At 32.7% G+C, this 67973-nt stretch overlaps 1 protein-coding gene across 1 annotated transcript; it reads left to right on the plus strand.

The window, feature by feature from the left end:
* The first annotated feature begins 2552 nt into the window (after positions 1 to 2552).
* LOC134685980 (uncharacterized) lies at positions 2553 to 42386 on the plus strand. The gene is made up of 2 exons (XM_063545693.1): positions 2553 to 2603; positions 39631 to 42386. Exon 2 carries the CDS (start codon positions 39638 to 39640, stop codon positions 40988 to 40990), a length of 1353 nt encoding a protein of 450 aa, XP_063401763.1. The 5' UTR covers positions 2553 to 2603; positions 39631 to 39637; the 3' UTR covers positions 40991 to 42386.
* Positions 42387 to 67973: the final 25587 nt, after the last annotated feature.

Below are 67973 nucleotides of genomic sequence, written 5' to 3' on the forward strand. Positions count from 1 at the left end.
CTACTGTTTCCTTTGAATCTTAAAAAAGAAATAAGATAAAACAAATGTTCAAATGTTTGCGTTATAACACAAAGGTTTGCGTTATAACGAAAAAGGTTTGCGTTATAACGCAAAGGTTTGCGTTTAAACGCAAACATAGGAAGAAAAATAAAAATAAAATGTATGGCGCTAAAACGCTTCCGTAAATTTATCTCCAACGGTTTTTCACATCTTTTTAAAATATGATAATGTTATTGGCTATAAAGAAGGTGGTGTGCTCTGCAGTGTTACTATAGACTTCAAACACGTTGCTAGACATAAGACCGTTTAATACTGTATCATTTGATATTTTGTTTATGTGTACATGTCTTCCGACACATCTTTTTACTATACTTGAGGATCGAAATATACCAGAGAAACAGTCAACCTCATTAATATAAAATAAACTGAAAACCCCATAGCTGATATAACGGGTCTTTTTTGTGTCTGTGTTTTTGAAATACATGTCATTATTTCGGGAATATGTATCAGGGGGTGATAACTCCATCGTGCCCGTTATACACAAATATAGGGAACTAGCACTCGCATATCTTTCTTCATAAAGTCACTGTTAGAAGTGCATGTATAACTAAGTCGACTTAATATTCACATCTTTAATCTTGTAACAGTACATGCATAGATAATATTCACAGTTATGAATTCCAATATAAAACTACATGTTATTTCATTCTTATATATAATGCAACTTGTTATTTCAAACTCTTTAAAACGACTGACCAATATAAAGTTTCTCAAAAGATCGAGCTATTTATAAACATATGTTCTTAATTTATGTAAGGCATTGATTTATGGTCTTAGATTATTTGGATAAACTTGTAAATGCTATTGCAGTTCAACTGTGCAACTATTATATCGTATAAAGTGTCACATTAATCAAGTCGAAAGATCATTAAACTGATTAAGAACTGACCATCAAATCTAAAAAGTAATTGACCACGCCACACTTAAATTGAAAAGGATAAACAGACAAAAAATAATACACAAGACAAAACATTCAAAACTAAAAACTAAGCACACGAACCCCACCAAAAACTGGGGATAATCTCAAATGCTCCGGAAGGGTAGGCAGATCCTGTTCCACATGTGGCACCCGTCTTGTTGCTCATGTTATTACAAACCCGGTAATATTCGTTACATAGTGTGTTAGTGACCTAATACGGTATGTATGGGGTCAGTTCATAATTCCATAGTGGGTAATCTTACCCACTATCTTAACGTGGTATTTAGACTAGTGGCTTATCAAAATAATCAAGAGCCCTACTTCCATTGGTCTATACAAAACAAATGCCAACATTAACAAATTGTTACCTTTAAATGTTTTGTTGAAACCCTTGAGATTTTTCCTCAAACTGTGTTGATTTTTAGAACGACGTCACAACAGTGTATTGCTTTTTACCATGCATTTGGATGTTATGGAATATAAAATAAGATGAAAGTTGAAAAAGATATTTAAACAAATATGAAATTCGCAAGAACTGAGTTCTCTGAATAAAACAGCTGAGGACATGGTATTCAATATGGCTCATATATAGTACAACTGAAGTATTGGAGACTGGTCTTGATTGTGACTAAATGAGCAAGAGTTAGAGGTATAAGTGTCCTAAGCACTGCACTAATTATAACCCTTATCGTGCAAAGTAGACAGGTTTTATTTGTGACTAAATGAGCAAGGGTTAGTGGTATAAATTGCCCACGCGCCGCCCTAATTGTAACCCAGACCGTGCAAGGAGGTTGGTATTTTTTACGAGACGTAATGAGCAAAAGTTAGAGGTATAAATGGCCTAAGCACCGCCCTACCGGTAATTATAACGTTACCCTGGCCGTGCAATGAGACGTATTTACAAGACTAAATGAACAAGAGTTAGAGGTAAAAATGGCCTATCTCTGATGTTAGAAGTTGTTACAAGTGAACTGACTTTTATTCAGTTGTTATTTCATAATTCGATCAGGACTGACCTAAACTATTATTGACTTTTATTTGAATAATAATATAATTTGATAATAAAAAAAAAAATTGTAGGATATTACTTTTCAATTTCATTAAGGAGTTGAGGTTTTTGTTATTAGAAGCATATTCTCATAAAATGAAACACAACATTAAAACAGATACAAGAAGATTATTTATTATACTGACTTAAATAAATAAGGGCAATCATATCTATTTCCAAAATCTTCTAGGACCCCCAAATTCAGAATCAAACATGATGGGTGTTGTTTATTTTCATTGACCCCAAATATTAAAGAATATAGGCAGCTAAAATATAAGAAAAGAGAAAAATGCGCAAAATTTATAAAGAAAATAAGAATGAAGAACCCCCATTTAGACTGCATTTTATAACATAATTAAGAGAAATATCCCAGAAATTATTTCTAATATAAATGATTTGTTCCAAAATGTGCCGTAAATTAAAATGTATTTTGTTTTTCGTTCTTCATTTCACTTCTTTTTTGGGTACGTTCCTGGCCCCTTTCTTACTTTACATGGACCATGTTTCTCGGTTATCCCCCTTTGACGTCCTTTCCTATACACGTGTTTTTTTTTTGATTTTTACTGTCAAGACAAAGTAAGTTAATGGATATTTCATATGCATAGTAAAATTTAACAGTTATTCAATTTAAAGAATCGTATTTAAACATCTGGATTAATAAATGTCAATTACGTAAATCATAACATAATGAATCGATAGGAACCAGTGGCGGATCCCGAAAATTTCATAAGTGGGGGCCTACTGACTGACTTAAGAGAGGGCCCGCTTCAGTCACGCTTAAATGATTCCTTATATGAGCAAACAAAAACAAAAATTCAAAAGGGGGGAGGCAGGCCAAATCCGCCTCTGGGAACTGGCTGACGTCAGTCACGTATTTACCTTGATATAAACGAGAGTGCGGAACAGTGAATAGACAAAATGGGTAAAAAAAAAAATAATGGAGAAAATGAGGTGGCTTAATTAGACCCCACAATATATGAGACCCACATTAAGGACAATATCCGATAGAATGATACCCTGATGTAACCTCACAGTCTTTAACAATTGCCAAATGTCCATTGTTTCATAGTCTCAGGAATTTTTGCCATAAATACAAGTGCAATGTATTGTAATATCAACCATTAATTTATATTAAAATATTATTATAAAACAATAAAATCATAATTATCTCAAATCAACAATCTGACGAATTTGATAGAATTTATGATTATTTTTGTATTTTTAAAATGTCTCTGTTGAACAAATTAAAGGGAAATCACACTATTGTTTATACGCATCGATCTCGGTGCCGCCATAGTGTCGTAACTGTATTATAACGTCGCCGTTTTCGATTCCGTCGTAAAGGTTGCTAATTTGTGAAATAGCTAGCCTGGAAAACCTGGCCCAATCATACTGCGTCGATAGCGGAGCTAATCAGTAGCCAGGACCCCAGGCTAGTGAAATAGCGAGCCGCTCGAAGGGACGTTCCAATAAAGCAGGAGAAATGATAATAGACATATATATCATATTTTTTACAACTGATATATGTTGTACTAGCGAGTTTCTAGATTGTATTGGGGTTTCTGCAATACAAAATAACGGCAAATACTGCAGAATATAAGGCAAGAGAAAAAAAAAGATTAGAGAATGATGAGGTGCTAAAATATAAAAAATAAAAAAATAAAAATGAATATTAATCAATGAATGACCCTTTATCCAGACCATTATGATAAAAGAATGTATCAATACAAAACACAAAATCATCATGCATAATCAAAACTAAGAACGTTGGAAATTCATAGCATATTCAATGTACTTTAGTATCCTCTCCAACCATTTCCTATATTACGAAGTCGCTGACATACTTTTTTTTTAAATTTTCTGATGTATATGTTCAATATCTAATTGCATTATAAATTTCAAAAAATTCTATTGATGGGCTATTAACTGATTTTGACCGTAGATTCAAATATTAAAATGCTACTCGAAACGGATAAAATGTACATGCAAAAAAATAGCCGAAAGTGGTCATGATATGGCACATGTTTGGCAGCGTATCGCCGCGATGCAGTATGTAGGATTCAGCGTATATATATATATACGAAATTTGTTTGACATGCACACGTATAAAAATTGCGGTTTTTATCCAACGCAGTCATAGGTTTGAACGTAGTTTTCAATTTAGACCCGTTTATATATATATATATATATATAAACGCCTAAAAAGTGTACATAACAACAACAATAACACAAAAAGGAACTATAAATGTAATTATTTATAAATATTTCGGATAACAGATATCCTTCGTCAGTCAGATTCTGATGTTAAATGAATCATCTTTAAGTCTTCTTAGATTAAACTTTTACTAAATCTTGAAATTTATACAATAAAAAAGGCAAACCGAACATCAGTTAAGACGCTTGCATCATTGCAAAAATATGTTGAATATGAAATAGGTTATATGACTAATTACATCAGAGAGTTCAAATAAATGTTTTAAATAAAAATAATAATGTGCGATATGAACTAGCACATTTCTAAAGCTTTAACAGTGTCGATAAATATGATGTTACAAGAAAGATTGCGTTAATAAGAATTCCAAATAAACAGCATTGAACGGTCTTATTTCTAAATAAACAGCACTGAACGGTCTAAATTTCTAAATATTTCAGATTTAACAACTGTAGTGTAGTTACATTAGAGTCTGCGATGTTATAGCCACGTCCAACTATTTTACTTTAGTCAAAATTTGTTATTTTTTTAAACGGCCGTTTGTTTTAAACATCGCAGACTCTAATGTAACTATACTACAGTTGTTAAATCTGAAATATTTAGAAATTTAGACCGTTTTATTTAGAAATAAGACCGTTCAATGCTGTTTATTTGGAATTCTTATTAACGCAATCTTTCTTGTAACATCATATTTATCGACACTGTTAAAGCTTTAGAAATGTGCTAGTTCATATCGCACATTATTATTTTTATTTAAAACATTTATTTGAACTCTCTGATGTAATTAGTCATATAACCTATTTCATATTCAACATATTTTTGCAATGATGCAAGCGTCTTAACTGATGTTCGGTTTGCCTTTTTTATTGTATAAATTTCAAGATTTAGTAAAAGTTTAATCTAAGAAGACTTAAAGATGATTCATTTAACATCAGAATCTGACTGACGAAGGATATCTGTTATCCGAAATATTTATAAATAATTACATTTATAGTTCCTTTTTGTGTTATTGGTGTTGTTATGTACACTTTTTAGGCGTTTATATAATTTATTTTATTGTGTACATGTATCGTTACTTGTAACGATCCAGCGCCCTCGTGGGAAAAATCGTTGACTATTATTCAGACGTTTTATATATATATATATATATATATACAACTCGTCTAAACATCAACCCAACAATGTTAGATCTGTAAATTTGCTTTCGCAAATTTTTGGTTCTTCCCTCGCCGGGATTCGAACCCATGCTACTGTGATATCGTGACACCAAATCGCCTGCACTGCAGCCGTCCCGCTAGACCACACGACCACCTGGGCTCTCAAAAAAAGAGCTTTCGGTGGGCATATGTTACCTTTCCACGTCAGTTTTAATCTAGCGGTGTACTACAGTACATGATATATAAGGCATGCAGATGTTATTGTTACAGATCAGCTAAATTATCTATAGTAAAGGATCCTACAAATTAATGTAAGATACAGTCACAGAAAATAATTATATTCATAAGTACGTCTGAGTCAGTGACAACCCTACAACAGATGTATATATATATATACGAGTCTAAATTGAAAACTACGTTCAAACCTATGACTGCGTTGGATAAAACCCGCAATTTTTATACGTGTGCATGTCAAACAAATTTCGTTGTAGAAGGGTCTAAAAACAGCACAAACAACATTTTCCAAAAGACCAAAAGAGTGAAAAGTATATTTAAACAAAACGCATTTGACTAACAGGTCGAACAACTGATGTTCTTTAACCCTGCTGACTGCCATTGGCGATTGCCAAATAAAATTGATCACAGGTTGTAAATATATATATATTTATATATTATTTCTTTTTTTTTGGGGGGGGGGAGGGGGATTCTTATAGACCAAGAGTAACAGGCTTTTACAGCATGTAAGCATACAGCTTCCGGAATCTGTATTTTTCTGTCTTACAGATGGTTGTAAATAAGACCATGAGTTTCAACTTTCAGTTTTCTCATATCACATACATCATATTTATAGTCTTCTATACTACATGTAGGAATAATTCATCAAACATCCCATTTCATATAAGAGTCAAAACTCATATGTCCTATTTCTGAATATGCATAAACTTGCCACTGGACGTAAATGTGTGAAGTGCTATTTGAAATCGTTTTTTTATTTCACATGTGACGACAGAAATGATTCAAGTGTCGTTCATCTTTCCCAAATGTTCCTTTGATATATAAGGCCTCTGAACACTGAACCATGCTGAACAGTTGGGGCAAGTTTAAATACAATACGCAAGCTTGATACGGTCTAAATTTGGATTTTAGTCAAATTTTTGACATATTATAGGTTTCTGACACAAAATAAATGTGGTCAAAGGTATTAAAAATCTATTGTGCAATACTGTGCAATTGGAGATTTTTTCTTAAGATATTTCGAAAAATTTGCAGAAAAAAATGAAACACAACCCCACCCCTCTTGGAGTAAATTCCCCGAATCTCAAATTCCCAGTCTTCTATTTGTGGTATGGACTGAATTTACATCAACAGATATAAACAATTTATCAAAGTTGTATAAGCATTGGTGAAAGCGTTCTTGAGTTATAATTGTCCGAAAACTGTAAAATCCCTTTTTTTAAAGAATAAAACCCCGTAACTTGGAAACGTAAAATCAAAATTCATAAGTAGAAAGGGAGCTCACCTAAATAGATGTAAACGATTCATCAAAGTTTTACGGCAATTGGTGAACGCGTTTTTCATTTAAAGGCATAAGAAACCTCAAATTAAAAAAAAATAGTGCATATGTTTCTTATAACTCAATGGATAGTTGTCATTATTAAACTTTTTTCACCGGTCATTCGTTTATTATGACTTTTATGTCCGACATGTTGACGACAGACGGACAGACAGAAGTATACAATAATACGTCCCGTAACAGGGCGTATAACAATTCAACACGAACTATACATTTCAATCAGTGTAATTGAAGTCTGGAGCTGGCATGTCAGTTAACTGCTAGTAGTCTGATGTGATTTGTGTATTACAAATTTATGTCATTAAAAAAAATACATCTTCTGACATCGAACTCGGACTAAAACTCAGTAATAAGCACATTACAATTCTTGAATTGAATTGTAATGTGCTTATTGTTATGCGTTTACTTTTCTGCATTGGCTAGAGGTATAGGGGAGGGTTGAGATCTCACAAACATGTTTAACCCCGCCGCATTTTTACGCCTATCACCAAGTCAGGAGACTCTGGCCTTTGTTAGTCTTGTATTATTTTAACTTTTAGTTTCATGTGTACAATTTGGAGTTAAGTGTTGCGTTCATTTTCACTAAACTAGTATATATCATCTTCAAGTAAAAAGTCAATATCAAAACTATGCCAAAATGGGAATTATTTATTTTCCCTTTTTTATTTTTAACGTGTTTATTTCAAATTACAAAAGCCATTTATTTGATTTATATACAGGCAATGAGCCTATCATTTATTTAGAGATTTTGAAATGCAGCATTTACTGGTCTTTCAATAATTTCTTGTATTATAGATGATTCATTTCCACATTGTCACTCTTCGATCTAACACATTTATTTCCACATTGTCACTCTCCTCTCTGACACATTTATTTCCACATTGTCACACTCCGCTCTGACACATTTATTTCCACATTGTCACTCTCCGCTCTGACACATTTATTTCCACATTGTCACACTCCGCTCTGACACATTTATTTCCACATTGTCACTCTCCGCTCTGACACATTTATTTCTACATTGTCACTCTTCGCTCTGAAACATTTATTTCCACATTGTCACACTCCGCTCTGACACATTTATTTCCACATTGTCACTCTTCGCTCTGACACATTTATTTCTACATTGTCACTCTCCTCTCTGACACATTTATTTCCACATTGTCACACTCCGCTCTGACACATTTATTTCCACATTGTCACTCTCCGCTCTGACACATTTATTTCTACATTGTCACTCTTCGCTCTGACACATTTATTTCCACATTGTCACACTCCGCTCTGACACATTTATTTCCACATTGTCACTCTTCGCTCTGACACATTTATTTCTACATTGTCACTCTCCTCTCTGACACATTTATTTCCACATTGTCACTCTTCGCTCTAACACATTTATTTCCACATTGTCACTCTCCGCTCTGACACATTTATTTCCACATTGTCACTCTTCGCTCTGACACATTTATTTCCACATTGTCACTCTCCTCTCTGACACATTTATTTCCACATTGTCACTCTCCTCTCTGACACATTTATTTCTACATTGTCACTCTTCGCTCTGACACATTTATTTCCACATTGTCATTCTCCGCTCTGACACATTTATTTCTACATTGTCACTCTTCGCTCTGACACATTTATTTTCACATTGTCACACTCCGCTCTGACACATTTATTTCCACATTGTCACTATTCGCTCTGACACATTTATTTCTACATTGTCTCTCTTCGCTCTGACACATTTATTTCTACATTGTCACTCTTCGCTCTGACACATTTATTTCTACATTGTCACTCTTCGCTCTGACACATTTATTTCCACATTGTCACTCTTCGCTCTGACACATTTATTTCCACATTGTCACTCTTCGCTCTGACACATTTATTTCCACATTGTCACTCTCCTCTCTGACACATTTATTTCCACATTGTCACTCTCCTCTCTGACACATTTATTTCTACATTGTCACTCTTCGCTCTGACACATTTATTTCCACATTGTCATTCTCCGCTCTGACACATTTATTTCTACATTGTCACTCTTCGCTCTGACACATTTATTTCCACATTGTCACACTCCGCTCTGACACATTTATTTCCACATTGTCACTATTCGCTCTGACACATTTATTTCTACATTGTCTCTCTTCGCTCTGACACATTTATTTCTGCATTGTCACTCTTCGCTCAGACACATTTATTTCTACATTGTCACTCTTCGCTCTGACACATTTATTTCCACATTGTCACTCTTCGCTCTGACACATTTATTTCCACATTGTCACTCTCCTCTCTGACACATTTATTTCCACATTGTCACTCTTCGCTCTGACACATTTATTTCTACATTGTCTCTCTTCGCTCTGACACATTTATTTCCACATTGTCACTCTTCGCTCTGACACATTTATTTCTACATTGTCACTCTTCGCTCTGACACATTTATTTCCACTCTCTCCGATCTGACATATTTATTTCCACATTGTCTCTCTCCGATCTGACACATTTATTTCCACATTGTCTCTCTCCGATCTGACACATTTATTTCCACATTGTCGTTCTCCGCTCTGACATATTTATTTCCACATTGTCTCTCTCCGATCTGACACGTTTATTTCCACATTGTCACATTCCGCTCTGACACGTCTTCCACAATGAACAAATCATTCATACATTAATATTGGAAATATATATGAGGTATATTTAAGATACGGATTAAAAATAAGTAGAAAACGCTTTGAAAATGTCTTTATAGAATATATGATTTACAAATGAAACAACAGTTTATAAAATATAAATGGGTTCCTCTAGAAAATTTTGAAATGGTGTAACCTTCAAAAAGCAAAGTCTACTTTTGCTGTCGTGAAGCCAGGATTATCACACCAATCTTATAGTCTCTATTCCTAGTCTCTTAAGTGTCCTATAACATCTGACATGCCTAAGAAAAAACATGATAAAAGTGATTAATTTTGCACATTTTTGGGTAATATTCATTGGTCAGTTGACAATAAAATTAGTCAAAGAGTAAAGTGACTAGTTTAGATAGATTAGTGACAGTTTAATATTTGTGACAGAGTCAAACTAGTAAGCACTGAAGGGCCTTAGCAACTATACATGTATATGGTCATGGTATATGGTGATCAATGAATCCATGGCCAATAAAATCATAACCCCTCTACTTGATCAACAAGAAACAGAATGGCCACCTCTATCTGATTGAATTTACATCATGACCCCCCCTACTTTTTTTGCAGACTCCCTGGAGATAAATAATGACCGATCCGTAAATACGAATACGGTGGGGTTAAAGAATCCTAGCGCCTCCCCTATCAATAAAGTATTGAAGTCCCCCCTTTTTTTTCCCCGAGCTACATATACCTTAACGTTTGGGGTTAATACTCAATCAACTATTGCAAAAAGAAGGTATCCTACGACGTGAATCTAGTCTGTGATTTAGAAATTCAAGGTTTTTTTTCAAATAATTTTAAATCTATACGCATAAAACTTAGTAACTGCATTGTATATAGTTCTACCTTGATCTAAAAAAAGCCCAAAAGGGAAGAAATCCCATACTGACGATAAAACTTTTAATCAAAGAATAGAGTACTAAGAAGGCTTGGCTATGTCCATAAATCTGAAACAAGCTCAATTAATGCCGTTTCTTATTATTTAAGATTACCAGTACAGTGACCGTTACTGTACTATCAATAAATATAAACTGTCCTTAAGCTAGCTCCTCTTGCAGCTTAGCCTGTGTAACGTCCATATTTGGTTAATTTATTGTTGCGTTACTTTCGCACATTCATTTGGGGAATAGTTTTGTAAAAAAAACTTTCTTGTAAAAAAAAATGACTTGTGTTAAGATTTTAATAGAACAATAATCTAAATTGGCCGACCAAAGAAAACAAATACGTTAAAACAATGGTTTATATAGTAAAACTTCCTATATGAGTGGCGGACAGGGAGTACCTTTCTCTTTTCTCCCGCCCTGAAAACATGAAAAGCTATTTGTCTGGTCTATGGTCGGGTTGTTGTCTCTTTGAAACATTCCCTATTTCCATTCTCAATTTTATAGTGTATAGGGTGCTAATTTTAAGAGAAATCGATCATATGTCTTGTTTGTTTATGACTCGTCCCCGTCTTGTCCTTTCACAAGATAGAGGTGTTGTTGATTCTGCAGCAAGAATCTCAATAACGTTTTCACTGACTTCTGTCTGTTTGCATTGAATTTGTAAAGCTGATCAATGGTCACCTAGTCTGATGGTGCCGTTTCTCGATGAATTTGTTTTTTAAGTACAAATCCAAACTATAGAAACGCAGGATGTTTGCAAATACGGACGATTTTTGTGACATTATAAGTGCAATTCGTTTTAAAAGGATTGCCGAAAAACGCTGCATAATAAAAATTCTATTGGAAAATAATACGGGATATAGTTTATCGAAAATACATAGTACAAGCAGTCGTTGAAAATCAGACAGAAAATCATTTTTGGAATGGAATTAACAAAGAATTATAATAAAAGTGTCCTTGAACTTGGATAATTTAAAGCATGCACAACTTTCTCCAAATGTTCCAAGTGAAACCAGTTTCGGAATATTATTGGAATGTACAGAAAATATAGTTCCGGTAGCTTGTAAAAAGAGATTGTCAATACGGTAATCGTATATGCGCCGTTTATCCAGGACAGCAACATCGGAATGAGGAAAAAGTCATTTTGGGATGTCAACCCCGAAGTTAATGCGCACTCGATGGGACGAAATAAAATTAGAGCATTCAGACCGTTTCTTTTTTTTTCCTTTCAATTCCGTTTTTCGAAACAAATTATTTCTATAGAGGATGCATGTATGTTCTCAGATTTATTTTATTGTATCAATTTTCACGAAAGACATAATATTGAAGTTACATTGAAAATAGTTTGCAAGGTTTGTCCGTAACCCAATCGTGTACATCAGACGGAGAATATACTATATTTTGTATATTGAAAACATGTATTATTTTATCTTTCACTTTTATAACTGACGGAATGTTTTTATTAGTAACCTTTTTTGATGGCTTTATTAGAAATACGTCTTTTAGACACAACAATTTGAAATTTAATTGTATCGTCCTGAACATGCCTGAAATATTTGCCACTGTTCATTTTGCAACCTCAAATCATTCAATTCAAAATGTACATGGAAATCACTTAATGATTTTTTTGAAGCTGAATGTGCATCCTGTTAGTTTGAAATAAAACTCAATCAGTAGAATTAATAGGAAATTTACAAAACTAGACAAGGGAAATGAAAACAAAATAACAAACATCACTCAGATCCCGTTACATATTTTGCCAATGCCTCTCAATAATTCAAACGTTACTGTATATTAAGTAGCGTCATCCTTTTTCTGCCAAATTCTATTCATATCGGTCAACTTCGAAACAATTTATCTATAAAAAAGACCAACACCAAACAAGGATGGTGACACGTATCTCTATACATACACAGGCTCACAATATACTCCTGGAAATTGGGCTCAAGTAGAATATAGGGACAAATAGTTCCGGTTAAAAAATATATATTTATATGCTAAAAAAATAGAAAATCATACGTACAAAGATACTTAATGTATTAAAATAACGTTGAAGTTATTCCTATTAGTGAGGTCGGCAGTCGGCACTTATTTATCTATGTATGCTTAAAAGTAAGGTCGGCAGGTCGGCAGTCGGCACTTATTCGTCTATGTATGCTTAAAAGTAAGATCGGCAGGTCGACATTCGGCACTTATTCGTCTATGTTTTCTATGTTAAATTGTAAACTAATATTTAATAAGTGTCGACCAGCCCACCAATATATATGTAACACTCCCAAACGTGTCCTTCCCCCCAAACGTGTTCGATTCCCCCAAACGTGTCTTTTCTCCCTATACGTGTCCGAAATGTACAATATTCCCCAAACGTGTCCGATTTCATAACCCCCAAACGTGTCCGATAATTGTTATTTGCCAAAACGTGTCCAATATTTAACGCCAAAACGTCACACGTCTTGTAGCGCTAATACATGTATCTCCTAAATAAAATTGCTGATAACGTTGACGGCAATTATATGATGGGAGACACAGGTGATGAAGTTGTCATTTATTAGATTTAGTTAGTTCAATGTTCAATGTAGGGTTTTAATGATTATAATAATTGCAAAATGAATCTGTCATTATTAATAAACTTTTATATTTATCTGCATATTGCATTGCATTGCAACAGCATTTTTTTCTCTCACTTTTGTCAATAGTTTGTGTGTAATTTAAAATCTTATCAAATCATAAACTGGTTATCCGTTATTTTAATAAATTTTAGTTTTCCAGCATCACTAAATAAACACGATAAAGAGACATAACGTCCAGTGCCACATATTTCATGCATAGGTTTTATAGATTCTTTTTTTATGAATATTATTATTGTGTGATCAACGCCCGTTTTAATTGCAAATTTATTTTGTAACTGTAAAAATAAACTTTAGACTGTTGATTACGTATTGTCCAGACACAAGTACTTTGTGTATATTTAGAGCGAACACTTGTTTTGCAAGTTTTAATGTTTTTACAGTTATACTGCACAAATTAACTGTAAACTGATGATCGCGTATTGTCCAGTTGCAAGTATTTCATGCATATTTAGAAAGAACATACAAGTTTTAATGTTTTTGCAGTTCTATTTAGAGAGAACATAGAACAGAGAGCAGAATAAAAAAGGAAAAAACCAATTTTCCTCTTTTTTCACTCTAATTTCTGACAAGTGCAATTAGAGGCCAAAATAAGACCAGAACGTAATAAATTTATTCTATAACCGATGTATTTGAGAAAAAATCATGAAAAACAAAGACAATTATGTTTTATTAGTATTTATTTGATACAATTCAAAATAAATTTATACTGAATTCTACACTTTACTGTCCATTTTCATTCAACTCTCCGTAAATGATGCAACTTAGAATAAATTTATTCTAAATGCATGGTGCTTTCTGTATATAATCATTTATAAAATAAATTTATTATAAAGAGCCTTGATATCTATTATCAGTTCGAGAAAATCATAGAATAAATTTATTCTACATTTAATGTAATTTATGATTATAACAATATTTAAAATAAATTTATTTTGAAAGTCCAGTAATCTGTATGCTGAGGCTGTGATACAGAATAAATTTATTCTACATTTAATGTCATTTATGATTATAATAATATATAAAATAAATTTATTTTGAAAGTAAAGTAATCTGTATGGTGAGGTTGAGACACAGAATAAATTAATTCTATGTTGAATGTGATTTTTGTCTTGTATAATAATATATAAAATAAATTTATTCTGAAAGTACAGTTATCATATTAAGGAGGCGACACAGAATAAATTTATTCTACATTCAATGTGGATTAAAAGTATTATGATATATAAAATAAATCTATTTTGATAGTACAGTAGTTGTGTTAACTTAAAAGGTTGAGACACAGAATAAATTTATTCTGGTTATAAAAATATGTAAAATTTGTTTAGGAAAAAATACACTGATCTGTATGAATATATTAGGCTACATAGAATAATTTTATTTTAAACCAGCAGTATTTTTTATAATATTTGATATGTTCACATAATAAATTTACCTTGACAATACATTTAGGTCATAAGAAATGTGTTCCTATATAATTTTCCATCTTTCATGTCTATTTAATGACATATAACATTCATAAACATGTATTTTATTTGAAGTTGCGATCTGACTATTTTTGTTATATGGGACTGAATAGAAAAACTGTGCAGCAATTTAAAAAAAAATTATCAACATATAAATGTAAAATAAACAGATAAGAAATAGTAAAAGTTCAACAGGTTTTTCTAAAATTGAAAATAAATCTGTTTTTTTAAACATGTCTTTCTCTGTAGATGTACGTGCTATGAATTGTTCTTTTTCTTGCTTCTGGATAGGCCTGATCTGAAAGAAGTAACGACAAATTCAAAACAATTTCAAACATTTTTAGTTATCATACCAAAATTTATTATATTTGATGAAGAAACTGTCTGTCTTTCTTTTATTTATGATGTCTATTTTGTTTATATAATATTATTCACTCTTTTAATTGTCATTAATAACAGTCTTGCTCAGTGTTGAAGTCCGTACTTTGACCTTTGATGATTTACTTTTATAAATTGTGACTTGGATGGAGAGTTGTCTCATTGGCACCCATACCACATCTTCTTATATATATATATATATATATTGCCTCTGGATACAGCAATATAAAGATGGCTATGCTATGCACTTGAACTAACCCGAATAATTCAGTTATATTCCGCTGATCTACGAAGGCTACATTAACCTCGTGTTGGAGAAAATCGGACACAGAAAGGGCTTGGATTATTCGAGCTACACTTGAACAGCAGTTGTTGAATTTTTATACAATAAAGGGATTAACGTACAGTAACTCATTAAACTTTTACAATTTAAAAGTCAACACTATATCAAATTAAAAACTCATTATTACATACCTAATCTCCATCTTCAGAAACACTGTATAAGTCAGGACTGGTGTTTCATAACATTTTTCTCACTCTACAAGAAATATTTGAAGTTAAAATGCAGGAACACTTACTCTGTTATTAATTTTCTTCAGGCATATTTCTTTATTTTTTATCAGGATTGGCATGAATCGTTCCCAACTTCCTGAATATGCATGTAATATTTGCCATTGGACATTCAGCCAGTCATGATCAATCAATCAATCAATCAATCATAGAGTCTTAAAACAGATGAATGTTTCATGCCTAGGAGACAGCGAACTGAAGACACACATTACAATTAAAAAAACAGGGTTCATTAAGTTTTAAACAACACACAGGACTGGTGTTGACAATACTTTTACCTACCCCATTCAACATACCAGAAAACAAGTAAGACATGTTTAAAAAAAAACAGCAGCTTCCTCAGGCAAAAGTATGAGTAATGTACCCAACACATTCCCCCATTCAACAAAATATCCATTTTCCTCTCAAAATGTTAAAGATGCTCCTTCGGCACTCTGATACAAAAATATATTGAAATTTAGGTACATGTACTTTTGTCAACATTTTACACATTTTATTACCCAAATATGAGTGCAAATGTCTCGCCTTTTTCTTACTTATCATTCAAATCATGTTGAAAGTCTTTAGTATGGAGGTTTTACTACAAATATCACGTATACTTAACATTAGCAATGCACAACTACAATGTATGATTGTTGTCATGTATATTATTAAACGAGAAGACCTTATTTTGTGTGTCGCTTCTCTCTCTTTCCACCACGATAAATTATTCATCATGCCTCGACCAAAAACCTTAACCTGCAGCGGGACAGACGGAAGGACGAACAAACGAACGCACGCACAGATTCGCAGACTAGAAAACACAATGCCAAAAGATGGGGCATAAAATTTATTGTTGAAATTGAAAGAAGTGAGTTGGCAAAAAAGAAAGTAGGGTAGGGATAAGAGGGAATCAGGACTTTTTCGGAACCTCGGGATTTTGGGATTGACCCTTACGGGATCCGGGAGTATATTTTTCGATTTCGGGATATGAATTTCTTTAAATTCTGCATCTCGGGATTTCGTGTTTTTAAGCCGGGGATTTCGGGATCAGGACCCCTCCGACCACCCCTAAAATTAGCCTTAGTCGGTCAGTCATATATACAAGATTCATATCCTACCATTGGCATGTTAATAATGCCCTCATAAGAAAAAGCACTGATGAATTGTTCTAGAAGCATATTTTATTAGACTAATATGGTCTATATATAAGTAGTTACAATTATTTCATGTTTGGAGCGATGCAAATTTTACCAAAAGATGCATTGTAGCAAAGGAGAAGAGTAATTGTGGTCTGAGACCAGAGACACAAAAAATATTGAATTTAACAGAAAGGAAACAAATATCAGACTTTGAAAGAAGGGAGAGGGCTTTTGATACTTTTCCAAAAAGTTCTCCATACATAATATCTTTTTAATACAAAAAATCATCCCAGTTCACAAGCTGTATATGACCGCGATTTTGTGGGTGTGTTCTGGTGTTGCTAATCATGCTAATAGTACCTGAGAATCAGATCTTAATACAACATCTTATCATCAAACAATTAGGTTAAGGTCATGTTAACCCCGACAGATAGACATGACACCACAGTTGTCATGGTTGTTCCATACACTACATATTATTGACCTATTGCTTATAATGCCCGAAAAATTGACCCAACCACACAACTAAAAATTGTCCAATGAACCATAAAAATGAGGTCGAAGTCAATTGAGACCTGTCAGACGGACATTTCCAGCTGACAACGATTCCATACATGATACACATTATATTGGTACCCTACTGCTTAAGGCATCTGAGAAATAGACCAAACCACAACACCATACATCGGCCAATGAACTATGAAATTGAGGCCAAGGTCAGACGGAACCTATCGGGTGGATATGTACAGCTTACAATCATTTCAATAATCAATACAGCAAATATAGATGACTGACTAGTTATAGTATCTAGATACAGTCTTGCTTAAGTTACTTTATCTTTGATAAATGATCCATGGAATAAGGTCCAGGTCAGGTTAACCCTACATGTACCTAGCTGACGAACATGTAAATGTTGCTAGGAACCCATATACCAAACATAGTTATCATATTACTCATAATAAGTGAGTTTTTTATTTAACAAAACAAAATGTATCAAGCAGTTACTGAACCATGAAAATGAGGTTGCCGGGACATTGATATATGACAGACGGAAATTTCGTAACATATCGTATGAAACATTTAGATTGTCTAACCTATGAAATATAATGCTTCAAACAAAGAGTGTACACCATCGTCGCCGGTGCCGCTGGGTTGCAATACCTACTATGTCTCGCATACAGGCGTCGGAGAAAGAAAAAAACATCACTGCACAACATACATGAACGTTTCATATAAACCTCTGAAGAAAGCGATACCTTTCTGAGAAAATTTATTTTTTCCAAATAGGACCCATTAATTTGTATTCATGCTTAACTATATTTCTTCCAAAGTTTAATCGTTAGTACACATGATATATATCATGTGTATGCTACACTTTTACCATTATATAATATTTATGAAAAATTCACTGTTGTCTAAGAGTGTACATTTCCCTCAGGATACAATGTATATTATTTACCATTTAAAATTCCTAAATTTTGCAGTCAGAATTAATACATTTTTTTTTAAATTATTCGAAAATGCCTGCCCATAACAAGTATAAATTTGATGACCATTCAGGCATTCATTTGAGAAGAAAGATTCGACTGAGGTGTGTCTTTTCAAAGAGGTTCTTTTAGTTCAAAAAGGACATCGGTGGTCTACTAAAATAGTGCATAGTTAAGAAAATTTGTCAACAGAAGGCATGAAAGGCTTATAAGGTTTGGATCCATTAAAACGTTTAATCCCGCTGCAAATGTTTGCACCTGTCCTAAGTCAGGAATCTGATGTACAGTAGTTGTCGTTTGTTTATGTAATATTTACGTGTTTCTCATTTTGTTTATATAGATTAGACCGTTGGTTTTCCCGTTTGAATGGTTTTACACTAGCTAATTTTGGGGCCCTTTATAGCTTGTTGTTCGGTGTGAGCCAAGGCTCCGTGTTGAAGGCCGTACTTTAACCTATAATGGTTTACTTTTTAAATTGTTATTTGGATGGAGAGTTGTCTCATTGGCACTCACACCACGTCTTCCTATATCTATTATAATATCTATGTTAATATTTATAAAGACATAAACTAGATACTTACAGACTTTTGTTGTCTATCCTGATAGGTTCCTGGTGCCGTTTCAACCACGACAAATACAATACACAAATGGAAATTGAATCGTCGCTCCTAATCTTTGAATATCTTTCCTCCATGTACTAACTCGAATAATTCAGAGCCCCTATCCACTCACTACTTTTCTCGATGAAATGGTTAATGGAGTGATCGAAGTGATCGTAATATAACGACTGGATTATTCGGGTTATCCATGTACTGACAAATATATTAAGATACACGCTGTGGATTTATTATGTAATTTCCGTCGTTTGTTTGTCATTATCTATCGTGCGAAATTTTACATTCGGATGTTTATAATTTATTAGGGTTTATATGATCACTATGGCCACAGTATGTGGTCATTAAAATATGATATGGGTAATTAGCATATGATAACAGATCTTGTTCGAAGAAACTTTAGAATCGTAAGATTTTATATTACAATTCTCTTTTTCGTTTAGTTAGGTTAGAATATCTCATAATAACCTCCTTGTTAAAATTAAAAATTATTTACATTATTAAAAAAAAAATCGAAGTTTGGAATTTACCAATATTTTTTTTTTGTAAAGGAACATTTTTTCCATAGAAAAACAAAAGAATATTGAGTATCAATCCGTGACAGAAAATGAATATATAACCACATTAAAAAAACACATTAAAAAATTAAGCAAAGGAACAGCGCTGTAATTGCTGTAAGTCACATTAAACCTTCAACGTGGAACGAAAAGTATCTCACAACACTGCACGTGTGAGACGACCACTAGCAACAGCCAGAGCGAAATAGTTTGCCCAAAAAATTGAATAGACTTCGTAAGATGTTACACCAACCATTTTTGGCGCGTTCAAAAAGGAAAGAAGTACGTATTTAAAAAATTTAGTAGTTCTTACGTATTTAAATCAAACTATATTATATGCAGAATAATTTTTGGTAAGTTATATAAATACATGTATCAAATGAAAGGGTAAGAACTGCTGAACCTTGCAGAACACACACATTTGACAGATGAATACAAATGAAACAAATAGTTATGAATTAGTTCTATAAAATAGAGGGCGTACATTGCCTGTTACTCATATATAAAGTACCTTGTTTGGTGTATCCAAAGTTATGATATAACTAGTACAGTCTGATGTGTAAAAAATGGTATACTTATCCCCCATATATATATTTGCATGCTGTTTTTTTTGTGTTGACGTCCGGAATATACAACTGTTGACTTAGCTTCTTGTTCCGTAAAAAACAATTTTTTTTTTCCATGATATTACATGTAACATTGCTCTTATCAAACAAATAATGAAGGTTAAGAAAACATTCGTTTATAAGTAATAAAAGCATTTGAATACTGGTACGATTGAAGTTAGAATAATGCGTCTTGGCACGTTTTAAGCTTCTTACAAAGTTATTTGTATCTGCTGAAAAATGCGTCAAAACATCTGACTCAGTTTGTCTAGTACAAAACGTGTTAATAACATAAATCATGTTGTTATTCTGGGTGTATGTATGTTGTAATAGTTACCACTGGACATCGGACATCGTTTTTATCGTCATCCTCATCATTCTTTATATAAATAATGACGCGAATATCTTATGATAAAAAGGGACATAAAAAAGTGGTTGAAACTTTGCTCCATCATGGATATCAATCTAAATAAATATAATTCTCTAATTTTGTTATCCTCTTATAAAATGTAAGCACTATCATGTTTCTGGAATGATTTATCCGGGTTATTGTTTCATATGTAAATTATAAAATAATAAATGGCGAATTAAGTAAAAAAAATTATAAAACTACAAAAGTACCAAAGCACTTACTTTAAAGTTGCTGAAACCCGCTGGGATTTCAAGAGAGCTTGTTACACAAGACAAAGTCAATAAAGACATTCCATTACGAACCTATATCTACTGTATTTATTGTTATTTTGTTCAAGTCCTGAATACGCACATAATTTTAGCCACAACATGTTCAGCAAACTTAAAAATCGTCTTTTTTTATTATCTGAAAACTGTCATAGGGTGAAACTTGCACATTTATTTCTTATCTAAGATCGGTATTTAATTGCCTAGATTGATTTGCTTTGGCCTAGCGTGTTAAGTATTTGTAGATTTATTGTTTTCGTAAACTTTAGCAGACTGTCTGATTGACCGTTAACTTTATGTATGATGCAGCTGTGTTTGAACTGTAATCCTTTCTAATTAGAGCCGTACAATTTATGTTCCTGTTTGTTTATATTCTGTTCCAATACTTCCGATACTATTCTTTCTATTTTTTGTTCATTATTCTCTATTCTGTAAACCCCCATCCACAGCCTCAGGTATAGATGAAGTGTCATATACATGTGGCCTGGTCTAGTAATGTCAGCAGTGTGATCTGCACATATATCATTTTGTAGAAAAAGATGAACGGGTGGCGTTATACATTGTTTTGATGTAAGATATGATACATCTTTTCTATAAAATCGATTGATTGACAGATTGGTGGTTGCAGAACGTGCAGTGTCAAATAGTTCATGCATACATGCACGGAACGAAAAGCTATTTTAAAACAATACATACCATGGGGAATACCTGTAATAAAGGGTAGACCAGGATCTCGAGACCAGGATGAAGTTCGGTAAACTTTTTATACGGGTTTTACATTTTTTTCTATTTTGGCGGATGAAGACAATTCTATTCCCAAGTCACCCTTAAGTGTCCATAAAATCAGCAGCACCCATACATATATACCTTCTTTCCAATCTTTTAAAACAAATAAAAGAAAGGATAAGACAAAATGATACACATTCTCAAACGACTATTTTATCGGTAATAATACTTGAGGGTCTTGTTGGAGTTGACAGAATATCAAATAACGCGATTGGGAAACGCAGAATAAAGGACAAAAAATATAGCATATACAAAAAAAATATAAAGAATAGAAAATAAAAGGATGATCAAATAGAGAATAATGAGCAAAATTATAATATTAGAATAGATAAAATGTTTTAAAAATTAAAAGAATACAAAATCGATGGACCATCCATCCAGACCATTATAATTTTGTAGTTGTCCATTTTTAACATATTATTTTATTTGAAAGATATAAAATGACCATACATTAATAACCTCTATGAAATGACACAGATTCAAATAATTTGCAACTTTCGATTTGTTTAATTTATGTTAGCAAACAAGTGCCGCATATCTATCAGAAGTTGTAAAATAATTATTACTAATTACAACAAACGTGGCTTAAAAGCCTTATCAATTTTATGTAATGCACGCGTACGTTGACTGTAGGCACCCTAGTGTTACCACATGCCGAGAAGTCTTCAAATGGAAACACAAGATAATTAATGACAAGACGTAGGACACTTAAACTGGACCCCTGTTGTGTTCACTTATCGCTACACTGACGGTGCGAAGCTATAGATGGAACGGCGGACCAGTTTATATGACACTGATCTTAATTTTGTATAATATGATCACTTGGTATTTCTCTCTATGTACGTGCAACGAAGATGACAGACAGTGGACATCAAAAGGAGGAAAGACAAGTTAAACATAGACGGGATAGTTTTCCAGTTTCGTTTATGAAACATTCATCACAGTTCAAGAAATTGGAGGTTAGTTTTGCTCAGTTTACTAGAGGTGGGGTGAGGGGTGGGGGTCAAGGATACTAAGGTCCCGTCATGGATACCCGACATATATGCTCAATGCATACTAGACGTTTGATAAGTATCTGCTTATGCCTCTTTTCAAATTCTCGACCGATCCGCATCTGCGAATCAATTGGCATATTTTTTACGATAGCACTGCATAAGAATAATATCGATCACTCCATTATAAACAAGAACAATTTGGAATAAAACATTTATGGAACTCCAAAACTGATTATGATAACGATAATCATATCATTAAAGAAAGAGGTGTATCATGAAGCAAAGCTTAATGCTATAACAAAATTTGACTATATTAATCTGACAAGTTGTTTTATCACAAAGATAAATTTATATACTACAAGTGTGGACACAGATCAGTGTGGATAGTATGTTTGGGTTTTTGACAGTGTTTTGTATGACAAAAGAAATTCTTTGTTATCTCCATTGGTTTCTATATTATTAAGTATGTTGCATAATATGACAACTAACCTGAGCATTAGCAGAGTTGTTTATTTTATATTTAGTTTTTTTTATTTTCAAGACGGGCATAAAAGAGCTCGAGACACTAATTGCATCAGTTACCAAATGATTATGTCAGATAGAGTATGTTCCACATTCTTGATTTTGGATACATTTTGAAGCTAGTAGAAGAGGAACACATAACAAGTTAATTTTTTCATGATGTGTTTTTTTTTTATATTGGAGATGTATCTGAAAACATGCGAACATAAGTTTGAACGTAAAATTATTAGATAAATATTATTTATTATCTTAAGTTTAATTATTATGATATTAATAATGTTTCTAATTGGTAATCTCATTATTATTTCCTACTGGTGAAAGTTGAAGTAATCTTTAAACATTTAAAAAATTAAAAAGTTAACTTTCTTTACGCTTAGTCTTAGAACAGCTGTTTGGACACACTAGCTATGAAATTGTTGCATAGAAAGATGGAAAATGTACCTATTATTTTAGCAAAAAGTGAAAGATACCCAGGGGCGGGACCAATCATTTTTAAAAGAGGGTTCAAAACATTTGTTCCAATTTAAAACCAATGATCGTAAAAAAAGGTGTTCAAAGCACAGAACCCTAACTGGATCCGCCACTGAATCCAAAGGATATTTATACTCATAAGTCTATGAAAAAATAACACACCATTGCGAAAAACGAATAAACGAGCAAGAGATTATTTTATGTAAAAAAATCAGTTTTGAACATTTTCATAAGTACCTAAAGAACTGTACTCACACTCTTATGGAATCTGTTTGGCACACAGAATAATTGACAAAAAGTCTGCATCTTCATGGATAACATGACCATTTCAGTCAAAATATAATACGCTGTTCTTTATAAGTCACCAGACACTTCTATCAAAAGGAATTTGTTTAAAGAAACACAAAAGTTTAAAAGGCAGACAAAATGGCAGAAGTTACTACAACCACAGAGAACATTAGGGACGGATATATTTTGAGGTAAATCTTTAGAGGTAATTTAAAAGATTAAACTTTTAACTGGCTAGAAAGAAGTATCTCAGAATGCTGAAATAAAGAATCATAATTGTTTTTGAAAAGTGTTCTTTCTTATCTCATTGCAAAAGGTTTTGAAAGTGCTGTTTTAAATATAATTCTTATTATGACAATTGCAGTTCGGTCGGAATAGTTATTAGTGAATTAAAAGTCATTATTTTAAGAATGCGTGCAAAGAATCGGTTACTCTATGAAAAGGAATATATTATGAATTTTAGAGCGAGGGCCTGATATGTGATGTGCAGTTGTACAATCATTTGCACATCTTATTTATACGGCGATGAGATCTGGCTGCTCCTTCAGTCCTTGTACATCTCTCTGGAACATTTGCTTACTTTACAAGTTACAGTTCGTTTTTGATAAGGTTAGTGTAAGATGTTGCAAGACTTTAACCATCCTGAGTTATGCCCATTTATAAACATAAAAATAGCTGGATGTTTCGCTTCTGTTCTGTAACTTAAGTTTGCCTCAAGCAAATGTAAAAAATCGTATATACAATGCATATTACCATAAAACACAGATCAAGATTTAAATTGAGTGGCCTAACTTCTACCGTTCTTGAGTTAAGGCCATTTATAAACATACAAAATGCTGAATTTTTCGTTTCCGTCCATTAACTTTTAATTAGTTTGCCTCAACCGAATGTTAAAATCACAAAACAGTCTTAATTACTTGAATCCTGTACATGTATCTCAATGTGGAAGTTGACACGTGCATATTTACGAGCAGGATCATTTGTAGCCCATAGACACATTTTCCATTTTGTTTTATATGAACTGCATTTTTTTATTTGATCTTTCAGATAGCTTTGATTGAACGGAATAATGGAAACATGTATTTGGGAATTTAACATTTACAAAGATGATTGTTCGAAAAGTTCAGAAGAGTTTGAAGATGAATAATTCCAACTACAGATCTGTATGTCACTAAAAGATCAGATTACTTAACGATTAGTACCAGCTGAATTATAACGAAGCTTCAAGTTGTCTCTCGTGTGAAAAGAAAACAACCCCAAATTATTCTAACAGATGACCAGTGACAAAACATTGAACAAAAATGTTCAGAATTATATTATAAGCAAACAAAAACGACTTAGATGTATTTTTGAACTGTTTGTATGCCATCACATGATAACAAAAGAAGGTTTCCTGGTTAATGGACAATTACAAGGTTAAGTTTGGATTTCCATCGTACACTGTTTTTACAGTATGTATAAAGAAATGCTGTGGTGATTGGCTGTCAATTTATTTTTTGAAGTTACTATGATTAAGGAATATTGATGTTAGCCGTGATAATGTATGTCATTTTCTATTTTAAGACTTTTATATTGTTTTTAAATGGGTAGTGATGGTTGCAAATTCAATAGGTCATTTAAATTGAGATTATTACCATTATGATATCTTAAAGGATTTTTTTTTAAAAAGAGGGGGTAGGTGAAAAGATTATTTTTGAGGGGGGGGGGGGGGGGTAATTTTCACTCATTACAGATTTCAGAAATTGAAAATGAAATTTCAAAAATCATTTTGCCAAAAAAAAGCGGGGCAAGGGTATATTTTTTCTGGAGTGAGGGTTCAAATAGCAACAGCATAGTGTTCTGCACAAATGCATAAAAAAGAGGTAAATTTTTTTTTTTTTGTTTTTTTTTTTTTGGGGGGGGGGGGGGGGGGGCAATTCGCAACAGCATAGTGTTTTGCACAAAAGCCAAAAATTAAATAGTATTCAAATGATATAATCGATTCTAAGTTCTTTGGCTACCGTTAATTTGTGTCAGAAACCTATATTGCATCAAATAATTAATTACAATCCAAATTCAGACCTGTATCATGCACGAAAATTGTGTCCATTTTTGTCCCAACTGCTTAGACGGCGTGCAAAAAGCTGAGTCCACAAACGCAGTATAATGGAAATAATTAGCTACGATGTCGTGGATCCTTTTCAGAAAACAGCGTCAAAACGCCATTTCTTTAGATTGTAACATAATAGCTGGACATTTAAAAAATTCAGGTGTTCAGTCTGGACCATCCAATCATTCAAATGTTGCAGATTTTATTAAACCTCTGGTTTTCCACATTTCGAATACCAAGTTATTTTGAAAATCAAAAGATAGCAATTACATATTTTTCTTACCGATTCTTCCATTTTGATTATTCGTCCTTTCAAATTACTACTTCTTACAGATCATTCCAAGCATATCTACTATGGTCGTTTTTGATTTTTTTGCGGTAAATTTCATATAATGTCAGTCTGAATCTATACAATTCTATTTTACGAAAATGTGGGATACAATGTTAAATTTGTATAAGTTTTAGGTCAAAAACTCTATTTTATGCTAATTTAATGTTACAATTTATACCGATTTTTTGACGTTTTCTATATGTCCGTTTCATGCTTTATAGATTAAATATTAATTTGCCTTACTAGTAATGTGGATTCTTATGACATGCATTTATCATTTAATCATGAAAAACAAATCTTCTTAAAAAAATATTAAAATTACATATAAATATAATATGCTTAAAGCTTTTAAAAAAGCGCATTTTACAGTTGCCGTCAACTTTGTGCACACCGTCTTTAAATGAGTTGACATCTGCAGTCGTATCCAGTTTCGATCAGTTTGTCTGTAATAAATAAGACCGTTGGAATTTTCTTTTAAATTATTTTAATTTTGTATTATGTAATACTTTTAAGATTATTTTTATATAGAACAAAATTCATATTGATGTAGAATAAATTTATTCTGTGTCACAGCCTCACCATACAGATAACTTTACTTCGAAATAGATTTATTTTATATATTATTATACAAGACAAAAATCATATTGAACATAGAATAAATTTATTCTGTGTCACAGCCTCACCATACAGATTACTTTATTTCAAAACAATTTTATTTTATATATTATTATACAAGACAAAAATCACATTGAACATAGAATAAATTTATTCTGTGTCTCAACCTCACCTTACAGATTACTTTCTTACTTTACTTTCAGAATAAATTTATTTTATATATTATTATACAAGACAAAAATCACATTGAACATAGAATAAATTTATTCTGTGTCTCAACCTCACCATACAGATTACTTTACTTTTAAAATAAATTTATTTTATATATTATTATAATCATAAATGACATTATATGTAGAATAAATTTATTCTGTATCACAGCCTCACCATACAGATTACTGGACTTTTAAAATAAATTTATTTTAAATATTGTTATAATCATAAATGACATTAAATGTAGAATAAATTTATTCTATGATTTTCTCGAACTGATAATAGATATCAAGGCTCTTTATAATAAATTTATTTTATATACAGAAAGCATCATGCATTTAGAATAAATTTATTCTAAGTTGCATCATTTACGGAGAGTTGAATGCAAATGGACAGTAAAGTGTAGAATACAGTATAAATTTATTTTGAAATGTATCAAATAAATACTAATTTTACAGAATGGTCTTTGTTTTTCATGATTTTTTCTCAAATACAAGGGTTATAGAATAAATTTATTACGTTCTGATCCTATTTTGGCCTCTAATTGCACTTGTCAGAAATTAGAGTGAAAAAAGAGGAAAATTGGTTTTTTCCTTTTTTATTCTGCTCTCTGTTATAGGCTACCTGTTTTTATTTTTTGTTTTTTACTGTTCTATTGTTAAGATAAACTTTAGACTGTTTGTTGCGTATTGTCCAGTTGCAAGTATTTCATGCATATTTAGAGAAAACATACAAGTTTTATTTTTTTTCAGTTCTACTGAATAAATTAACTTTAGACTGTTGATTGCGAATTGTCCAGTTGCCAGTATTTCATGCATAATTAGGGAGAACATAAAAGTTTAATGCGCAGAGAAATGGACACTTTGACCCGTAAACTGTACAGTTTAACTAAACATGTTTGCTTACAATTTACATACGATATAGCCGAAACGACACCCCCACTTTAACCCAGTTTAATTCTGCCGGTTTAAAAAAGTACTAACATGTCTATTTATATTTTTAATGAAATGGTAAAATTAGTATACGTTAATGAAATAGCAAAAACCAAGTAAAGCTTGATATGGACACGTTTGGGGGTCTATTAGTGCTGTATTTGAATGAACATGTTTTATATTGTTCTGTCTTGAGTCTATTAAACATTGAAAAAAAATTATTTTATATTATTTATTTACTGAAAAGGGTTAAAAATGTTTCGCTTCAATAGGCTTTGACAATTTTAATTTTTGTTAAAATGGGTTAAAAATCTGGCGCTAAAACTTCCTATTTTTTTCTCGCTAAAATGTCCTATTGCCGTTAAATTCTTTCTCACACCCCTCTATCCCTGTCTCCCTTTACCATGTTCGCCGCTCCTTCCTCACACCCCTCTATCCCTGTCTTCCTGTACCCTGTCCGCCCCTCCTTCCTCACACCCTCTATCTCTGTCTCCCTTTACCCTGTCCGCCGCTCCTTCCTCACACCCCTATATCCCTGTCTCCCTTTACCCTGCCCGCCGCTTCTTTCTCACACTCCTCTATCCCTGTCTCCCTTTACCCTGTCCGCCCTCCTTCCTCACACCCCTCTATCCCTGTCTCCCTTTACCCTGTCCGCCCCTCCTTCCTCACACCCTCTATCTCTGTCTCCCTTTACCCTGTCCGCCGCTCCTTCCTCACACCCTCTATCCCTGTCTCCCTTTACTGTCCGCCCCTCCTACAGTTTTGTATATCACTCATGCTGTACCTTAAATGTGCAAGACATATGTATGACAATTACACAAACTATTCGGGTAAAGTCAAAGAGAATTTGCGTGCTATATGTACTTACCATTATATGTATAACAAGTTATTTCAACATGAAATTAAAAAATATCTGAACCCAAGCCATTTGTTTTATATGATATATAAACAAAAACGTGGACAAATTACATTTTATACCAAACGTTTGTTGATGACACTGTTTAAAGGTGTCTTCTGTCACGTCCCCGTTATGGCAGGAGTGCTTGTTTGTCTAATCACAATAACTCCGGTTGAAATATTAATATCTATATCTTAATTTTCGTCTACGAGGCATTAAAACTATCGATATCTGTAGCTGTTAGTAAGAACAGGATAAAAAAAGATATGAAAAGGGTATATTAAGGGTGTGTAATAATTGTCAGATATTTTGATACTAGTAATAAACCTTCTTAATGACAGAAACAGACGCCTTGGATGTACACGGATACTTTTGTTCCTTACCTACACAACAGACGAAAAATATATACATAAGTTGTCATTTTAAAAATCTAATTTCGGGTATGCAACACCGAGGACGATATTAATTAAACCCCTTTAAAATGGTTTCAATAATCATGTATAAAAGTGAAAAGTTTTTGCAAAATGTTAGAATTATTAATATGAAAATGATATGGTACGATTGCTAAAGGAAAAATTACCGGAACAAAACCCCAATAGTGCCTTAAAGAAGCAAACCATATCATACTTGAGAGAAAGCATTTTTTTAGATTGAAGTTTTGAAGTACCATAAAACATATCTTTTTACAAATTATGACTTGGATGGAGAGTTTTCTCATTGGCACTCATACCACATCTTCTTATGATTTCTCATTTGAAAAAAGGTATCAAAAGGGATTGGGAGTTAGTGGCATCCTCTCCCTATATACATATGAACACAGAAAATATATTTTATAATGACAATTACCGAAAAGGAAGACACAAAAATCAAAAAGCCTGGGATTCTTTCTCTTTATATACAAGTTCTTTAGGATTAGCTTCTGTCCTAGTTTTTTAACAATCCATTCTTTATTAATGTAAACAAATGTAATCCAAGACTGCCTGTACATGTGAACTGTAAGAATCAAAGTCCATTTATCAGAAATACATGTATACTATAAATGGAAAAAAAAATGTTATGATTTCAAACATTTGCTTCAAACACAATAAAAAGTCATCAAAATAAAATGAAGGCTCGACAAAAAGGCTATAACTCAAATTATGGACAACTCTGTTTAGGGGGTCTTGAAATCTTTTGACAATTTCCGAAGTGCTAATTTATAACATTTTCCACCTTAACTACTTACTTTATAATTCACGACTACATTTTTTTTCAAATACACCCCCCTCCTCTTAACTTGCTGTTTGATGCATAAAACATGAAGAAATGGAATGAGAATAAAAAAAAATATTGGCAAGTAACACTGTGATACTGTTTACACCAATGACTATACGTACGACAATGCAATCGAGCTCAGCACCATGATGGTAACTCGATCGGACAAAATAAAAAAAAACAACATCACACTAAAGTATCATATAAATGTATGATCGACAGAAACCCAATATACTTTGAATATGAACCAGCTACCTTGAATTATCATTGATGTTGGCATATTGATTGATAAATCAACTGTTACATTCCAAATGAACAAGAATGGCGAATATAAATCCATTCATTCCTTGTTTTGAATAATGTTCTGCAACATTTTTACATGCTTTCCATACAAAATACATACTTTGTATGTGATTATCTCTCAACGCCACTCTTGTATGGTCGCTTCAGAACTTTGGATACATTTTTAGGCGTAGTATTGTCCACCACACTGAAAGTTATGCTACTTTTGTATTATAAAGTATATTTTTTTATCGCCCTTTAAATTTTGTATATTTGCTTTATATAAAGTGTCCTCTTTTTCGATTAAATTTTGGTATGGAAACGCCATTTGTGTCATAAATATTTGTAAACATTTTTTTGACATTGTATTAAAAATTGTATTTTTGACTACGTATGTGTTTGTAAAATTACACAAGGTTGTTTTTATTTTATCTTTTGTACCTTTTACCTGTTGACATCCTACGGAAGCGTATTAGGGACATAGAAAAAATAAAATTTGCATTGAACTTTTTTTTCAAAGTCAAAATTTTGACTTTTCTAATCTCGAAATTTTGACTTTAACTTGAAATTTTGACTTTTAAAATCACGAAATTTTGACTTAAACTTGAAATTTTGACTTTCTAAAGTCTTAAAATTTCTACTTTTTGAAAAGTCGAAATTTTGACTTTTTTGAAACTCGAAATTTCGAATTACAAAACTCGAAATTTTGACTTAATCAAAACTCAAAATTTCGGTTAATTTAAAACTCGAAATTTCAACTTTTTTAAAACTCGAAATTTCGACTTATTTTAAACCCGAAATTTCAACTTATTTTAAACTCATAACTTCGACTTTTTTAAAACTCGAAATTTCGACTTATTTTAAACCCGAAATTTCAACTTATTTTAAACTCATAACTTCGACTTTTTTAAAACTCGAAATTTCGACTTATTTTAAACCCGAAATTTCAACTTATTTTAAACTCAAAATTTCGACTTTTTGTAAACTCAAAATTTCGAATGTTGAAATCTCGAAATTTTTATTTTTTTTAATTACTTTTAAAACTTTGATGTTAGTATTCAAACACAGTTATTACAATTTTAGAAGGAGTAGACATGGACGCAAATTATTAAAGCGTCTTCCACACATTTTGTCAATTTATATTCAGAAATTGGTTTTGTTCTTGAATTAAGATATGGATTAGTATTTAATATTGAGGAAATCATTCGTAAACAGAACATGCATGTTGCAAGAACCCCCCCCCCCCATTATTTCATTTTTTAGTTTCCACGACACTGTCATAGGATCGTCAGATCTGAGGACATTTAGCATCACAGTTTCAAAGGCCTGTTTGGTATCCCAATAGCAAGTCACTGACTCTGCCTTGTTTAAACAAAATGCCATTCATATTCAGGACGACCAATGAGTTGCTCAGTTTTCTAGTTTTGGAAGTTTGCATTCTTATAACACAACTATTAACCCTTGTCTTTATATATCAGACTGTTGAATAAAAGTATGTCGTAATATAGGTGTGTCGGAATAGCGGGGGTGTCTTGATACACATATCTGAAGTTCAGACTTGAAATATGTATTCGAACGTGAAACATATTTTATTTATTCTTCGCCAAGAACAAGATTTTCTATCTAAAATAACCTCTCTAACATGGTTTAGTTTATTAAAATATGCTTATGAAGTTTGTGATGTATATGGCTCTCCGCCTTGCTGATATAAATGACTGTGAATGTGGTAATCGCAAACGTATAAATACTGAGGAAAAGTCGAAATTTTAAGTTTAAAGAAAGTTGAAATTTTGAGTTTAAAAGAAGTCGAAATTTTGAGTTTAAAAGAAGTCGAAATTTTGAGTTTAAAAGAAGTCGAAATTTCGAGTTTAGAGAAGGCGAAATTTCGAGTTTAGAAAAAGTCGAAATTTCGAGTTTTAAAAGAGTTGAAATTTCAAGATTTTAGAGAGTCAAAATTTCAAGATAAGAAAAGTTAAAATTTCGAGTTAAAGTCGAAATTTTGAAATTTGAAATGCCAAAATTTTGACTTTGAAAAAAAAGGTCACTACCAATTTTATTTTTTTCTATGGCCCTAATACGCTTCCGTAACATCCAATAAAGATGTGTTTGGAGAACTTTGTGCTTTTTCAATGCCTGTTGGATTCAACCGGTTAGACTAACTCACCCCCGGGATCGGACAGAACAAATAGTTTAAATAACTAAGAATGTTCTTATGTACACGAAACACAACCGTTATATCTTTGATGGGTTACTTCCTTTCTTATTCCATTATATATACTAAAAGTTTTTCTTTGTATCGGAAATCTAAAATAATAGGACGAGTGACGAGACGCGTTTATCTGACAAAAGGATTAGACGAATTCCCTACTTGATAACGTATACACTACTGCAATTAAAGGGAATATCTAATTTTCTGAACGTGCAGTGGTCAATATTTCATGCAGATTAATGACATAGAGAAGAACTTTCAAACAATAATTTAGATACTGCGTGCATTAAGCTTGAAAAGGAACTTTAAAGGACTATAAAAAGCTAGTCAAACAAAACCAGGACGAAAGGAGAGACGACAACAAAAAACTCAAAAGAATAATATCAAATGTAAAAAAAAAAAAAATCCATAGATTTTTTTTAAAGAAGGCAACACTTTTTGTTGGTTTGTTGTTATACAGCGGAAACTAAAAAAAATAACATATTTTCTTTTTAGTTGTTTTATCTATATAGGCATGTTTATACAGTATAACACATGTTAACAAGAAAGAAAGAAACCCAGAGGAATAAAGCTGTAATAAAAGATTTAAAAGCATAACTTGAAAGTATTAAAAAATTAGCAAGAGATTATGAGACTATGTTTATGAAATAATTGATAAAGTCATGCGTACGCTGTTATGAATGCGATTCAGTAATCTGTACATTTGCGTACATTGTTATGAATGCGTTTCCGTAGTCTGTACATTTGCGTACATTGTTATGAATGCGTTTCCGTAGTCTGTACATTTGCGTACATTGTTATGAATGCGATTCAGTAGTCTGTACATTTGTGTACGTTGTTATGAATGCGATTCAGTAGTCTGTACATTTGCGTACATTGTTATGAATGCGATTCAGTAGTCTGTACATTTGTGTACATTGTAATGAATGCGATTCAGTAATCTGTACATTTGCGTACATTGTTATGAATGCATTTCCGTAGTCTGCACATTTGCGTACATTGTTATGAATGCGTTTCAGTAATCTGTACATTTGCGTACATTGTAATGAATGCGATTCAGTAATCTGTACATTTGCGTACGTTGTTATGAATGCGTTTCCGTAGTCTGTACATTTGCGTACATTGTTATGAATGCGTTTCAGTAATCTGTACATTTGCGTACGTTGTTATGAATGCGTTTCAGTAATCTGTACATTTGCGTACGCTGTAATGAATGCGATGCAGTAGTCTGTTAAACTTTTCATTGAGTAACCTGGCTTTTTTTAGGCTGTCTCAGGTAACATTTTTCATTTATTGTAACCACTAAACTATGATTTTCGTCCAAATTATTTCATATTTTGAAAAACGTTTTGTTCCATTATTAAACAGAAAGGTTCCTTCAGTCTTTTATGCATATTTTTATGACGTTTTAATGACATCATAGATATAAAAGCATTCCATAATGCAAGGACAAATCTGTCATTTTCATGATTTTTTAAATGTTATTAATCTTAATTTTTCAAAAATCTAAAATACATGAATTTTCAATAAGTAGTTAAAACGCATCGTCGGATTTTGTAGAGTCTTGCAAGAATGTCGCACTTGCTTAATAACAACGTTTTAGTCAAAGTTTTGGACTGTTACGCAATTTTCGCGACGTTGTGTTACGCTTACATGTACGAACATCGCTCGTAACTTATTACACATTTCTTCGTTTAGAGAACCACTGAATTGAATGAAACCACACATGTTTGTTCCTTTCCATTTGAGGTGCTGGCCAAGTGTTGTTACTTTGTAGCTTTTTTTTTTAATATAATTTCGAAAAACCAAGAAAAGTCAGGTGAGCAATATCTTAAAAAGCCTCTACTTTATTTTTTTACTAAAATTGCCGGTCCTGCTAAATAGCATACCAAGAAAGTTAAATTCATGAATTTTATCTATGTCTGCCCCATGAAGGAAAATTTTAAATCTGCACAAGGCCTTCCGCTGGAAAATATCATGACTTTGCTTTTGTTAACATTTACCTTCAGTCTCCATATATTACAGTACTCTCCAAATTTGTTTAATATTTTTTGTTACCCTTATAGAAATTACCTTAATTGTTCTAATCAGAATCGAATAATTGAAGCAAGCTATATTTTATTGTAGTTTTAACATGGGTAGGCAATATACTCGTGTTATTTTATTCACTACCGCTCGGGCAAAAATAATTACGAATATAATGCATACCTATGTTAAAACTACAATAAAGGATAGCTAGTATCAATTATTTCTTAATTTGTCATTTCGGGGTCTTTTAAAGATGACTATGCAATAATGGGTTTGCTTGAATCGTTAACGGCATATAGTTGTTAACTTTAGTGCATTTGGTCTCTGGTCAGTTGTCTCATAGGCACATCTTATTTCTATTGAATTTGATAAATTATTTTTGTGTCCAGCATAAAGCGGCGAAGTATCAGTAACTTTTAGTGAGGCTATTGAAAACATCATTGTATAATAAATAAATGATTGATTATTAATTACTTGACGTCCAGTGGCAAATATTTCATGCATGTTAAGGACGATGATGATAATGTCGAGATCGCTTTATGGCTAACCATACTGCATGGGGTTTTCGGTCCGTGTAACACTTATCAATTCAAAGTTTTAAATAGTTTTGAAATTTTAGATTTTTGGAATTTTTATCAAAGTTTTGAAATATCAAAATTTCAAATTGTGTCTAAGTTTTGAAATTTTGAAATTTTAACCAAATTATTAGAATATTAAAATTCCAATATCGTTTTTTAAATTTGTTAGTTTAGGAATTTGATCAAACTTTTAAAATGCTAAACCTTACGTGCAATTTTGATTATTTCGCTTTTTGAAAGTTTGATTTTTAAAATTTTGAATAAAAAATCAAAAATAGAAAGGGGCAAAAAGAGGGGTACCTGTAAAAAGCAAACGAAATAAAAGCAGAACGAAACGAAACAATATCAATTGAAAATATACTGATACTTAAAAGTTAATGTATGCAATAAAATCACAGACAGACAGTTTTAAGCGGTGAAAAATGAACAACGCAGTAGGTCAAACAGTATGGTTAGCTATAGGTTGAGCATGTATATATATTTTCTACTGAACTCTAAGCAATAAAAAGGCTCAGTACATGGTTAGATCTGTAAATTTGCTTTCGCATTTTTTTTTTGTTCTTCCCTCGCCGGGATTCGAACCCATTCTTCTGTGATATCTTGACACCAAATCGCCTGCACTGCAGCTGTCCTACTAGACCACACGAAGCTTTCAGTGGCCGTGTGTTACCTTCCCTCGTCAGTTTTAATCTAGCGGCGTACCGCAGTACATGATATATAAAGGATTGAGATGTTATTGTTACAGATCAGCTAAATTATCTATAGTAAAGGATTCTACAAATCAATGTAATATACAGTCACAGAAAATAATTATATTTATAAGTACATCTGAGTCAGTGACACCTCTACAACAGATTTATCCATCGGATCGCCATCAATGACGGTGAAACATGGCTGTGTACATTATGTATATACAACACGTCTAAACATCAACCCAACAATGCTAGATTTGTAATATATATTTACGCTGAAATTAAGAGTACTAAGATCAAATATTAGTATATTGGAGCGAAGATACTGTTACAAAGTATCTACATAAACTCGTCATAGATGGATACCAGAATATAAATTTTACCGGTTTTTGCGCCAGACGCGCGTTTCGTCTTAAAAAGACTTATCATTGACGCTCGAATCAAATTAAGTTAAAAAGGCAACTAAAGTCAAATTAAATTAAAAAGGCCAAATAAAGTAAATTTCTATATCCAACTTATAGCTGTGGTTTTGTAAAAGTTAAAACCATTCATATCATAGATAAACGTATATCATAAACATTATTTTCAGCATGCATATCTATGTAATAGTTGACGCTGTACTACATTAAGCGCCCATCCATCCATTTGTAGGTGTCGGCATTTTGAAAACTGTAAATTATTTTCAAAAGTTTATATCAGCAATAAATGATAATCTTTTGGAGGATCAAATATATAGAAAGTCCCTTTTTTTATTTTGTTACTTCCACGAGGGGCTTCGATAATGGTACATTAAAATATTCTGATCCCCAATTTGATGAAAAATAATATTCTGTGCAAGCAGAGGACAAAAGAAAAATTCTGAATCCAAATTTTCTCCATGTCTTATATAGTGTTAAATTTTGAACCAGATAAGTTGATTGATAGCGATGAAAAACTTAATAAACTTGTTCGCACTTCGACAAAACAAATACATCCAACTTTTAAAGTCAAATGGTTGCTCCCTTATAGACATTGTTTGGACTGGATATCATATACGTAGCTCCATTATTGGTCCTAAATACACCACTGTTTTTAAAAAGTAAATAAAAAGAAAGGGATTCGTTTTTGTATTAAGGGATATTATTGTTCTGTATTTGCATTTTGTTATTTGAGCATTTTTAAGTAATCGTACGACAATCGACTTTGAGCAAAATAACAGAACACATGTACATCCATTCAGAATGGGGCGTGTAAAGAGAAGCCACACTGGCAGCTGCATGATGGATTTTTCCATTTGTTGCCATACACCAATGTTGCTTTTGAAAAAAACCAGTACAATGTAAAACGTCGCATTTTAAGTAAAGAATTCATCTACGGAACGCTGACACTGAAATTTGTTGTTTGTGGCCAGTGACAAATATTTCATGAATGTTCAGGAAAAAATTAGCAATAAATACAACAGGGAGAGAGTGTGCATAATAATTCTCCAAAAATAACCTAATCTGAATAATCATATGAATGGATGACAAATGGCACTATGCACTGTACCTATAGGACACAGGTACACTTTTCAAGTACGTTTTACTGTGTGATTTACATTCTTCATTGTCTAGAGGTATTAAGGGGGGGGGGTGTGATCTCATGAAACATGTTTAACCCCGCCGCACTTGTGCGCCTGTCCAAATTCAGGAGCCTCTGTCCTTTTAAGTCTTGTATGATTTTAAATTTAGTTCTTCATTGTTATATTTTCGGAGTTTAGTATGACGTCTATAATCATTGAACAAGTACACTTTTTTGTCTAGGGGCCAGCTGAAGCACGCCTAGCACACCGTTCATTGCGACGCTACACATTACATATTCCTTCTGTATCATTTCTTGGAACTGAAATAAATCATAAATGGCAATATATTATCGTCATGCAATCGATGAAAAAGAAAACAAAAAATTGCATGCGACCGAAGCGATTTTCTGGATCTACCTTCATCAGGAACGTCAAAAAGGCGAATACTACTATTTGGTTTACTGCGAGTTGGTCAGTTTTCACTAAATGTTGGGCACTGGGAACACCAAATAACTCTGAATTATTTATCTCAAACGCTGACCTTGTATAAGAGATTTAAATCTACTTATTTGATTCCGGTTTCAGAGGGTGCGGGAATTTCTCGCTACATTGAAGACCTGTAGGTGACCTTCTGCTGTTGTTTTTTATTTGGTCGGGTTGTTGTCTCTTTGACACATTCCCCATTTCCATTCTCAATTTTATTAACTATTTTTTTCTGAAAGATGCACAACCTTAAAATTTCAGGATACTGTTATCCCATGTGATGTCTAATATGTTTTATAAAAAAAACACGACTTCTTCTTTTCATTATTTATTTTGTGATTAAAAAAGATTTGAAATATTTCGTGCTATTTATTTATAACTAAGAATGGTTGTTTTTAGAGCCGTGTTTACATCAGTGTTGACAGATACCCCTCTTGTTGAAGTCCTAGTTCACATCAGTGTTGACAGATACCCCTCTTGTCGAAGGCCTAGTTCACATCAGTGTTGACAAATACCCCTCTTGTTGAAGGCCTAGTTCACATCCGTGTTGACAGATACCCCTCTTGTTGAAGGCCTAGTTCACATCAGTGTTGACATATACCCCTCTTGTTGAAGGCCGTGTTTACATCAGTTTTCACATTCCCCTCTTGTTGAAGGCCTGGTTCACATCAGTGTTGAGAGATACCCCTCTTGTTGAAGGCCGTGTTTACATCAGTGTTGACAGATACCCCTCTTGTTGAAGGCTTAGTTCACATCAGTGTTGACAGATACCCTCTTGTTGAAGGCCTAGTTCACATCAGTGTTGAGAGATAACCCTCTTGTTGAAGGCCGTGTTTACATCAGTTTTCACATTCCCCTCTTGTTGAAGGCCTGGTTCACATCAGTGTTGAGAGATACCCCTCTTGTTGAAGGCCGTGTTTACATCAGTGTTGACAGATACCCCTCTTGTTGAAGGCTTAGTTCACATCAGTGTTGACAGATACCCTCTTGTTGAAGGCCTAGTTCACATCAGTGTTGAGAGATAACCCTCTTGTTGAAGGCCGTGTTTACATCAGTGTTGACAGATACCCCGCTTGTTGAAGGCCGTGTTTACATCAGTGTTGACAGATACCCCTCTTGTTGAAGGCCTAGTTCACATCAGTGTTGACAGATACCCCTCTTGTTGAAGGCCTAGTTCACATCAGTGTTGACAGATACTCCTCTTGTTGAAGGCCGTGTTTACATCAGTGTTGACAGATACCCCTCTTGTTGAAGGCCGTGTTTACATCAGTGTTGACAGATACCCCTCTTGTTGAAGGCCTAGTTCACATCAGTGTTGACAGATACCCCTCTTGTTGAAGGCCTAGTTCACATCAGTGTTGACAGATACCTCTCTTGTTGAAGGCTGTGTTTACATCAGTGTTGACAGATACCCCTCTTGTTGAAGGCCTAGTTCACATCAGTGTTGACAGATACCCTCTTGTTGAAGGCCGTGTTTACATCAGTGTTGACAGATAACCCTCTTGTTGAAGGCCTATATTGCTTACATCAGTGTTGACATATACCCCTCTTGTTGAAGGCCTATAATTGCTTACATCCACATCATTTGAACTTTGGTGGAATGTTGCCTTATTGACAATCATACCACATCTCCTTATTTTTAATTAAACAATAGAAATTCGTCCATCCTTTTTCTTGCTTGAACTTTTTTATTACTGATCACGTAACATTAGATGTATTACTATTAACGATTGGGACGTTTAGTGTGTACCTTTAAATGGATTCTTGATTTTTTTCAGATGAATAATGGCCACTAACAATAACATTTGTGATGTATGTCGGCAGACATCAACTGTAACACACTGGTGTTTGGAATGTGAGGAAGCTTTATGTAGCTATTGTATTGAGCATCACAAGGAACGGAAACTAACCAGGAAACACAAACCAATACCCATTTCGAAATATGAGTCTCTGCCTTCCTTTATAACCGACATTCACCGATCATGTGTCGATCATAACGAGATATACCAATTGTACTGCAGTAAACATGACAAAACTTTGTGTTATTTGTGTATAATTGACCATGGGAAATGTGGTGTCATCCCACTCGAAGATGTAAATAAAAATAAAATTCAACATTTAGAATTACGTATGGGAGACATTCTAAAAAACATTGAAACAATCAAGAATGAAAAAGATTCCAATATGTCCACCATCCAGAAATATATAGCCGAAGTAAAAACTGTTAGAAAAGAAATAAACAAACTTTTAGATAAACTAGAAAAAGATATTAACGAAAAGAAAAATGAATGTCGAGAGAAAATCAAGAAGATTACATCGAAACTGAATAAAAGAGAAACGGAAACAGTAAAATGTCGGACCATTGTCGATAATATAAAACAAAATGCCACTGACTTGCAGACTTTTGAAATATTAAAAGATATTGAAGAAATAATAACAGAAAAAGAACAATACCTCCAAACGGGAATCGACAACGTTGAAGTAGTTGTAGATACTGGACTGCTCAATATCATGAATATTGTACATGATTTAAAGACAATAGGGACGTTTGATATTAAGACACATAAACGATTTGTCTCACAAGAACCAAGCACTATAACAAACAAGTTATTCTTCAAGTGTAAGAAAATTGATAATATTAAATTAAGTCTGCGGAAGGAGATCTCAATACGTCAAAGTAATATCACCTGTATCAGAGGTTGTTGCATATCTCCTAATGGTCAATTTTTTTTCACAGATCGCTTTAAGTGTTGTGTATATCAGCTTAATGCGGTGTTTGCTTTGAGGAATACTTGGTTAATTGAGCCTTCTTTGGGATACGGAATAGTATGTCTTGATGCACAAACGGTGGTTATTTCATCCGGGATTCATTGTTTTAAACCTGGCCTTGCCGTTTTAAACCTTCAACTACAGAAAAAGAAAACTTTTATAGAACTTCCAGGTCGTACTTACGGCGTTACAAAAGATGGCCAATCATTATTTACCTGTGTTCAAAATCAGGGTATTTATGAAATAAATTTGACAGATTTTAAAACTACAAGAATAATAAGGTGCGACATTACATCATCTTCCCATATAGCTGTATATGCCGACAAAATATACTATACTGACAATAACGAAGATTGTGATTTGTTGTGATCGTAAGGGATTACACATTTGGACCTTTAAAGATGTGTCTGTTCTTCAGAACCCACGGGGTATAGCAGTGGATGACGGCAATGTGTTTGTAGTTGGTGAAATGACAGACAACGTTATAGCCATATCAAGTGATGGAAACAGTTACAGGGAACTTCTCACCAAACACGAAGGTCTCTCTTCTTCGTCTGCCATTTTCGTTGATAGAAAGAAGAAAAACATTCTAGTTGCTAATACTGGAACAAAAGCGTTTCTTGACAATTTTTCATTTCAGTGATTTAAATCAATGTTAAAAGAAACATAAATGAATTAGAGTTGGTCCATTTTTTACCCGCAAACATAACCAAGATGGCCACCATGGCTAATAATAGAACATAGGGGGGAAATATAAATTTCGGCTTATATCTCAGAAACCAAAGCATTAATTTTAAGGAAATTTTGCCGATTCTGGTTATTATCTTGAATATGTTTATAGATAGAAACAAACTGTACATCACTAATGTTCAGCAAAGTAGGATCTACGAATAAGTCAACATGACTAAAATGGTTAGTTTACCCCTTAAGGAGGCTCGCGGGTATAAGATTTTCGGAAAAAAATTTAACATTAATTTTTCATTACAAGTTTTATTTATTACCGTGAGTAGTTGTTACTTTATCATTTGGCACAAAAATCATTCCAACAAAACAATTCGTGTTGGCCCAGGTGACTTTTAAAATGTTAATATCATTGAAAAAGCTCCAAAGTATCTCCCTTTAAATCAAAATTGCCATTTTTTTACTCACCGGTGACCTATATTTTTTATTGTTGTTTTCGAGTAAGCTGTGCATAAACTAAATAATTGTAAAATGTAAGCGATTTCTGCAATTTAGTTCTTTTTGTATTTCGATATTACCGGTATTTCTCCTATTAGTTCATCAGAAAAAAAGGACATTACATTTTATTTAAATAAACAAGGCCGTTAGTTTCTCGTTTGAATTGTTTTACATGGTCTTATTGGGGCCTTTTATAGGTGACTATGCAGTATGGGAGTTACTCATTGTTGAAGGCCGTACGGTGACCTATTATAGTTGTTAATGTCTGTGTCATTTTGGTCCTTTGTGGATAGTTGTCTCATTGGCAATCACACCACATCTTCTTTTTAATATTAACAAAAATGTATGCTTTTTTCGAAGGCAGATTGTGAGCGTAAATGAACGGTGACCCCATTTTTTTTATAAATCAATGCATGACCAAAATTGTCAATTGATCACTTAAGGAGTTATTGTCCTTTATGGTCTTTTTTAACAATTTTTATAAATTTTGGATTTTTTTACAAAAGATTTTCCTCTGTAACTTTTGCGTCAAGTTCATGTAAGATAGTTATAATTGTAATCAGCAAACATGTTCAGTAAATCAAGGTGAGCTCTAGTTATTTATTATTTAGTGATATTTCTTTTAAAGTTGTTTGATTACGTGTTAAGAAAGTAAACACATTTATTGTGATCTTTTTTTTTATAAATAAAAGATATAAAATATATTTCAAAACTGGGGGTGAACTGGTTTTATACATGAAATACAGAGATTAACTGAGAAGAGAGCCGTGGTGTAGTGGTTATTGCATGGACTACTGAGACAAAGGTTCCTGGTTCGATTCCCGTTCGGGATGAAAATTTCAGGAACTCAATTTTCGGCTCTCACTTGACACCATTTGCGAGTATGGGCCCGTATGCATAAAGCTACTTAATTTAAGAATTTCCTTAGTAAACACTTAAGTTAAGGAAACTTCGCCCTTTTTATCTCTAGTGGCATGCATAAAAAATCTTAAACTAAGTATTTCCTTAGTAAAATCTTAGTTGTTTTAAGTCACGCCCACAAAACTTAAGTGGTATGCATAAAACTCCATATACTAAGGAAACGCCCGAGATAACATCTATAGAGCTTCCTTAAGTTTTCAAAAATGGTAAAAAATCAATCGAAAGTATGCGTTTTTTGCAGAACATTAATAGGTTACCTAAAGTTAAGTTGATGCAATAACTTTATCAATAATAAAATAATAATTATTCGTTTATTGGTTGCTAAATGTTAACGATCATCGTAATTTTCTTCAAATCACGTATAATCAACAAATCAAGAGATAACAGTGGGTAGTTATCTACTATTTCTCACATCTCGTGTGTATACCGAAAAGTACTCAGTTTTTATACTCGTGTAATTCGTGGTTCTATTTTTCTTTTGTTTACTCTGTACGTGCACGTATTGAATTTTTAATTAAGTTAAATTTTAAAGATGTTGGGCATTTCACTTACAGGGACAGACAAAATGCCCTAGTTAGTATTTGGATTCGTGGACAAAAATTTCTACCCTCCCCCCTTTTCTGTAAAAGGGAAACTAAAAATTCGATGTTTATATAAGAGTCATGATACCTTACATGTTTCAATTTTTTTTTAATATTTTCTTATATATATTAATTGAGATATATTGCGGTTTCGAAAATTTACGTTAAGATGTTGAGAATATGCCTACTGTAATAATTTATTTTAGTTAAGATTCACGTAAGACTTTTGAAAAATGCTCTTGTATGTATTTGGATTTGTGGACACAAATTTCTACCTCCCCCTTTTTTTTGTTATGAAAGGGAAACTAAAAATGTTAATTTCACATCAACATAGATTTTTTCAAACCATAAGCAAATGTATGCAAGGGGGTGGAAAGGGAGATGTCAGCGCATAATAAGGTGAACTATTAGTAATTATTTTATTGAATAATGTGTTTTGTAAAATGTTTTGTTTTGTAAAATGATTTGCTTACAATGCAACCCTTAGTCTTGTGCTACGCCACTGAAACATTGATCATGTTTTGTTAAAGTTTAAAATATATTGTTGTATCCAGAAAGTATTACACCCATGAAAAGATGATTAAAGATTAAGTAGAGGAAAGTCTTGAATTACCGAAATATTTTTCTTCCAATGCTCATCCGTAAAAAAAAAAAAAACCTTAAAAAGGGTTGTCTTATATGCGCCTATTGTTCATCATTATACTATGTTTATACGGTCTATTGCATTTTTTTACATACCAATATCAATTTAACCCAAGCTCTTTAAAATAAAAGCATACATTGATCAATAAATGTAAATGATCATAACAAACTTTTACACGGATGAGTACATGTGAAGAGCTAGTATATATAGTATGGTAATTAGAGAAAGGTTCCGATTTAGGTATTCCGCTTAAGAATTTTACGTAACTAAGGAAATACTTAGTGAAATCTAAGTTTAAGGAATACTTAAGTTAAGATGTTTTATGCATACGGCCCATGGTCTTAAGGAAACGATGATAGTCCGTCGGAAGGGGACGATAAATGGCTGACCGGTGTAAAGAGAGAGTCATATCTCTTGAACGTTAAAGACACCCATGTAGATTTCGAAAAAGAGTAGGCTAATACCGCTACAAGGCAGCACTCGCACCCGCAAAGTGGAAAGGGATTAACATAAGTTGCAAGACTTGTTTCCCAATCCACTATGAATAAATATGTTTAAACTAAATTAATTGAGAAGAAAATAAAATTGATATTACATGATCAATTGAGGGCTACTTAAATGTCACAAGATTTTCGAGATGATTTTCAGATCTAAAACCTGCTTTTTGTCGAGCCATAGGGATAGTGATCCGGCGTCGTTAGCTAACTTCTTAAAAGCTTTATATTTAAGAAGGTGGATGACCTGGATGCTTCATACTTTGTTAATGGATGCCTTGTGTTACAAAGTTTCAGTCACACACATGTCCAATGTCCTTGACATCATTTTCATGGTTCAGTGACTAATTGAAAAAAAAGTTCAGATTTTTTGTAATGTTAAATTCTCTCTTAATATGAGGAAGGCGTTACCTTAAATGCCAGCTTTATATAATAATGTCCTATATATATTGATTGGTTGTTGGTTGTTTAACGTTCAGTGACAAATATTTCATGCATGTTCAGAACGAATGTCCAAGGCTACATTTACGTATTGTTTATGTCTAAAATAAAATTATAAGTTCAGATGGAAAATGCTATTTGTCCTGAAAAAATATTCTGATTCCCAAATTGATGAATAAAAAAGCATAGGACAAAAAAATATTTCGAATCCAGATCTTTACCAAAAATGATTTTATCTTTCAGATATGCAAAATAAATTTAACTTTTATATATCTAAAAACATAAAAACTTCCCAAACCGCACATGTCAGTCTGTACACAGTATATTTATAGGTGATAATAAGGCTGTATTTTCCAATTTGTTATGATAAACCTTAAAACTAGTGTTAAATTTTGACTAAATAATTCTAAATGATAGCGCTAAAGGGCTTCGGTAAAAAAAATATCTGACTCGAATAAAAAAACATTTGTATTTCTGATCATCTTCAGTTTGTGAGTTCTACATCAATATCATGTACTACAATCCCCTTCCCTTTCATGAATTTGACCTTCCAAATTATACTATTTACCGGATTTGTAATCACATAAGCAACACGACGGGTGCCGCATGTGGAGCAGGATCTGCGTACCCTTCCGGAGCACCTGAGATAACCCCTAGTTTTTGGTGGGGTTCGTGTTGTTTATTCTTTAGTTTTCTATGTTGTGTCATGTGTACTGTTGTTTTTCTGTTTGTCTTTTTCATTTTTAGCCATGGCGTTGTCAGTTTGTTTTAGATTTACGAGTTTGACTGTCCCTTTGGTATCTTTCGTCCCTTTTCTACTATTAAATTCAGAGTCGGTTTTATGTCATTCGGATTTATGTCATTTCTTGCATATATTTTTTTTGTTACATGTACATAATGTAGCTTACTTTTCAAGTTGTTATATGACAGCAAAATAAAATTGAGAATGGAAATGGGAAATACAAGCATGTACAAAATTTGCTTTTGAGTAATGCTTAATCATGTCATAGTTGTTTTCAAGAAGACACATTTGGTTTCAGACAATAACTTGAGTTAAGTAAATGGATTTCCATTAAATTTTACTAGGAGGTTCAATACACAAAAGGAAGATAAGAATTGATTTTGGGGTTATAGTACAACATTATTGGGGGTATTTTTTTTTTAATTTTGAGGTTTTCTTCCAAAAATTACCTTATTTACATTAATTATACTCATCTAGTATATATATAGATGCAACAAATACTGATTTGTCATGAGATGCACTCAAAATAGGGTGTTTCAAATAATTAATCTGTAGTCTGTGCATTTTTCCTATGATGTACATGTACTTCTTGATAATGTTGATGTGAGTATCATGATAAAGAAAATATGTTTGGTAACCATGAGTATATATTCACAATTGACATGCACCAGTGCGAGAAAAGGATCTTCTTTCCCTTTAATTCCAAAAATTGCACATGATTTTTTTTCTCTCACTGAAACACATAAGTTATTTGGTAAATAAAACATTTGTCAATGTTTGAAACTTTCAGTAATAAAGATTCAGTTTAGCTTGTTTGAATGTTTCACTGATTGTGTGAAAATTTTAACAGCATTGTGCAAAACACTTGAAAAATTTGCATTTTCTGCAGAATTATTGTTAACTTTCCTCACAATAAATTCACAAGGACATAGAACTAACATATTGTCCATGCTATTCTGATCTGAGTTTAATACATACATATACTGGCATGGCTGTGCTGTTTCAAGTTGTCTTCTTTTTTTGATTTCTTGAGAAGTATTTGTTTAACCTGTTCAGTCACTATAAAGTGTTACAATTCTTATTTAGATGTAACACATTAATAGTGGCCAAAAAGGTACTGCTTACACATTTTAAATATTTTAGTAGGACTTGCTATCATATGAAATTAAGGAGATATGTAGTTAGAGACTTCTGCTGAATAGAAATATGTGGGTCTACCTGCTACCTGTTTTCAAATTAGCCCATATTGAAGTTTAAAGGATCCAAAATTAAAATATGTTTGATTTCAACTGACATAAAAAAAAAATGTGTTATTTATATGCTCAATATACATCTGCGGTCGTATCAGGCTGTGCATGGCAAAGCATTTTATTGCCTCTAGGTTTGTACATTTTTGTTTGTTTTGGTCATGAAAATAAATTTGTAGTTCTGTTGTGAAGTTGCTAACATGAGAGTGCCCAAATTGCACCTATATTGTGAGTTTTTTTCGCCAACTTTTTTAATGAACCAGACAAAAGTTTATTCTATGCTTATTTATTAGACTATCCTTGTTTACAATATACTTATATGGTTTCCTATTTAATTTTGAGTTCATCTAGAGTCATAGAAAAATGGGTTTCAACTGACCTCCAAACAATCCATGATTCTGTAATGAGGTCAGTACCCAAATTCCACACATCATGTACATCATTACATGTTATTTCAAATCCTTAAAACTGGAATTAAACAGATGTTTTGTTTTATTTCTTCAAATATTTCAATAAATTTGACATTATTCCATGCTTAAACTTTTATATTTTGAAGAAAACGATGCTGGTAACAAATTTAATTTACTCATTTTAAAAAGATGATAATTAAAGAAAACTTGTAAGATTTCCACAGCTTTTTTTGTTGAATAGGTGCAATTTTAGTTACTGAGACAGAGTGCAGTTTTGGTACTGTAATGTTAAATAACCATATTAAGTGTGTATTGCTTAATAGGTTCAAATGTGAACCTGATAGTGATATAGTGATAGAGTACTTGGTAGAGTGAAAATGTTTTTGATCAGGTTTAAACTGATGCATAAAATATACAGGTGACTGTTGCAGCTTGAATTTTTAAGGATGTAGCCCACAAACATGATAATCTCCCAAGTAATGTATGCCCTGTACATGTATATACCTATCAAAGTCATGGTATTATCATGGGTAATCATATTATATAATTAACTCCCATCTTCCCATAAATCCAATTTTGGACAATATGGGAGCATACAATATATAGTTTGTACTTAAATGTACTACTCAGACTCAAGTCTCCAAGTCTCCTTTTATGATCTAAGTGATCGTCATTGTGCAGGATAAACTAGGAATAAAGTTTGTTCAGTAGGTATTTAATCACAATTCCATCTCCTGGGACTGTATCTATTAAAGTGATCTATGTGACATAATCAGTGAAAAGATTTGTTGAGAGTTTGCCAAAGGAGGGTTTCTTATCGTCGAGTTGCAAGTCGACGAGTTAAGAAAGTCGAGTTGCGAGTTATGAAAATCGAGTTGCGAGTTAAGAAATTCGAGTTCGAGTTAGGAAAGTCGAGTTGCGAGTTACGAAAGTCGAGTTGCGAGTTACGAAAGTCGAGTTGCGAGTTACGAAAGTCGAGTTGCGAGTTAGGAAAGTCGAGTTGCGAGTTACGAAAGTCCAGTTGCGAGTTACGAAAGTCGAGTTGCGAGTTACGAAAGTCGAGTTGCGAGTTACGAAAATCGAGTTGCAAGTTAGGAAAGTCGAGTTGCGAGTTACGAAAGTCGAGTTGCGAGTTAAGAAAGTCGAGTTGCGAGTTACGAAAGTCGAGTTGCGAGTTAAGAAAGTCGAGTTGCGAGTTAAGAAAGTCGAGTTGCGAGTTACAAAAGTCGAGTTGCGAGTTACAAAAGTCGAGTTGCGAGTTACAAATATATTGTTTACACCGAATTTTCAGGTTTGATTCACATTTGATAAACAAAACATGCATGTATCCGAACTTAGTTATTCCCGTGATTGTGGGATTTGAAACAGTTATGTGATACTTATTTATAAGATTAAGTTCTCGGGAAGCATTTAAAAAAAAATAATGTATCTTTAATGGACGAGATCGATCTTATTTAATTCAATGCGTTTACACTACAACATAAAAAGAACCGATCTGACCATAAATTACCTTTTGTAAACAAATAATCCTAAAAATAGAATAGTAAAGGAAATTCTGCATCTCGCGCGAACTATAACACATTGCGAAATCATTGAGAAAATAGTTTGCTCATTGGAATTTCGTATGGACTTGTTAATCATTATTTTGGATCGTACATCACAAGTCATTAAACAAAGATATGTCTATGGAACGCCATCACTGCCTTATAAGAAAAAAAACTACTATGACATGATACAAATGTTGCTTACATGATGTGAATTCTCCTTTATATGATGTGAATTCTTCGTTACATAATGTGAATTCTTCTTTACATGATGTGAACTCTTCTTTACATGATGTGAACTCTTCATTACATGATGTGAATTTTTCATTACATGATGTGAACTCTTCATTACATGATGTGAATTCTTCATTACATGATGTGAATTCTTCATTACATGATGTGAATTCTTCTTTACATGATGCGAACTCTTCATTACATGTTGTGAATTCTTCATTACATGATGTGAACTCTTCATTACATGATGTGAAAACTTCATTACATTACATGATGTGGAAACTTCATTACATGATGTGAAAACGTCTTTACGTGATGTGGTTGTTTCATTATATGATGCGAAACTTTCCTTATGTGATGTTAAAATAAAAACCCTTATACATGATGCGAATACTTTAGTGTATAATGTGAATATTGCAGTACGTGATGCTAGAACTGCATTACCTGATGTGAACGTCACCTTATAATTATACGTCATGTAAATTGTTTAATGATACCCTTTAAGGGTTCAAAACTTCATAGAAGCGTGCTTTGTGTTTTTTTAATATTAGGTTTGGCCGTTTTCGGTATTCTTGTGCTCCTTAACCCAAATATGTGCCCTATATTCACTATAAACGTTTTTTTGTACAGTCCATAGGCTTGTTCAGGATATATAGGATTTAAAGCCATTCAAGGGTTCAAAACTTTATAGAAACGTTCTTGGTGGTGTATTTTTATGGTAGTGTCATTGTAACGGAGGGGTTCGGTGACGACACCTCCCGGGACGTGTAGTTGCCAGTATTGTGTCCCTAATCGACCACCTGATGTCAGATTATAGCTGAACAACAGACAGTTAATCAAAAGAAACTATGTTTAGTCACAAATGTACAATAATTGCGGACAAACGAGAGTAAAAAAACTTTCTTAAATGAAGTTCAAAAATAGAGTAATTTCAAATGTAAAATGAAAAATAAAGTGTTCCAAGAGTTAGTCTTTAGTAAAGTTAATTGGCTTCGCGTTGTGTTTTATGTAGTAGAATTGCCCCAAGAAGAGGTGACTAGCTCTTGCGAACTGCACCGAAGTGGTGACTATATATAACTCTAAACTCAAGTGGACTGATACAGTCCGGCGAGTATTTGGAGGACTGTACAAGGCCGACTCCAACTGAAAAACAATTAAAATCCTTATATTGTCATTAAACCGGATAACTTTTACATTAAAGGTACTGAATACAAATTGAATAAACTAATATTCATAAAACATTACAGAAACATCAAAAGTTAAATATTAAAACAGTTAAATTAACAATCCTTACTTTTATCTCACTATGGAGTTTAAATCAAATTAAACTTAAAATAAACATTTAATCATTTAATAAACAAATAATTAATCTATCCAAAAGTAAGGGGAATTAACTAGGCACATTTATTACACTATTATAAGGTGTATATTTTAGGAAACATCAGTATTATATACTAAACGTTTATGAGTCACTTACCAACGAAGTTGAAGGGGACTTTCGGTTTGCAATTTGTCTGTCGGTCAAAATGTCCGTTCGGAAAATTAGTTTTCCGCATTTTTTAGTTTTAAACATATTTATTTATAGTGGATTCGGTAACACGTTTTGCAACTTATATAAATCCCTTTCCACTTTGCGAATGCGAGTGCTGCCTTGAAGCGACATCAGCCTACTCGTTTTCGAAATCTACAAGGATGTCTTTTACGTGCAAGAGATATGGCACTGCTGTTGGCAATGCTTGAAGAAATTGATTTGATATTTAGTATATAATATAACCATGAAAAGTTACAGATCAAGTTCTAATTTTGTTGCGGTTTGAGGATTTTTTTTTGCAGAGTTATGGCCCTTGGACTTAGGAAATTCACTCAGATAATTGGTTTCCACATTTTGACTTAAAATTTGACATAAAGATTATTTGTAAAACCATGACAAGTTACAGATCAAGTGCGATTTGTGTTTGCAAAGTTATGGTCCTCGAACTTAGAAAAATAATGCAAGAATTTTCGACTATTTTTTTGTCATTAACTTACAGATTTAGATTTGAAATTTTGTTTATAGTTTTACCATTACAAGTTACAGATCAAGTTTAAATTTAGTTTTGATTTGATGATATTTTGAAAATTCATGTGATCCTTAGACTTAGAAAAATCACACAATGTTCTGCACATGTTTTAGTCATGCTTGTCTAACTACCGTTATATTGATTTGATATTTGATATCTACTTTTAACACTACAATTTGCACATCAATTCTAAATTTTCTGTTTGAGAATGATGAATATTAACTGGTAGGGAACTATGTATTGTCATGCAATACTTTCAGAATGATGGATACTACCAATACTGGTCTCTGTCCACACTTTTTATGTTTGTGTATCATTTCTTAGTTATTTTTTATGGATTAATTTTTTGAAGTTTAAATAAATTAATAGATCAATTAATTTGAAAGTGAGATATGTAACAAAGTAACGTAAGTGAGACAATTGTACATGTACCGTAGAGCTTCTGGATATACATGATATAGAAGAAGTATTTTCGAATATTTTTTATAAGGGGTTTGCCAACATTGCCTCTAAAAAATTTGAATTTTGTTCCTAAACTTATATAAATATATAAAAAAAAAATGTCGTATACTTAAAATGAAAATTTTAAATATGACACCGTCACGGCCATGTTTATATATATAAGCTCTAAATGTATAGCATCACTCATAATTTACAGAAATTTTATATTCAGCTCCTTTTGAATGCATTTAAAGATGTACTTTGTTGAAATTTTTAAGAATCCAGTAATTAAAATTGATATTATAAGTCGAAAGAGCATCAGCTAAGGTACAAAACAAGCTGAAAAAAATATTGATAGGTCATGGAGCTCCTTTTTGTGATGTTTCAGTTTTAAAAAATGGCGAGAAAAGGCTGACTTGGACTTTAACCTTGCATTTGCATTCAAATTTGGTATTAATTGGATCTCCAAATTAGCTATTGAAGATTTTTATGAAAATAAAAATTAGTGTTATGGGGCAAAATATTTTACCCTATAGCTTTGGAAAAAATCCAAGGAGTCTGAATAATAATAATAATAACGTCCGAGAAGTCCCGTGTTCTTATAAAGATGTTTTGACATAATGAAGAGTTCACATAACGTCATATGTGTTTCTTACCTCGTAATACCCATTTGACATTACGATGTATATATTTTGGCATAATGTAATAGAAATACGACATAAAGATTTTTTAACATAACGTAAAGAAATTTTCGAATCATGTAACAAAACTTTCAGATTAGGTAATGAAACAACTACATCACGTAATGAAGTTTTCACATTATGTAAAGAGGAATCCACACCATGTTTTCACATCATGTAATGAAGTTTTCACATCATGTAATGAAGTTTTCACATCATGTAATGAAGTTTTCACATCATGTAATGAAGTTTTCACATCATGTACAGAAGTTTTCACATCATGTAAAGAAAAATTCACATCATGTAAAGAAGAATTCACATCATGTAAAGAAGAATTCACATCATGTAATGGAGAATTCACATCATTTAAAGAAGAATTCACATCATGTAATGAAGAATTCACATCATGTAAAGAAGAATTCACATCATGTAAGCAACATTTGCATCATGTCATAGTATTTTCTTATTATAAGACAGTGATGGCGTTCCATATATGTCTGTAGACTATCGCTAAATGAAGAACGGCCAATGCGTTTGAAGATGAGGATTTGCAGCAAACATATAGAACTTATTGATTTAGAAGATAATAAAAAAACAGCCGAATCTATGTTTACTTTTCGTATTCAAACCATCATTTTTAAACACGCCGAACATGCGCAGATTTATTTTCATATCTGATTATAACATTCACATGAAAAAAGCGATCGATCTAAACATTTACACTTGAAAAAAGATCGATACAAATAAGATTGATCTTTTTAAAACTACATCGATATCTGGAAGTAGACTTTTTAAAACCGATTGAAGATCGATATTTTCCGTTTTCATTATTCCATCCATCGTTTTGATAAATGTTTGTTTTTGCCGCCAAACATAGGTAGTAATTTCCATGCAATCGTGAGAGATATGTACAATAAAAGTGAATTATGTGCGAAAATAGATAACGTGCTTACTTCTAATTTATATTCCCAAATTGGAGTAAACTAAGGGGATATTTTGAATCCCAATCTTTTTAAGATTTTTATAAAAGAATTTTACCGGATGCATTTAATGAAACCCCAGATGCTGTTGATATAAATGACCGCAAAATTGAGTGCCTCATGAATGTAGAGGATCTTGTTATTTTTTGTCTAGTTCCAAGGCAAGTCTTTCAAAAACGACTTGATAGTTTATCCTGTACTGTAAAATGGTGTTTAGAGGTCAATCTATCTAAAACCAAAGTTAATATGTTTAACAATCCCGGAAAACTTTGTATTGCGAAATAGATATAAAAGAATGTGTTTACTAAGTATCTAGGTTTAAAATGTATATTGACTTTTTAAGCATGGAAAGGGAGAGCTATACAAAAAAATCACTATAAGCAATACACAAATTGCGAACTTCATCATCTTACAATCCAAGTAAGTTTACTCTATAACATATATATGTATGACCATACAATAAAACCTATTTTAATAAATGACAGTGAAATTACAGGAATGTTCAAAACTATCTCTGCAGCATGCCAGAAAGAAAGTGAATATTTATTACAGCACCTTTACATATGAACGATTTTTTAGATGAATCCAATTTAAAATATATGAAATATATTTTAGGTTAAACAAATTGTCTTCTAACTTTATAGCTGTGCTAGGAGAGCTTGATATATTCCCTTTATATTTTTCAGTTGTATTATCAATTATGAAATATCGGTTTAGAATTAAAAAAAAAACAATATGAAAGATGGTTTGCTATATGATACCTTAAGGCTTCATGTGTAACAAAAACATGTTCACTAATAATATTGAACGCTTTAATTCATCCATACACATACATTATTTTTTTTCAAAAAGCTGAACATTCATAATTTGGAAGTAAAGCTAGACTTTGTAATCAAGTCAGTTAAGCAAAAACTTTGTTATAGTTTGGTAAAATTTTGGAACACAAAAAGAATAGATACAAAGAGTAGTAAATTAGATTTTTATTTCAAATAAATGATGAAGTGATGTCATATGTAAAATCAGAATCAGTGCCTACGATCTCAAAATAGAAAGAGACAAGATATAAAACTTTGTATATAACAAGAGACCATTTTAAAGGATTTGCAAGAAATGTAGTTGAAGATGAACAAAATTTCATTACAAGTTGTCCAGCATGTACAAAGATGATCTGTAGGGAGATGTTTTTCAAGGAGATATTTTTCAGTACTTTTGCTAATTTTTCATATCTCTCAAATGAGACAAAATTTGTTTTGTTATGTATATTTGAGAATGTGTCTGTACATAAATATTTATGGAACTACATTTGTATATTATGACAAGTCTAGATGTTAAACGAAATGTAAATGATTAGATGATACTTAACAATGATAATTGTAATGATTTTATAGTTCAGGCACTGTCTTGAATTAAATGAAGGTGACTTATTTAGAATAATATTTCGTTTCAACGTATAAAATATGGCAGTGGCTGTTTTCTCGACTCTCTTCGGGGCTATTTTGCCGGTTTTAATTAAGTTTAAAATAACTTATAATTGACAATATCAAACATGTGAAAACTATATAACTCAAGTTGAGTTTAAACCTAAGTGACTCAGTTTAAGAAGTTACCCAATACTTTCAGAGGCGGATTTAGAGGGGGCAGGTGGCCAGGGCCCCCCCCTTTTTGGGAAAAAAATTGGTTGCTTATATAGGGAATCACGATGTAGCAAAAATCAATTTATAGTTTCCAATTAAATCTTACCTGTAAAATGGCGCAAATATAGTTTTTACAATAGTATCTTTGACAGCTACATTTATAAAATAAAGAATAAAAATGGGGAATGCGTCAAAGAGACAGCAACCAATTCAAAATATACAATTCAACCAAAGGTCACTGTTGTGTCTACAACACAGCGAAAAATCACACACCTAGAGGGAGCCCTGAGCAGGCCACGAAACTCAATATTAGATGGATCAAGAATATAGACGTCATTCTATGCTGCTAAATATAAAGATGAACCAAAATTAAAACTTATACAAGAGCAACAAAGGCTAAAGGTTCCTGACATATGCGGCGGGTTTAAACTGGTTTTATTTACGCCCATCATATCCCCTTCATCTCTAGCCAATGTATAAGACATATATAATTTTAACATCCTCAATTTTGAGTGTCACTGACAAACAATAAATGTTGCGGTCTCTAACGAATATTGCCCGGCTCTGCAACTGCCCCAAAAGGTCACTTTAATAAACGAAATCTGCAGAAGGGGTGTTTTACATACTATAGTTTTGTTGCTATCTCCCTTTACGTTTAATACGACGGTGCTATGTATGAAATCTAAAAATAATTAAACTGCAAGACATCTGCTGTATTTCAAAAGGCTATCTGCTTCTTCAGAAAATACTAAACGTAGTGATTACATCTAGTCCATTTTGTTTTTACAAGAGACTCAGATAAAGTCCAAACCACAAAAATAATCAACAACACTATGTACAATTCTATAAGCAATCATTATTCCAAAATGTTACACAGTTACACCAAAAAATTGAAATATTTTAGTTTTCACATTTTTACGCAATTCGACTTTTGTAACTCGCAACTCGACTTTCTTAACTCGCAACTCGACTTTTGTAACTCGCAACTTGACTTTCTTAACTCGCAACTCGACTTTTGTAACTCTCAACTCGACTTTTGTAACTCGCAACTCGACTTTTGTAACTCGCAACTCGACTTTTGTAACTCGCAACTCGACTTTTGTAACTCGCAACTCGACTTTCTTAACTCGCAACTCGACTTTTGTAACTCGCAACTCGACTTTTGTAACTCGCAACTCGACTTTCGTAACTCGCAACTCGACTTTTGTAACTCGCAACTCGACTTTCGTAACTCGCAACTCGACTTTTGTAACTCGCAACTGGACTTTTGTAACTCGCAACTGGACTTTCTTAACTTGCAACTCGATACTCGACAACAAGTGAATCTCTCCATAAAGTAGCAGCAGCAAATTTCAACGATTTTTTACCTTAGCGGGTTGACTTTACCTGTGGAATTTCAAGAATATTTACATACCTGAAAGAATATTTAGATTTTTTGACATTCACCAAATTTTGTAAGCTCACAGGAGCGATATTGTTTAAAATTTTATATAAAAAGTTTCTAGAGTCATTGTTCCTATCCGTCTGATCTGCAAAAAAAGGCACCTTAACTTTAAATAAGAGGTCCTCGTAGGAGCTGGTAAAATCCTCATAAACAAAACGGAGTACTCTTTCCTGCACCTTTTCTAGTTTTTTGGAATTTTTCTCAGTGCAAAAATGCCATGTCAAAGAGCAAAAATTAAAATTACTAAGAATAAAGTATGAAATATAGTAAGTTTACTAAGTCTATCCAAAAATGAGCCTAAACGTTTTAAAACATTTAATTGCTGTGACAACTTCCTCAGATTGAGCTGATATGAACATCAAAATTTAGCTGGTAGTCTATTTCAATGCCTAACAATTTTTCTGTTTTTTCACATGTGTGGTTCGAATTTTGAACATGTATAGATGGGTTCTTTTCAAAGGTCTTTTTGCCAACAGCCAAAACTTGAAATTTGTCAGGATTTGCTTATTTACCCTGAACCACTCAATAAGTATTTTTGAATCAGATTCCAAAGTTGAAATTAATAAATCAAAATCTGGAGTACAAAAAGATAAAGTATTGTTATCTGCATAGTTATATAAACTACCATGTTTAACAAAAAGAAAAATATCATTCATAAATATGTTAAACAATAATAGCCCTAGTATCGAACCCTATGGTACGCCTTTATGGATGTCAGCCCAACCACTCAGAACATTGTTGACTTTAATTTGCTGTTTTCGATTAGATAAATAGGACTTTAAAAAAGCAACTGCATTGGGGATTAAACCATATGCTGATAATTTATCTAGCATAATATTGTGAGGCAGGCTTAGTTCTAGTGTTGTCTTTTTGTACAACAAATATTTCATTATAACACATGTGGTAAATTAATTGGAAAAAATGTCCTTCAACTCCCAGTTTTAAAAGTTTTTTCAAAAAGTCCATCATGCCAAATTGAATCAAATGCCTTGGTAAAGTCTATATCTGCTTTTTGTGTTTAAAGATATATTTGTTCAGTATTGCCTTTATTGTAAATATATGATCAGTTGTACGGTAATCTGGTCTGAATCCGGCTTGAAAATTGTTATATATATTATGATCATCTAGGTATCCGCTAAGTCAAGTCTGTAATAAAGAAGTCAAAAATGTTTTCAAAAGCAGCTTGTAAGACATAGGCATCTGTAATTATCACAACAATTGATATCACCATTCTTATGTATAAATGTGGTACATGTGATATTCCAGCAATCTGGAAATACACCCGATGACAAAATCCTATTAAATAAATTGACGAAGGAAGGTTATAACTTATTTTTACAACATTTTATAAATTCATTAGGAATCATATCAATGTCTGGTTGTTTATTGTTGTTTAACTGATGAATACCTCTACGGATCTCTCCACAAGTAAAAGGGAAATCTAGAGGGTCTGTATCTAAAAGATCTATAGCTGTAGGTATAAAATTTGGGGCTTCATCTATTTTTGCTGCATATAAATCATTTATATATTTGTGCCAATCAGAGATACTAATTGGATTAGTTTGGGCAGTTAGTCTCCTAAAACAATTTCGGATTATTTTCATGTAGAGTGTCCAGTTTTGTAACTAAATCATTGACAAACTTTCGTCTTGCTTATTTCAAAGATTTGTTATATTCTTTGCGAAGTCTACGAAAATTACTTCGCATTTGTGCATTATTTGGATACTGTTGCATTTTCGAACCAATGCGGTGACATCCCATTATTCCGACAATGCATTTTTCTTCTGTGTATGGGTAAACTTTCTCTAAAAAAGACCACTTCCGTTCTCTGTAATATTTGTGGTTTTCCGTTTTGATCCCAATTATTCTTTCCATGCGGAATATAAGTCTCAGTACATTGGAGTTGATACACATGCTTATTGCAACTGCTCAGTCCTTACCCTGATCCCTCTTTCGTTTTACGTGTCGGGGTATTTTATTTTTCTTTACATTTTCAGTCTGTGCTGTTCTAGTTCGCTGTGTTTTCTGTGTGTGTCTTGATCTATCTTCTTTCACTAGATCGTCGGTTACCCCCTTTCGAGTATCAGGGGAGTGATGTTTCATCCCTATTAACTACATAAAGAAATATATCGGAGTTTGATAACACATCTGAGTTTTATTTAAATTATTAATTTATTTAATAAATTAATTTTGTCGCAGAAATGAGGGACTAATGAAGCGTCAGTAAAATTGAGAAAAACGAAGAGACAAATACATACCCACATTCTTAAAAATAAGATGACATCTAGGACAAATATGTGCTCAGAAAAGATAAGTAAATCTCATTATGAATACGGTATCATGTACGGGAATGTGAATCCACGAAATACGGAGACAGAACACATCACCTCCAATAGCGATCGATCAGACATAGTCTGAGAGATGACACTTATTTTTTTTGTAGTGATACCAATTTTATATCCCGAGCTTATTTCAAAATCTAGAAAAATATGCCTCTTTTATAAAGCTTGAAGGAAGTGCAGGACTGATGATTTACAACAAAACGAAAAACAAATATGACGGACATGAACATCTCGGCAACTTCTTTTTCTTAAATTACAAATATTCACGAGGAAAAGTGATATCGGGACGGTGAGTGTTTATGACATAGAAATATACTGTAAAAGTATTTTGAACGAGTGCAGTTTAAAAGCAAATAACAACTAGTAAGAAATCTAAGACATTCTGGTCCTGCTTGTGTCTTTCTCAAATTGTCTAATTGTAAATTTACTACATTATGTGTTTTGTGGCAAACTTGACACTTATTTGTTCATTTAAAGATTGTTTTCAAGGGGAAAAATATTTTGATATCATTGATTTTAAGAATGGGAGTTCATATGTTAATTGAGAATCGGTGCTCACCCATTACATTAAGAATTGAAAATGCCAGATATTCCAAAAATCGTATAGTATAGCTGATAAAGTTGAGAATGAGTGTCATTTTTCGATCGAATGCTCACATTATCAAAATTTGAGGGAGGAACTCTTTCAACATATTCAGTCTAGCACATGTCAGAACTTTGAAAAGTTAGATAAATATGATAAATCTTCGATGTAAACTCAAGAAAACTTTACTATTATAGGGGAAACATATGGATTATATACTTTGAACTTTTCGAAAAACTAAGGATTTTCTTTCCCCAGGAGTAGATTACCTTAGCCGTATTTGGCACAACTTTTTGGAATTTTTGGTCCTCAATGCTCTTCAACTTTGTATATGTTTTGGCTTTTTCACTATTTTGATCTGAGCGTCACTGATGAGTCTTATGTAGACGAAACGCGCGTCTGGCGTATGAAATTATAATCCTGGTACTTTTGATAACTATTTATATTGTTAGTTCTTTTGAATTAATATATAGTACATGGTTTGATACTGACTGTTATTTGATATCAATGTGCTAGTTATTTTTTTTAAATTTTTTTTTGGCTCCGATTGTGACTGAGGCTTGCCTTGTAAAAAAGATAATTATATCATATTATTACTATGATATACGTATTGTAAAGTCTTAATGTTGACCAAATCATTATACCGCCGCTTCGCAAAAGTGGGAATATACTGTTTTACCTCTGTCTGTCCGTCCATTCAACCGTTCACTCGTCAGTCAGCCAGTCCTTCAATTCGTCCTTTTTCATGAACGACATTACAAGGATTTCTGAAAGGTTTATTGAAGTCGGCTATATCGTGTGATACGTTTTCAGATTCATTACTCAACAAATTCTTGTTTACCGAAAACAATTTTCACATGACAGCCAAGTTGAAAATGTTCGTCACATTTTACGCAGGAACTACAATACAATGATTTTTCAAGGTTGAAATAAGTCAGCTTTTTCAGATTCACAACCCAACAACGAAGTATTTGTGCGGGAGCATCAGCAGTAGCACGCACCATCACTGGTTATTCTTGATTTATATGCTGTTTATATACCCTTTAATTTGGAAAGTGAAATAATATTTTCTGTTCTGTTCTATATACAGATTTCGAATTGAGTGTAGAGAAAGTATTCGGACTACCTCAGCCTTATGTTATATATATACGGAGTTATTTCTTAAAATATATTATTACATAATATATAAACGTAAATATACAGACAGACAAGTTTAATTTTACCCTGATACCCTTATACTTGGCTTAATAAGTGTCGGACTTACGGGTTGTCGGAGTATTGGGCTGTCGAAGCAATGGGTTGTCGGATTAATGGCGTGTAACTTTCTTGTCTAAATTGCGAAGTTCTTTTTTTTCAAAATGAAGCAATTACCATTTCAAGGTCATGCTTCTTTTCTTTTTGAATAATTTGAAATTAAATGATTTCTTTGCCGCTTTAATCATGATATTAATGTTTAGTTGAGTATTTATATCTTTTTCCTGGACAATTGAGGATTCCATTTTTAGCTCACCTGGCCAAAAAGGCCAAGTGAGCTTTTCTCATCACTTGGCGTCCGTCGTCGTTAACTTTTACAATAATCTTCTCCTCTGAAACTACACGGCCAAATTAAACCAAACTTGGCCACAATCATCATTGATGTATCTAGTTTAAAGTTTGTGTTTTTTTACTCGGCCAACCATCCAAGATGGCCGCCATGGCTAAAAATAGAACATAGGGGTAAAATGCAGTTTTTGGCTTATAACTCAAAAACCAAAGCATTCAGAGCAAATTTGACAGAGGTTAAATGGTTTATCAGGTCCAGATCTATCTGCCCTGAAATTTTCAGATGAATCAGACAACCCATTATTGGGTTGCCCCCTCTAAATTGGTTATTTTAAGGAAATTTAACTGTTTTTGGTTATCTTGAATATTATTATAGATGGAGATAAACTGTAAACAGCAATAATGTACAGCAAAGTAAGATTTACAAATAAGTCAACATGACCAAAATGGTCAGTTGACCCCTTTAGGAGTTATTGCCCTTTATAGTCAATTTTTCATTATTTTTCGTAAATATCCATGATCTTTTACAAAAATCTTCTCCTCTGAAACTTCTTGGCCAAATTAATCCAAACTTGGCCACAATCATCATTAATGTATCTAGTTTAAAAAGTGTTTATTTACCCGGCCAACCCAACAAGATGGCTGCCACGGCTAAAAATAGAACATGGAGGTTAAATGCAGTTTTTGGTTATTTCTCAAAAACCAAAGCATTTAGAGCAAATCTGACAAGGGGTAAAATTGTTTATCTGGTCAAGATCTATCTGCCCTGAAATTTTAAGATGAATGGGACAACTCATTGTTAGGGTGCTGCCCCTAAATTGGTAATTTTAAGGAAATTTTGCTGTTTTGGGTTATTATCTTAAATATTGTTATAGATAGAGATAAACTGTAAACAGCAATAATGTACAGCAATTGAAGTCTCAAAAATAAGTCAAAATGACCAAAATAGTTATTGTCCTTTATAATCAATTTTTAACAATTTTCATAAAATTTAAAAAAAATTTACTAACATTTTCCACTGAAACTACAGGGACAAGTTTATTATAGATAGAGATAATTGTAAGCAGCAAGAATGTTCAGTAAAGTAAGATGTACAAACACATCAAAATCACACAAACACAATTTTGTTATGAACTGTCTGCTTCCTTTGTTTAATTCACACTAGAACACACCCGTGATTGAATTTTTATATATAACTATGCGTATGCCTTTTTTTAGTATTGGTATTGTCATCTGATAAAGTCATGCCGATAATAAGATGCACAGTTTTCTCTACTTTCAAAATCTTTCTGTTTGAACCCGTCGACCTGGAACCTATCAATTATTGGTAATATTAAAAATTTGGAAAACAAAAGGGCCTGGAATGGAGTATCTTTTACTCAACAGTATAGAGCAAAATTCTAAATACACCGTTTGGTTGTGCGCCTGTCAGATGCGGAACGTACATATAAGGTAATAGGTAACAGGTGAATCTACTATTGGTATCGGTGTCGGATTCGACCCGGAACTTCTTAATTATTTGCAATATTAATTACTTGGAAAACAAAGGGGCCTGGAGTGGTGTAATTTTTAATCAACACCATTGTACTATATTAGTTATATGTAAAGTTGAATTCTTTGATTCATCGTTTTTACGTGATGACGGCTGACAAATTGGACCTCGTAATTTTAGTATTATAGATATATACCAAGGTTAGCGACACAGGCTCTTTAGAGCCTCTAGTTTTTATCTTCATCATTTTCTAGCTCGGATATGTATTCATTTTTACCATTTTCTACAAAATAAATTCCTGGGATTGGGAAAGTAAAATTGTAATCTTGTTTGAATTGTTTTTGTTTATATTAATTCAAGTTTTCAAACTTAACCATAAAAACAATGACCTGATAGTTCATTAGGGGGAAGTACAAATAGGAAAGGAAAACTATTTACAATGTCTTCACTGACAATAACACAATCTGTATTACTTCTACCATTTGGACAAAAATAGGTGAAGTTACCTGGTGAGTCACCCATCACTGCCATTAAGAATTATCATTTTTAAAACAGGTTCCTTTATAAAACAGTCTTTAGAGCTGAGGACAGAGGACTCTTAGTTAGTTTTACTTGTATATATATAGATATGTGTGTGTTCAACTCAGTTATTTTATTGTTGTTGTTATTTTTGTTTTTTTAGGTCACAAGTATAATGTTACTTATATGACAAATAAAGATTATTTATTATTATTTAACTCGATACAAAGATCAATATTATATTTGCATTGATCATTTACAGTTGTATTCTTGTTTTGTCTTATGGTTACATCTGTAAATTCAATGGTTGAGGTTTGTTTATGTGTCATATTTGTTTTTCGTTTTTTTTTTTTTTAAATAAATAAGGCCGTTAGTTTTCTCGTTTGAATTGCTTTACATTGTCTTATCGGGGCCTGTTATAGATGACTATGCGGTATGGACTTTGCTCATTGTTGAAGGCCTTACGGTGACCTACAGTTGTTAAGGTCTGTGTCATTTTTGTCTTTTGTGGATAGTTGTCTCATTGGCTTTAATACCACATTAATTTTATATTAATGGGTCATCTACAGAGTAGTTTGTTGGAAGAAAATTATTATCTATATGTGAAATGTGGTCTAGTTCGATATAATGAAACACATCTCTAGTCCAGGCATTAAAGTCTCCAATTTAAATAACTTTCCCCTTTTGGGAGAAGTTGTCTATAGAGTTTTTAAGATTTTCAAATAATGAATCATGATCAGGGAAAACTGAGGCCATTCTTGGTTTAATATAAACAGTGCAAATAAAAAACCAGTTGTGTTTTATTTAATGTTATTCATAAATAGTGTATGGTAGATATAACTTTATTTATGATATTTAAAGTTGAAAGTTCTTTTTTATATTCTATAATTCCGCCTGATCGTCTACTCCTCTTAGCTTTAGCTTTGGTTGCATGAACTGTAAGTAGCCAGGCATAGAAATCTTCGACTTCCCAGATGTTCAAGATTTTACAAATCTAAAGCTATCATATGTTTTGCCAAAAATGAAATAGTTCAACTTAACTTTAATTGTATAAATTTCAAGATTAATGCAAAAAACATGCTCGAACTTGATTGGTAGGCATTTGTTAGTGAGAAGAACCGACCGGAACTCGTGGCGTGAATCATTAAACTGAAGATTGTTGTCATATATAACTGATGTGATGAATATAATTGTTTAACAATTATTTCCTTGTTATGAATATTCAAAATTCCTTATGTATTTGTGTACTGTTTTCCAAGTGTTTATTTCGCCACATATTCCTATGATAACGAATACAAGTTTAAGTTGTAGTCATTTTAGTATACATTCGTCAATCTTCCATAGTATCCAGACTACAGATACAATAATTAATGGAGATAATGTACACATACCAAGGGAAAACTTGATGCAAATCATTATTATTTGATGTTTTATTGCATTTAAAAGGAAATGAGTACTTTGTGGCAAATACACCAAGATTTTTATAGAAATCCACAGCCTTTATTTTTATTATAAATGAAACATAGTTTACTCACTTGCTTTCGTATGATGTGCAAGTGTTTATTAAAAAAAATGCTAAGCAACCTGTAAATTCCGAAACACCTCGTGCTTGCTGTGTCGCTAAGTCTGAGTGCACTCTGAGAGGTGTACTTGACTTGGTCCATATTATTATTTGTTTTAACCAATAACTACATTCATTAACTTGTATTAAAGAAATCAATTCTGGCACTACAAGCAATAAACCTATACATATAAGTCACCAGTTTTAAAGAAATCAATGCTAGCACTACAAGCAATAAACCTATAAGTCACTTAATTTCGAATCATGAGAGTACCACGGATAATGCATGGCTTTGGATTTTGAATAAAATTTCCATATGTATAGCATTGAATCAACACAAGGGTACAACATCCTAATTAAAAAAGCTGCATCAATTTCATGCATTGTAAAGCACTTCGTTGATTTGACCTTCAAAAAAAGACTATTTTAGCTATCGAATTATTAATACACGATTGTGCGGTTTCAGTTAATCAAAAATCATATGACCTTAAACCTATGTAAATTTACGTTTAAAAAATAATTTTATACATGGGTATATTTATATTCAGCCGTCCATAAAAATGTATCACACTTTCAATAGATATAATTTCTTTATCGACCATTTCGTCCTCTCTCTGTTTTCCCTCCATTGAATGAGATCTTCCTTGACCAATATGGTCGTTTTCTGTGTAAACAGAAAAAAATATATCATATTAGTCTATTTATATGTTAAGTAATATCGACTGTGATCGAACACCCGAGAGAGAGGGATTGATGTTGATACAATAGTTGTTAATACCGAATCACGTGAAAGAGAAAAAATAATATTATTACAATATACAGTAATACAATTATTTAATACCGAGAACATAATTTATTGTGACCTGCCTCTATCTCCACGTCTGCGTCAAAACATCCTCCCGCCTCAACAGAAGTTTGAGACATAGTATAAAATTGTTGCCATCCAGTGTTGAAATGCCATGATATAGTAGCCTGAAATATAAATGATACAATTTTTGGAAACATACTTGAAACAATCAATGTCTAAATGACATTGGTAAGAACTAAACGGAGAACAATAACAAATATCTAACACATCAGTTGCAGACACAAAAATAGAATAAACGTTAAAATTGCCAATGTCTCAAAGGGTTCCCATCTAGTGCTAACACATTTGACCTGAAATATAACTGATATGAAGATGGTCAATATATTTGAATTATCACAAGAGCTAGCGTTTTTTGTTTCAATTTCCAGATAGTTATTGAAGGTATTTTAACAGTATAGCTCGGAAAATACCCGTGCTGACTGCTGAGAAGATGTTTAGTACAAGTATATTCACTTTAGGTTGATAGCTATTTTTTCTATGATAAGGTTGTTAAATTATTTCCAACAGTCTCTACTCATTTGGTTACTAATTTTTCGTAACCAGTATCTAGCTAATGTATGACCAGGATGTAATCCGTCACTGTTAAGTTCAAAATTGAAGTAGTTGCGGTTTTTAGGATGTTTATGAGCTTTAACTTTTCTGTGATTTTGAATGTCGGTAGTAAATTGTAGACTATACTCCTAGTGCTTTGTTGATGTTTCTTATGTAGCTGTTTAGAGTATGGATTTGTTCCTCTAATTGTTTGTCCTGACTTTAGAATTGTTCCGGGGATGAGTGTCTTAATGATTTGTTGTATTTGGATATAGAATATACAGGAATTTCAAGAATTGAGATTTTGTTGTTTGGATATTCTTTTATTAGTTTGATTATTTTCTCAATATATTTTACGCATTTGTCTACCGTAGAGTTGTCAGTGGATCTTATGGATATATAACGGCCGTCTTTTCGTGTGAGGTTACAAATACCTAACCAAACATATAACCAAATATTGCCTGTTGTTGTTAGCATGCTGCTTAAGTTTGCTTTCAGCCAGTCGTAACAGTTTTGAAAAGTTTCACCACCTTTGCACCACCATTGAATATGTTGAGTAACAGGATGGTCTGAAAATACTTTATTTTTTATTTTATTCCTTTTTTATTCCTTTAGTATCTGATAAAAGCACTGGAGTATAAGCTCTTTTATTTGATGGAGATATTTCTGGCTTGCTAAGCTGTTTGTGAAGTTTATTCAGTGACATATGTGAAGTAGAAGTTAGTGATTCTTGATAAGTTCAATGTTAGATATATATGTCAAGCACTATATTGATATATGTATGGCACTATACTATTCTATATGCAAGCTAAATATTGTATATATAAGCACTGGAAGCAGTAAATCTGATATTAATTTTGGGCAATATCTGTGAAATGGGTTCAGCCTTAAATACAATTTAGCAATTTAGTATATATTGGTATATCACAAAAGTTTATTTACAATTACGTAAATAATGTGAATGAAAAAGCTTTAATAAAATCTTTTATTGATTTTAAAGACTTTGAATTTCGCGCCTCTGAAAAAAAATAAACAAAAATGGCGTCAAAATTTTCTGACAGGTATCGTCAGTGGATATTCACTAAAACCCTATTTAATTGTGGGCTTTTTTAGTTATAATATTAATGCAACGATATAACGACTTTGTATGTACAAATTAACACAATGTGACACAATGTAACTAAAGGTAAACACAAAAAACTTTCAAATATTCGCTCCAAGTCAGATTCACGTCTTCACTCTTCAATCACACGCACTCATTTTCATCAAAGGTTATCTCGCAAAGGTCGCCCCGGTCTCAACCGGGAATCGGCCGGCGCACGGAAGAAAGTTGTGTCCGTACAGGCACGGAGACCTCACTCGTCTCAACAACGGGTGACCCCGACCAGTCGGCACACAGGTACACGGGAAAAACGATATATTGAAAAAAAAAACAACCACGACGTTTATTATGTTATCAGACATTTGGCTCCTGTAATAATTTGAAAGTTGAAAGGTTTTTGAAATTTCCTTAATTAAACATGTTTCTTTTTCCTGAAACGCTTGCTTATACTGTCCCTGAACACTGTCCAGAGCAGCATGACGATCGGTGGTTCGACGACTCTTGTCTTAAAACCTGTCCGCCGTCTAAGGGTTGTGGGCCATGTGTTTGGCCAGGGCAGTCTGTATCTGGCGGTCGGCTCCTGCCTCGCGCATTGTAGTCCCAGCCAGCTTGCGATTCAAACTAGCTGTTAACTTTGGCAAGTCCTTGCCAATGGACTTGCCAAACTTCTGCCACTCGGCGTTTACCATCTTGGACATGGACTGCAAAATAACATATATATGTATTAGTTATTTTATCAAAGTAAGTGCAACCTGTAATTACGTAACGATATCAGTAGCATACAACCATGAAGGATTGCATTTTCTGCATCAAATATACATTTATTGATATTGCTTTCACTAAATTGTTACCCTTTTATTGCCAAAGTGGCCATTGTGACATTGTTATTTGGTTCACTAACAAATTTTCACTAATTAAATAGCAGAACAAAGATGATAAAATAAATCTTCAGTTACCGAGGATGAAATTTGAGTGCCAGTCTAAGTGACAAACATGTATTTGGTGTTATTAATTACATGCTTGTCAAATTTCTTGAGGAAACCCAAAACCTCTGCCGTGACCCGTATCGGGCACTTCTTTCCAGACTTTGCCTCCTTGTGTTCGAACACTTGAAAATGACAGTTAAACTTGTATATA

This window comes from Mytilus trossulus, chromosome 10, assembly GCF_036588685.1.
Source record: "Mytilus trossulus isolate FHL-02 chromosome 10, PNRI_Mtr1.1.1.hap1, whole genome shotgun sequence".
NCBI lineage: Eukaryota > Metazoa > Mollusca > Bivalvia > Mytilida > Mytilidae > Mytilus > Mytilus trossulus.

What these genes read in the sequence shown, in the direction of transcription:
- LOC134685980 (XM_063545693.1), top strand. Translation starts at nt 39,638, where the DNA reads ATGGCCACTAACAATAACATTTGTGATGTATGTCGGCAGACATCAACT.